General features: G+C 40.5%; 5 protein-coding genes and 1 long non-coding RNA gene across 6 annotated transcripts; 4 read left to right on the top strand and 2 right to left on the bottom strand.

Moving 5' to 3' along the window:
- Positions 1–5,109: 5,109 nt before the first annotated feature.
- LOC146503440 (extracellular calcium-sensing receptor-like) lies at positions 5,110–15,834 on the bottom strand. The gene is made up of 9 exons (XM_085130593.1): positions 15,077–15,834; positions 14,571–14,865; positions 14,350–14,436; positions 13,774–14,043; positions 13,499–13,696; positions 13,144–13,410; positions 12,663–12,890; positions 12,430–12,553; positions 5,110–6,038 (listed from the first exon to the last, which is right to left on the bottom strand). Exons 1-9 carry the CDS (start codon positions 15,313–15,315, stop codon positions 5,152–5,154), a joined length of 2,595 nt encoding a protein of 864 aa, XP_084986719.1. The 5' UTR covers positions 15,316–15,834; the 3' UTR covers positions 5,110–5,151.
- Positions 15,835–22,651: 6,817 nt separating this feature from the next.
- LOC146503439 (extracellular calcium-sensing receptor-like) lies at positions 22,652–28,691 on the bottom strand. Its single transcript, XM_085130592.1, has 8 exons — positions 28,397–28,691; positions 28,139–28,225; positions 27,622–27,891; positions 26,388–26,594; positions 26,022–26,297; positions 24,172–24,399; positions 23,951–24,074; positions 22,652–23,858 (listed from the first exon to the last, which is right to left on the bottom strand). The coding sequence occupies exons 1-8, from the start codon at positions 28,661–28,663 to the stop codon at positions 22,945–22,947; spliced, it is 2,373 nt and encodes a 790-aa protein (XP_084986718.1). The 5' UTR covers positions 28,664–28,691; the 3' UTR covers positions 22,652–22,944.
- A 4,424-nt stretch (positions 28,692–33,115) lies between these two features.
- On the top strand, positions 33,116–35,758 carry LOC146503438 (extracellular calcium-sensing receptor-like). The gene is made up of 5 exons (XM_085131198.1): positions 33,116–33,209; positions 33,729–33,748; positions 34,069–34,290; positions 34,337–34,502; positions 34,645–35,758. Exons 1-5 carry the CDS (start codon positions 33,116–33,118, stop codon positions 35,541–35,543), a joined length of 1,401 nt encoding a protein of 466 aa, XP_084987324.1. The 3' UTR covers positions 35,544–35,758.
- Positions 35,759–47,255: 11,497 nt separating this feature from the next.
- Positions 47,256–48,423, top strand: LOC146503437 (vomeronasal type-2 receptor 26-like). The gene is made up of 2 exons (XM_085130594.1): positions 47,256–47,407; positions 47,514–48,423. Exons 1-2 carry the CDS (start codon positions 47,260–47,262, stop codon positions 48,416–48,418), a joined length of 1,053 nt encoding a protein of 350 aa, XP_084986720.1. The 5' UTR covers positions 47,256–47,259; the 3' UTR covers positions 48,419–48,423.
- Positions 48,424–54,370: 5,947 nt separating this feature from the next.
- Positions 54,371–55,014, top strand: LOC146503436 (uncharacterized). Its single transcript, XR_014868670.1, has 2 exons — positions 54,371–54,421; positions 54,611–55,014. It is a non-coding gene; the product is annotated as an uncharacterized LOC146503436 (long non-coding RNA).
- A 3,719-nt stretch (positions 55,015–58,733) lies between these two features.
- LOC146503435 (extracellular calcium-sensing receptor-like) lies at positions 58,734–61,749 on the top strand. The gene is made up of 7 exons (XM_085131168.1): positions 58,734–58,994; positions 59,102–59,391; positions 59,523–59,818; positions 59,945–60,153; positions 60,293–60,514; positions 60,619–60,742; positions 60,845–61,749. Exons 1-7 carry the CDS (start codon positions 58,734–58,736, stop codon positions 61,747–61,749), a joined length of 2,307 nt encoding a protein of 768 aa, XP_084987294.1.
- The last annotated feature ends 2,503 nt before the right edge of the window (positions 61,750–64,252 follow it).

Below are 64,252 nucleotides of genomic sequence, written 5' to 3'. Positions count from 1 at the left end.
TTCCAGAACATTTTGTCTTCATCAATGGTGAGTTCTTCACTTTTAAAGCCTGACCTTTTAACCTCACCAACATTCTGAACTTTAATTTGTCCATCAGGTAGGTGTAACCAGTTCATGACATCATATATTGGCAATGCATCACCGTTTTCATCAAAGGATACTTGATCACCAAATGGAGTGGTGAAGTTGACATTTTGTAAATAATGTATGAGCTAATGAAGGTTAATGGGAAAAAAAGAAGGAACAGCATCAAGGTAGACTGTAATTCAGAATGTTGTTTCATCTAATTTTTCTTAATTATTTAAAAAATACTACTTCTACCATTTCTTTTAATTTGGAAAGAAAATAATGGAAATTCATTGCAAACATATCAGTACCCTTATAGAATAATGGACCTTTTTCAATAACAAAAACTTCAGTGACACAGTAGCTTTTCAAACAAAAATGTATAAATTGATACCATACCTGCCAAGGCTCCATTGTTTGCAAAGTAGCACAGCTGTGCCCTTTGAAGGGTCCTGTTCCTGGCTTGCAATGCAACATGTCATTAAGAGCATATGCGAGAGAATACACGGCCTTGTACACATTGTAGTCAGGCCTGAGATTAGAAAGATCAAAAAACTCAGTGTCCACATTTTCAATATGCTCCTGCCCAGTGCATAGCACTCCTCCAGCTTCCAGCCAGCCCGCAGGAGCTGGTGCAAATCTGCACTGAAATGTGAATTCCCAAAACTGATTTACCTGTAATGGAATAAAAGTATTTAGAGATAATAGAAAATATTTATTTATTTCATGTCTCATTCATTTTAGATAGACTTTCAAATTATATTTATTTCAGAATTATTACCAAATTATTGTTGTATCTTCCATTGTCACTTTGGTCTGGGTGTATTTTTAACAGGAATTCCCTCAGCCCTGGTAATTCGCCTCTGCGGATGGCAATGCCCAATGTGCCACGCAGGTACGGTGTGAGGTGGGCTGTTTGGAGCACTGACGCTGTTGTCCATGTTTCACTTGCAATCCATTGGCGACCTATCACATTCTGCTTCGCTACCTATGATAATAAATGTAGAATACAAAATTTATGTAGGTTCTCACTATAGCTATTAAGTTATCAAGTTATTGATATGAAGTTAGTTAAATAAACAATGTTTATTTTTCTTGCACATTTGGGGCATTTTGATAACATAAAACTAATTAAGTTTCATTGTGATGTTTCTGCTTTTTAATGTTATCAGTTTAATCTAATTATTAGAATACCTATTTTACCTTCAATGGCAGTAATTTTTGTCTAGACAAATATGTTACAATGCTGCAATAAAAATTATCTATGTGAACATTTTTTATTTCCAACCTCTTCCATTAGTTGAATCAAGTGTATCTCATGTGCAAACACTATAACCACACGAGCTGTCGATGTCTTTATCAAATGTACAATCCTCTTCAGTTCACTTGGGTCACTGTCCCAGGGCAAAATCTCTAAGTAGGCCAGACAACCGTCACCAGATTTAGCCAGGTCAGATTGGAAGGATTGGGCAACATGGAGTCCGTAATCATCATCACTGACTAGAAGACCTATCCAAGTCCAGCCAAAGTGTTTTAGAATCTGAATCATAGCACGCACCTAAGTGGATATGAGATGAGTGTATTATTTAAAAAAAATTATAAATATACATCTGAAACCAATTAATGCAACCTCTATAATTTATCTTATTCATCAAATACATCAAAGTCATTAGAAATAATTTCAAAGTCCTTTCCTGAAACTGTGGTATATTTCATTTAACTTGGTAATTATGTTTTACCTGGAAAGCATCACTTGGGATGGTTCTGAAAAAAGTTGGAAAACGCTGACGATCACTGAGGCAGGAGCATGTGGCAAAATAACTCACCTATTACAAATATACAAGAGACATATCAACACATCATACAAGTAAAAGCCAGTCCAAATGCTATTATAAGTACTGCCAAAATGTACCGCAGGGGATCAATACTACACTTAAATGAAACGCACAGTGCAAGCATAAAAATATGAAACTTAAAACTTACAATAGGTATATTGTATAAACTTAGCACACTGGAAATAGCAATAGAAAATGTTGAGTAGTGATCACCAACAAGCCCAAGAACTGGAGGGATCCCTGAACAGTTCTCCTGAAGCAGAAACTGTTCCTCCTGGCCACTGGCTAGTGATAAGGCACCGCTGAGTGCAACAACAAGGGCACCACAGTTGTCATAAAGACTGTATCCAAGAGTCACATTAGGTAGCAAATTTAAATTCTTGTTGATCTCTTCAATAGCAAATGCCATAGTCATTGCATTCCTGAACCCTACAATATCAAAGCTAACAAACAAGCAAACGTTACGTCAGTATTGTTCACTAAAAGAGATCTGCAAACATGAAAACAAGCAGAGATATACAAAATGAACCCTAAAATGAGTGTATGTTAATATAAAATAAGAAGTGTAATTAATATTTTGACATATGTAGGCTAAGATATCTTGTATATAATTTAGATCTGTCATGAATATTTTCTTTTTTTTTTTTTTTTTTTTTTTTTTTTTCCGCCTGTCCCATTTGGTTCTTAAGCCGTCAGAATTGTTGTCTGAAGACCAACAAGTATACCCAATGGATTTATTTTGCCAAATGGATCATCATGGCATTGCCGTATTGGTCCATTTGATCGACCTTTGTTTTTATTATTTATTTTATTTTCAGTTGTTACAGACGGGACAGACATGAGTGAGGGATAGGAAAGGGAGAAAGAAAGAGGAAGGAAAAGAAAAACAGAAGGGGAGAGGGACAGTGAGAAAGGGGGATGAATATTTTCAATAGTTATTATTTGTACATGTCTCTGCTGATGTCGTATTTGTGTGACACTTACCCAGTGCAGTGAGGCTGTTGAGGCTCTGAGGTAAATGTTCTCTCTGGGTAGACAGAAGTGTAATGGACCTCAAACAACCCACCCAGTACCACATCGCCAGGCTTGTGCATTTCATTGAGATGAAACTTTCTTTCTAACTTACAAGATAAAGAAAGTGAAGAAGACACAAAGCATAAAAAGAAAAAAGAAAAAAAAAGTAAGACAAAAGAGACACCTGTGAAAATATATGTGACCTGGAAGCCCCCCATAACTGATCTCCACCTTCAGTATCATTGTTTCTTTTATAAGGTCTCTCTACTTTATATGAGGGGTGTGTTGTCCCTTTAGCATGCTTTGCGTCATTGTTTAATTTTTTTCAGCACTCTCAAGGGTATGGCTGCAGACATGTCACCACACCGAAATAAATATGAATATATAAACATAATCTGAATGCTGTGCTGTATTAATAAATGTATAAAAGCACTGAACCATATATTTTGTAAAATGTACTTTAAAGATTTTGTACTTTTGGAATTGGAAAATGAATGTAAATCTTGCTTAATATTCAAATACATTTTTGATGTGTTTAATGACAAATAGCCTAGCAGGGTCTTTTGTTTGAGTATATCCTATTTGTATGAATAAACCTACATATATGTACTTGTGCTATCACTATATTTGACTATTTGACTATCGGGTATTTGTTTTAGGTGAGCATGTCACTCAGGAGGTAGAGCAGATCACCTACTTATCGGAAGGTTGATTTGATCCCTGTCTGTTTTAGTGTGCTTGCAAAATATCCTTGGGGAAGATACTAACCCCAAGTTCCTCCCCGATGCATCCACCGGAGTATGAATGAGTATGAATGTGAACTTTAGATGGAAGAGGCATGTTGTGTCTCTGTACCACTCTGAGCTTTGAGTGCTCAGAGTAGGAAAGCACTATTAGAACTATAAGAACCAGCCCATTTTCCTTTATCATTAGACAGATCGATATTTGGTTTAATTATCAGGAAGGGATATGTAACTGGTTCCATTTGTTTGTCTGTCAGTCAGTTTTTAGGGACATTTTCAAACTTAACAATGATATACTAGGCATTGGGGGACATGACTTCACTCTTCAATGTTAGAGCCCGAGGATAGAATTGACCTTGAAAAAACTTTCAAGAAAACAATAATGAGTTTCTTGAAAATTTTTTCACAGATAAAAAAAAAACTTTACAACACACTTTTTTAAATACAACACCCACTGCATCACAATAATGCCACAATGTTTTGCAAAATTACCCACTGCATGAATATAACTTAAAATATCAATATACAAGCCAAATATACCAACAAACCAGTTCTGTGGTAAAGAAATTAAACTATTTAATATGTAATGAGTCAAATCATAGGTCAAAGGTCAGACACCAGCAAAATAAAAACAACATAAAACAAAGTTTTAGTATAGACCTTGGCCTTCACGGAGAGTTGTGCTCTCTGAGTGCTCTGACTAACCATATCTTAAGAAAGAAAGGGGTTATTCTAAGTAAATGCCATTCTTGTGACAATGGAATCATTCAAGTTGAGATGTCCTCATTTAATATTAACATTTTTCATTGCTGAAAATTTACATTTAAAATGGTGAAAATGAGTCACGTTTTGATATAGTCATCTTTTTCTAAAATCAAAGCATATGTGAATTGTGTGACAATAGGTTCTCTTCTTTGAAAAGCCTATACTGTCATCTATATCGATATATATTGATGTAGACCATAATAAGTGGGCTTGATAAAAGCTGTGAAGTATTCAACTAGTTAACTATTATAATACCATTAGAGACATTAAAGAAGAGGTCACTGCACTTAAAGAATCATGGGTGGAATTCATTAGAAGAATTCTGACCACGAAGATGGTAGATGTTTACATAACAAGCTAAGGAGCAGCCAAAATTGACACACAGCGCCAATAATGTTGTGCACTGAGAGATATACAGAGATGTTTTCAATGATGTGGGAGATATGCATGGGTACTTGTTATAGTACAAATAAAGGGAATTTTTAGTTTTAATTTTTTTTGGCAACATGTTGGACTATGGAAGAGCTTCTGTAAGGACTTTGAGACTGTGATGACACCCAAAGAGAATAACAAACAAATAAGGAATTGAATATTATATGTTCTTCTAAATGTATTGTGTGCAACAAAAGCAAATCTGATGAAAACAATACTAATGTAACATTTAAAGGACAAATTATGGCTGCATTAATATGAATATATTTTTGGTCATTATCCTACAGATGTTGGTTTTATGGCTTGGTGGCCTCTCGACCCATGATTGCCTTCTTTGTGTTTCTCTCTGGTTTAAGCAGAATTATGTAACATTTGGGTCCAAACAGTGCCACCAATAGCCCAAAACTTGAGGCCAAGATGGCAAATACCTCCACTGCATCTGCATATTTGCCAGGAGAATTTACATAAGCAGGGATAAAGGCCGCCCACACGGCACAGAAGATCAGCATGCTAAATGTGATGAATTTGGCCTCATTGAAATTATCTGGAAGATTCCTGGCTAGAAATGCTAGCAGAAAGCTAAGGAAAGCCAGCACACCAATGTAACCCAGTAACACTGCAAAGCCAATTGTAGACCCAACAGCACACTCATACACCACTTTGTCATTGTAGTATTGGGTGTTTTTATGTGGAGTTGGAGAGGAAGAGACAAGCCAGGCAGTGCAGATTGCAGCTTGAATTGAAGTAAGAACCAGAACTGTCCCTCTCTGCTGTACAGCACCAAACCACTTAAGATTGGTTCCGCCTCCTGGCTTGGAGGCTTTGAACACAGCCACAACAACCATAGTTTTCACCAGGATACATGAGACACAAAGCACAAAACTGATCCCAAATGCTGCATGTCTCAGTTGGCATGTCCAAAGTCTGGGTCTTCCGATGAATAACAGTGAACACAGGAAACACAGCTTAAGTGACACTAAAAGCAGAAAGCTCAATTCTGAATTGTTTGCACGCACCACAGGTGTGCTGCGATGATATGTGAAAATTCCTAGAACAACAGTACAGATAAATGTGCCCAGCAGTGAGGTGGTTGTCAAGCAGATTCCCAGGGGCTCATGGTAGGAGAGGAACTCTGTTCTCTTAAGAACACAGTGATCTCTCTGGTGGCTTGACCAGAAGTCCTCTGGACAACTGGTGCACTCTAAGGAGTCTAAAAAACATGGGAAGAATTGAGATAGATTTCTTCAGTTGGTTTCACACTGTTTTGTCCTATTATGAATGTCTTGTAAAATGAAATGGACAGTCAGTATTTTCATCTAGTAATATTTTCATTGATGTGTAACTGGAAACCACTGTTCATTCTTTCACGGTTTTTTCAGTGCACTCTCTGAACACTTAGATGCCACACTTGTGCTTGGAGGCGACCTCAACCTTGGACTGAATGAAGAAATGGATAGGCTCAATACAGCAGGAACTCAGCGTAATTGGCAGTCCACAAATATAATCAAACAGTATATGAGCGACTTTGGTCTTTGCGATGCATGGCGCTCCCTTCACCCCACCAGTAAGGAATATACTTTTTTTTCACATGTTTATCACTCCTACTCTCGTCTAGATTATTTTTTGGTCAGCAGCTCACTGCTGAGTGACGTTTCAGACACTGAGATTCACCCTATAGTTGTCAGCGATCATGCTCCTGTATCTTTAACACTAATGCACAAGAATAATACTATGCCAAGTAAAAACTGGAGATTTAATACATCACTGCTTAAAGATGAAGACTTTATTAAATATTTTAAAAAAGAGTGGACTTCATATTTAGACTTTAATGACACTCCCGGAACATCAGCTTCTGTTTTATGGGAAGCAGGGAAAGCTGTGATGAGAGGTAAAATAATTTCTTTCTCATCACATAAAAAGAAAAAAGAAAACAAAAATATTCAGGAATTAGAAAAAAACATCAAATCACTAGAAGAAGCCTACACGTCCCACCAAGATCAGGAAACATTGAACAAAATACGCAAAACAAAACTAGAATTAAATGAGATAATTGATAGAAAAACAAAATTCTTAGTACAAAGACTACACTTACAAAATTATGAACATAGTAATAAATCCGGTAAATTTCTAGCAAACCAGTTAAAAATAAATAAAGAAAAAACAACTATATGTGCTGTTCAAGATTCATCTGGGAACACAATATATGAACCGAAACAAATAAACAACATTTTCAGGGATTTCTATAAAACGTTGTATTCAACACAAATAAACCCATCTAAAAAGGAAATTGATCAATTTTTAGACAACATAACTCTCCCAAAATTATTAGACTCTCAAGCAATGGCACTGGATTCGCCACTGACATCAGGTGAACTCCAGGAAGCCCTGATAAATATGTCCAATAATAAGGCTCCAGGTCCAGACGGCTTTCCTGCAGAATTCTACAAAGAATTCTGGACGATTCTAGCACCAGTTTTTTACAGAACGTTGTTAGAAATCAAAGAAAAGGGCAGACTTCCATCAAATATGAATTCTGCAAACATTAATCTCCTGCTAAAACCAGGCAAAGACCCTGTATATCCCTCAAGCTATCGTCCAATATCCCTTATTAATGTAGACCTCAAAATAATCTGCAAAGCTCTCTCGAAGAGACTAGAGAAAATAACCCCCCTCTTAATTCATCCTGACCAAACTGGTTTCATAAAAGGTAGGCACTCATCAACAAATACACGTAGATTACTTAATTTGATAGACTACTCATACAGTAAAAACCTTGAAACTACAATATTTTCCTTAGATGCAGAAAAAGCGTTTGACAGAGTTAACTGGAAATTTCTATTTGCAACTTTACACAAATTTGGTTTTGGATCTTCTTTCATCAACTGGTTAAAAATATTATATAATTCCCCAACAGCTTGTGTCAGAACAAATGACCAGACATCCTCCAGCTTATGTCTCCTGAGGGGCACCAGGCAGGGATGCCCACTCTCCCCTTCACTGTTTGCAATTTTTATCGAACCACTAGCAGCAGCAATTAGACAGAATTCAGCAATTAAGGGCATAAAATGCAAGAACGTAGAACATAAAATCAGCCTTTATGCTGATGATGTGTTACTCTTTCTCCAAAATTCACAAACCAATATCTCTGGGGTGATTGAATTGATAAACTCTTTTGCAAGAATATCAGATTACTCAATTAACTGGTCAAAATCTACAGTCCTTCCTATTAATTGCTGCTTCCATAATTCCTCTTCTACTCCACTGCAATCGGGAAATATAAAATATTTAGGTATTAATGTTTCTCCCAAGCTTGCAGATCTAACTAAATTAAACCATACCCCACTTTTAAAGAAAGTAGAAGGTGATCTGGCTAGATGGAAATGTCTACCCATATCACTCATGGGAAGGGTTGCTGCTATAAAAATGATGGTATTACCAAAAATAAATTATTTATTCTCAATGATCCCAACTAAACCGCCGCAAGATTGGTTCAGATCTCTAGATTCATATATGTCCAAATTCCTTTGGAAAAATAAGCCCCCACGTATAAGCTTAAAAACACTACAAAAAACCAAGGATAAAGGAGGATTAGAACTACCGAACTTTCAGCACTACTTCTTAGCCAACAGGCTTCAGTTTATCTCAGGATGGCTAAAACATACCCTCTTAGATGAACCTTGGCTAGATGTAGAACAAGCACTTTGCAATAATCTAGAGATTTCAGATCTACCATTTATCAGCTCAAACATCCAACGACATGAATGCTTCAAAAGCATCAACATCAGCTCTTCTCTGACAGCATGGTGGGAGTTTCTAAAATTGACGGAGTCTTCATTAATCCCATGCAAACGTACACCTATCTGGAACAACCCTGACATATTACAAAACAATAATATGATAAACTTTTCAGATTGGAATGGTAAAGGAATCAAATATGTAGAACATATACTAGAAGGAACAGAATTTATTTCATTTGACAGACTAGTTACACAATATGGGATCAACAAGAAAAGATTTTTAGAATATCAACAAATTAAATCCATAATAAAAAAGAAATTTAAACTGGGTCAAGTTGAACTACAAACACCACCAAGTGTGGTTCAATTTTTTACTCTTAAAACCCCCAAATTACTATCCAAAATGTACAGAATGCTTTCTAAAACAGATGAATCAATATCACTTCCTATTGCAAAATGGGAAGCGGATTTATCAGTTAACTTAGACCAAAACTTCTGGTCTCAGATTTGCTTAAAAACCTTTCATCTAATCAGAAATCCCAGTCTTCAATTAATTCAATACAAAATACTACATAGAGTGCACTATACAGGTCATCGGATGTTCAAGATGGGCTTTGCATCTACCAACAACTGCTCACACTGCCAAACCAATTCACCGGACAATTATATCCACGCTCTTTGGTTCTGTCCACCAGTTCAGAAGTTTTGGCGCGAGATATGTGAAGACTTATCAAAGTGTCTGAAATGTAACATTCCAACTTCCCCCTTAGTGTGTTTGTTGGGCAGCTTAGATAATGTCACTTCAGAAAAGAATATAGCCCATATGGTTTTCACTGCCCTATGCATAGCCAAGAAAACAGTCCTCATGAACTGGAAAAATAAAAACAATCTTAATTCTAACCAATATAGAAATTATCTATTAGATTACATTAGTCTTGATACAGCCTCTGCCACCACATCAGATCAATTGCTCTGGACTCCTTTGATCACCTCCATCACCTAGTGGGGGTGGGGGGTCATATTTTGGTCTCGCCTTCACTGTTGTGATTGGTGTGGGGGTAGGGTCGGGCTTAGGGCGTCAGGCGGTTCCCCGGGAGCATCTTCCTTGGGGGCTCAACCCGGGGTAGCGGTCATGGCCAATTAGGGGCTCTGTTGGCTCTTAGGTGACGGCTTCCTCGTGGCTACGTGCAGCGGGGCTAGGGGAGGGTCTGTGCTGACGGACGGGGGTTACTGACCTGGTAGCCTGGCTGCCCCTGGGTGGGTCCGGGACGGGCGTGAGGTTCTGGGGGCGCTCCGGCTCTGGCCTGGGGCCCTGGCCGGGCCTCGGGGGCCTGGGTCCTGGTTGGTGTGTTGCCGGGGTTGTGGGCCGGTGGGTATATGGGGGCCCGCCACTGGCGCAGGGTGCCGCCGGTGCGCCGAGCCACCTGGGGGGCTCTTCAACTGGTGGGGGGGGGGTTGTCACATCTTGCAGGAGCTTTCCTCTCTCAGGAACTCTCTCTGCAAAAGGGGGAGATACAGGAGAGGTGGAGGAAGATCTCAGCCTGGGCGTCTATTGTCTTATGTAGTCTGGAAGATGAGTGGATGATGGGGTGGGTGTAGTTTTCTCTGTTGTGGGGTTGGGTGGACTGCCCCGGGCTCTGTGGGGCCGGGCGGCGCCGCTGCACTGGTCCCCGGTTCGGATGGGCCTGGGCCCCCCTTCCCTGGCGGGTCGCGGAGTATGGGGGTGCCTACTGGGGTCAGCGGGGGAGCTGGCCCCAGGGAGGGGTCACTTGCCCCTCCCTTCCTTCCCTCCCCATCTCCAGCTGCCTCCCTCTTCCCGCTCCACCACAACCACCCACACATGCAGGGCCTTGGAGTAGGGGTGTGTCACCAGGGTGCAGAGGAGGTAACCCCCCCCCCCCCTCTGTCCCCTTCTGGCTGCCTCTGCCTCAATTTTATCCCGCAACTTAGACATTCACATTACTCACACTCTCATTACACATACATATAGGATCTTGGGGGTGGGCACGCTACACGGAATCCCAATTACCATCAGGGTGTACACCTCACCCCCGGCGTCGTTGCCCACCTCTCAATTTTAAATACACGTAGACATTGAGGGCTAGCAGGAGGGACTATGCGCTTACCTGCTGCTCTCTGGCAGGTAGCTCCATGCCCTCCTGGGTTTTAAATGCACCTTAGAACACACATACATCAACACTACAATGAGCGGGTGGAGGGAGGTTAGGAGTCTTCTCTCACCCTCGTTCTCTGCTTCCTGCTGGAGCAGGGGGGCTAGGAGGAGGAGTTGGCCGTCCGACTGGGATCCGGAATGTGGGGCCTCCCTGCTGCTGCGGAGTCGGGGCGGTCTGCTTCTCCCCACCGCAGGGAAAAGGGTAACACAACCTGGGTCTGGGTGCAGTTCCCCCCTCCAGGGGCAAGGGTACCTAGACCCGGTTCGTAGAGTACGCTTGGGGAGTGTGATTGTGTGTACAGCGTCTCTTTATGTCTGTCTCCACGTTGGTTGAGTGTGGAGTAAGTGCATATGAGAGCATGAGGGTGGGAATGGATGTTTGTATCTGTGTGTGCCTGTATGTCTGTGTCTATATGTCAGGTTGGGTATCAGATGCCACCTCTCTGAGGACAGCTCAGGCCCTCCAAGGTTTGGAGGCCTATCTCCCCCCACCACTTCCCCTGCCGGGGGCGGACTCCCTCAGACATCGGTGCGTTGGTGGTTCTTTGTGTCCGGGGGTGGGCGTCCGGGTACACACCGGCTCACTCCTTGGCGGCTGCTTATCGGGGCCTGGAGCCTGGGGCTCGCTTGGGCCACCTCGGAGGTGGGGTGCCCCCGGCCTCTCGGCCTGGGGCTCGGTCACTCAGGCACAGCTGGCTGCCGGCGGAGCTCACGGGCACGTCACTGCAGCCCCCCCTGGCTTCTGCTCCGTGGCTGCTGGGTGACCCCTCATCTGGGACTCTCCTCGGCTCTTTCTGGGACAGTGGCGCGGCTGCCCCTCTGTTGGTCTTCCTTGGTCTCTTGTGTTCTGGGGGCCTCTGGATGTCTGGAGTTTTGATCTCCTCCATACCTGCTTCATGCCCTGGAGGACGGGGCAGTGGCCCCCCACACCCTCTAGCAGATCATTACATGAGGGAACCTTTTAAGAAAACAAGCGCGTCCATGCTCACAGGTGTACACACGGGTGATCACACACACAAACTACACCCTTTTTGGCTCCTACCTCAATGCACACTGTGCTGTCGATCTTACGTGCTGCACAATAATGTTTAATATTTAGTAGTTACTGTCATATTCCCATATATCATTGTGATGTGGTTTATTGTATTACTCTCGTTTTCTTCTGCTTGTTTTCTTTTTTCTTTCTCAACAGGTGATCCAGGTGATCGATATATGTATTTATTTTTTTATTTATTTATTTTTTTTCTTCTGCTTATTCTGTTGGTTTTTGTTTTTGGCCCTTCTCCCCCGTCCCTCTTCTCAACTGTCTTTCTTTCCCTCTTTCTTTCTCCCTTTTCTTTCCCCCAGTCAAATCTGTCCCGTATTCAGCAAGTGAAAATAAAATAAAGAATAAAAGGTGAATCAAATGGACCATTACGGCAAAGCTGGGATGGTCAATTTGGTAAAGAAAAACCGTTGGGCATCTTTCTTCGCCTTTAGACAATAATTCTGATGGCAAAAGAGCCAAACGGGACAGGCAAAAAAAAAAAAAAAAAAAAAAAAAAAAAAAGGAAACCACTGTCACAATAATTTTGGCTCTGTGTTAATAAAAGCCACCATAGGACACTGCTAAACAGAAAGAAACATCGCACATCTCATGCATTATAATGTCAAATGATACAAACCAGTGTTATTGCTGATCTTTCCCTCAGAGCAAGGGATGCAGTCATAGCAACACACAGGCTTTCCCCGCTTCCTTGCTATATGTGTTCCTGGAGGGCAGCTTTTACTGCAAACTGATGTAGGTGGCTTAAGGGGAAAATTTTTTTTTTAAAGTTATTCAACACCAGTTATACATGTATTGTGTACTCTACTATCCTTTAATTTAAAAGCAAATTCTATGAATAGGAGAAATTACCTCTTTTGATTTAAAGTTCCAGAAGATTTTGTTTTCATCAAGTGTGACTTCTTCACCTTTGAAAACTGACATCTTAACCTCACCCACATTCTGAACTTTAGTGCTTCCATCAGGGAGCCACAGCCAGTTCATGATATCATAGATAGGTAAGGCATCACCATTCTCGTCAAAAAATACTTGATCACCAAATGGAGTTGTGAAGTTGACTTTTTCCAAGTAATACATCAGCTATAAAAGTGATAGATAAAGGCTTATGAACTTTTTTCTTCTTTTATACACCAATTATTGGAGCAACCTGGAATTAAGTCTATTACTTAGTTCATCAATGTGCAATCATACAGTAATTAATAACAAAACTTCATGTTATTGTCTCTTTAAAGCGGTGAGACATGAAACTATATTATTAGTTGCTACACAATTATCTTTCTTCCATAAATTTTTTGTAAAATATGAACGACTGGAGTATAAAATGACATCAAACCTGCCATGGCTCTAATTTTTGCAAAGTGGCACAGCTGTGCCCAGTAAAAGGTCCTCTCCCTGGAACACAGTGCAGCATGTCATCAAGGGCATGTGCAAGAGCATACACAGCTTTATAAACATTATACTCGGGCCTGAGTTCAGTCACATCCAAAAGTTCAGTCTCAGCATTCCTAAGCTCTTCTTCTCCAGTGCAAAGTGTCCCACCATCTTCCAACCAGTTTGCTGAAAATCTGCAGTGAAATGTATCTTCCCAAAACTGCTTCACCTAAAATACATAACAACCAGAGAAACAAAAACAGGTCAACAAAAATAAACAAAATTTTGACTTGAAGTTTATTAAGCTACCCACTCACCATGTTGTTTGCACTGTTCTGTTCTGCAGGATTAATTTTTAACAAGTAGTCTCTAAAGCCTGGTATTTCTCCTCGTCGGATGGCAATGCCTAGTGTTCCACCAAGGAATGGCATAAATTCAGGGGTATGGAGTCCACCAACTACTGTCCAAGCTTCACTGGCAATCCACTGCAAGCCTGTCACATTTTGTTTCACCACCTGTAGATTGCATTGCAGTTGTTTTTACTCTCTTGTTATACATTACCTGCAGTGTGTTTTATGATATTTTCCCTAACCTCTGTCATGAGATGAATCAGGTGTATCTGATGTGCAAACACAATGACAACACGAGCTGTGGATCTGGCCATCAGATCCACAATTTTCTTATATTCATTTGGATGATCTTCCCAAGGTAAAATCTCTGAGTAGGCCAAACAACCTCCACTTAATTGAAGAAAGTCAGACTTGAAGGATCTGGAAGAATGGAGTCCATAATCATCATCACTGACTAGCAGACCTACCCATGTCCAGCCAAAGTGTTTTAGAATCTGAATCATAGCACGGACCTACATGAAAAGAGATTGAAGTTGTTAGTGTACATGTGTAAATATTCTTTTAGTGAAAATTTGCTTGTTCATGTCTAATATCAAAAAGTTAATTTAATGAAAGTTTAAAAAATAAGATAAAATATAAGTTAACTTCTCATGATAACACTTTTTACCTAAATACATTGTATTTTAATTAAAAATGTTCAAAGCAAATATGCAAAATTTTGCAAAAAGTATTTCTTTGACTGGTTTGGCTCATGTCTAAGTTTTCTGTCAGTAATTAACCTCAGATAAAAACTTAATTCTTATTGTGCAACTTTCTACCTGGAAAGCATCACTTGGGATTGTTCTAAAGAAGGATGGAAACCTCTGTCGATCACTCAGACAGGAGCAAGTGGCAAAATAACTCACCTGTCAAGAAGCATATATTATAAAATCCAATTGTGCAAATTGCAAGGAACATTCAGATAATTTTATTTAACAATGTAGATCAATTAAAATGCAGTATATCAGAAGCACAATTGGAGTAGAATTGGGAAACTCACAATAGGAAGCTTGAATAAACCAAGAACACTTGAGGCAGCAATAGAAAATGTGGAGAGAGGATCACCCACAATCCCCACAACTGAAGGGGTCCCTGAACAGTTCTCCAGAAGCCAAAATTGCTCCTCTTGACCGCTGGCTAATGACAATGCTGCACTGAACCCAATCTCAAGTGTAGCACAATTGTCATAAAGGCTGTATCCCAGAGTCACATTAGAAAGTAGCTTTGAATTCTTGTTAATCTCATCAATAGCAAAGGCCATGGTCATGGCATGTCTGAATCCGTTGGTGTCAATGCTGAAAAGCACAAATAATGAAAAAGAGCAACTAAACTATCATTATTATTATTATTATTTTTATTATTATTATTTTTATTATTATTATTATTATCGTTGTCATCGTCATTATTATTATCACAATAATAATAATAATTATTATTATTAATATTACAAAATAATAATAATATTTATGTGAGAATAGTTTTGTCAGCTACACGGATGAGACTTACCCATGGCAGTTAGGCTGATCTGGCTCTGAGGTGAACGTCCGCTCAGGGAATACAGAACTGTAATGGACTTCAAATAATCCTCCCAGAATTACATCTCCAGGCCTGTGTATGCCATTGAGAATAAATTTCTTTTGCAATTTACAGGATGAAGGTGGAAAGGAAGACTCCAGAAAGGAAGACAACAAAATCATTAACAGACAGATAAACATAAGCAAATATCTGACAAGAAAGCCCCCCATAACTGCCTCATTTTTTCTTATTTGTATTCATGGCTCCTTCATTTTATATAGAAGCCTATGTCAACCACTTACGTCACTTTTTCATTATGCACACCACTCATCAGGGCATGGACAGCAATGTGGGATGGGCATAATAGAAATTTCCTAATAACTGTGCTACATCAGGTATTGTGAAGCTCTTAGCAATATTACACATTTTATAAATAAGGTTAATTTTTAAAAACTGTTGCTTTGAAAATCGGAAGACTATTCTTAATCTACCTGCATTTCTTTGGAAATACATGCCAGTCACTGGTTATATAAAACCTATAATTTACAGTTCATAAGAAAATATAAGGCTCTCACCTTAGGTGGCACTTAGGTGGAAAGAGATCTTTAGAAAATATTTCTTGCATTGCCAAGGAAATGCACACTACAATGAATTTTGAAAATGATGACATACTTATTTTCAGTAAATTAAAAAAAATTACTTTATTTACTACTACATTTACTGCAATTCCCCTATGCAAAATAATCTAATCAAACTATAACAATTCACCTCTCGCTCCTGGAGGCGGAATATCCTTCAAGCTTAGGACCTCTACCGGAGGCCTAGGAGCTTGAGGGTATTGTGCAGTATCTTAGCTGTTTCTAAAACGACACTCTTTTACCCAGCAATCTCAGATGTTTTTCCTGGGATCTGCTGGAGCCACTCACCAAGCTTGGGAGTCACTGCACCTAGTGCTCCGATTATCACTGGGACCACTGTTACTCTGACCCTCCATGTCTTCTCGAGTTTGACACTTCTTCAGCTTCTTGTTCTTTCTTCTATGTTGCTTTCATTTTGGATCACTATGTCTGTCTTTACAGCGGTCTTCTTCTGCTTGTCTACCACTACTATGTCCGGTTGGTTAGCCACCACCATTTTGTTTTTTGTTTTTTGGGGGGGGGTTTGGTTTGTTTGGGGGCTTTTTGCCTTTCCCCGTGAAGCGGGGAGCCAGTTAGTGGGAGATAGCGCTGAGTGGAATGTCTCTAGCCAGTGACACAACGAAAGGTAGTCTCGAGTTCTTGGCGTTCTGTCTGCCCGTTAGTTTGGGGGTGGTAACCGGAGCTTAAACAGGCTTTGGCTTCTAAGGCAATACAGAACATTTGCCGCAAGTGGGAGGTAAACTGGGGGCCCCAGTCAGAAACAATCTCAGCCAGAATGCCATGTAATTTAAAAACATGTTCAACTAAAAGATGACAATCTCGGACGCTGTGGGCAATTTTTCCAAGGCATTGAAATCGGCGGCTTTGAAGAAATGGACTATGATTATGAGTATGACTATATCTTTCCTGAAAAAGCTGTGAGTCCTGTGACAAAATCTAAGGCGATGTGCGATCACGGGCGATGTGGGATGGATAGTGGTTGTAACAGACCAGCCTGGGGTTGATTTTGGGCTTTATTTCTAGATCAGACGGTGCAAACTGCCACATAGTCTCTTGCATATCTCTCTAATGTCTCCCACCAAAAATACCTCTTGAGTAGGGTGGCAGTCTTCCCACATACATACATACTGCCGGTTAGCTGGACCCATGCCAGGATCTGGTTCTATCTAAGTCCATGTGATGGTGTCCTGCACCTCCTACGTTACTACTCCCACTTCACAGTTAGCAGGGAGAATGGGTGCCACCTCCATGGTTTCTTCACCTGACTCAAACTGCTGAGAAAGAGCGTCTGTTTTAATATTTCTATAGAAACTGGGCGATATGAAATGAAAAAACAGTGACCACCTTGCTTGCCAAGCATTTAGTCTTTTAACACTATGTAAATATGCTAAGTTTTTATGATTTGTCCATACTATTAAGGGTTGTTCCGAACCCTCCCGGTCTCCCACAGCGCAATTTCTCTTGGCTGTAGTCAAGCAGCGCGTAAAGAAAGTACAGGGTTGTAATCTGGCAGAGGTCCCAGACCGCTACGACAGCATTGTTCCCACATCGATGTTGGAGGCATCCACCTCAGCAACAAACTGTTTGTTCTGATCGCTTGAATTAAAATTGGGGCTGTGGCAAATAAATTCCTTAAGTTTTTTAAAAGCTGTTTCTGCTTCAGGTGAACAGGCTTTTGGTGGAAGTGAGGTAAGTGGCTGTAATTCCTAATAAAACGCCTGTAGAAATTGGCAAATCCTAGAAACCTTTGTAATAGTTTACATGTGCTAGGCACTGGCCATTCTGTGACAGCTTTGACTTTTATGGTGTCAGTCTTCACCTGTCACCCAGACAACATATATCCCAGAAAAGCAACGGTGTCATGGTCCTGGGTCGGTGACCCAGCGCTTTAAGTTGATTATTATCACTGTTCTAGTTTATTCTGATTTTGTATTTATTCTTAGGGTCTGAGTTGTGTGTTTCCATCATCCCTACCTGTGTCTCTCCTCTGCGTTCTGATCGTGTCCCCAGTTGGTTGTGTAAAACAGGCTGTGTGTTTCCTGTTTTACTTTGTAGGGTTGTGTCTCGTTATGTCCATTAGTTCCAGCTGTGTCCCCGCCTGTCTGCCATTTCCTACTTACCTGGTGTGTGTATTTATAGTGCGTGTCTGCCTGTGCTCCCCGTCGGCTCGTCTGTGTTTCTTGGTATCCTGCTCCTTAGTCTGCGGCTCTCTGCGCTGTGTTTCGTTAAGATTTCAGGTTTGCTCTTTAGTTTCTCCCAGTTTAGGTTTCCGTTAGTAATTTCTCACGCTTCGTTGCCTGTTTCTGCCACTGCCACCTTGTAAATAAACTCTCACTCATATCATCAGTCGGCTGTCTGCATTTTGGGTCCTCCTTTTCCTCCACACCACACGGCTCACCCCGCCAGCCGTGACAAACGGTGTGTGTAGAAATAAGAATAAAGACACAAAAACAGAACAATCAATTAAGAGCAGTCTTCCAACTGTCTTCACAACAAAAAAGAAACCTTCCCCCACTGGGGAAGAGGATGGCCGTATGATGCCCGACGCTAGAGACTTCCGGATGTATTTCTCCATAGCGAAACGTTCAGGTTTGGATGGATTATACAACCTGCTAGTGGTGCACCCGGGAAGTAAGTTAATCATGCATGTAGTATGGCCTGTGGGGCGGCAAGGGCTGCAGCTTACTTTTATTAAATACCTTGATCTTGATACAGAGAGGGGACGCCAGTGATATTGGGTGAATTCTCGCTCACGGGGCAACCTCATCAGGACCAGGTGCACAGGCTGACTTTAAGCAGTTGGAGTGACAAAATAGACTCCACTTTCTACCCGTCCCAATCAAGGTGAGGACTATGTAGTTTCAACCACAGAAAATCGAGGGTAAGGGTAATCTGGGGAAGGAAGTGCATAAAAAGAGCTTCTCTCCTAGTGATTGCCTGAAGTCATTAACCCTCTCAGGCTCAAATTAAACTTTTTGTTGCTAATACACAACCAAGTCCTGCAGTGGTACTTCTGAGTAAAAGAAACTCATAAAATATGTATGTGGGGTAATCAGGTTGTTAGTTTTTAACTGTTGCAAATTGGCAATGTCTGCCTCGAGAGGGTTAATGTGATAGTTTTGGTAATGTGGGAAATTAGAGTGAATACCTGATAATTTAATGCGCAAGCTGGAATGCAGGTCTGTAAATGCACCAGCGGAATACCAACCCAATTTGCAAAACTCAGATCTATGAGGTTCTGCTCTGAACCAGAATCTATTAAGGCTTGCTAAACAAGTGTGGTCTGATTTATTTCTAAGGTGACTGTGAGTTGAAGCCAGGATTCTGTTTCCATCTGTGAACCGCCCACCTGTATCCCCGAGACTATTGTTGGGCGACTGTGTTTCCCTTTTTGCGCCCACGAAGGAACATGCGCTAGGGTCTCTCTCTCTCTTACACACACAAATGATTGTCGATAGACAGAGAGAGACAGGAAATTTCCCTGCAGGTTAAATTCACCTGCCTCAGTGACGGCCGTACGGAAATCAATCAAATAGAAATGAATACCACGGAGTTTGCATACAGTGCAGTTGCACTCCAGCAGTGTGAAGCAGTGTGACAGTTCAACTGTTTAGGAGGGAGATGTCGAGGGGAAAGAAACTGTTCCTGTGTCGGGTGGTCCTGGTCTGCAGGCTTCTATACCGTCTGCCAGAGGGCAGCAGATCAAAAAGTCTGCTTGTGAGGGGTCTGTGATTATTTTCCCTGCCTGTTACACGAGTCCCCGGCCTCCTTCCTTCCACTTAGCATACAGCCTCAGAGTGCTGGATTTGGGGTATTTGGGTATTTGGGGTCAGTGGCTTCTATCTCCTCCTTTGGCCAGCTTACTATCCCAGCAGGGTACCTGATCATGGGCAGGGTGTAGGTGTTGATAGCCCGGATGTTGTTCTTACCGTTCAACTGACTCCTCTGGGAAGGCCTGACCCTCTACAGGTACTTAGTGGTTGCAATTTTTCTAGCAGTTCTGAGTGGTTTCCATTTGCCTGTGGGCAGATACTTGTAGCCGTCCTGTGGCTGATAATTGTTCCACTCCATAGTTGGTATCAGTATCCAGTCTTGTTAGTGATCTCACTGAGGGGGGTTTAGGCCTATGCAGAACAGCAGTGGGGACAGAGCTGTTCTGCATAGATCCCGCACTTGATGTTGAAATTGGCCTCTAGTTTTATACGCCACGTCCCAATTGAGTTCCTGATGAAGGCTCTCATGGTCATTTTGATCTTGTACAGTTCTAGGCATTCCAGGATCCAGTTGTGGTGCATCGAGTCATAGGCCTTCTCGTAGTCAATCCAGACAGGTTGCAAAACCACACAAATCCCAATGAAAGTTGAACAGAACACAACTGAAATAGAAAAAAAAAAACAATTCCATGGATTACATGGCCCCCTTTTCCTGTTTCATATGTTAGGCTATGCCCTCTCTATTTTTGGTAATTCCACACCGGTGGAAACCCAAACAAAATATGCATTAAGAAGCCCTAATTCCTGTGTCTCAATCTCGTGGCCTATGTCACCTCTACTTGCGTCCGCATAATGAAGTGAAGAAATATTTAAAATTATTACTCAAAAACGTATTTAATAGCCCTTTAATAGCCCTAAAGCCCTAAAGAATGTAGCCTCATGGGCAGTGTATTCCGTTCCGCAGGGAGAATGTACTGCTATACACGTTATGTGTCTGTGAGCGCGAGAGAGGTAGAAAAAGGAGAGTCAAAAAGTACGAGTTGTCACCGATCAGAAACGGGAGCTGGAAGCATGTAAATATAATAATAACCACAGCAGCCAAAAAGAGTGCCTGATGAGCCCAGTTGTAAGCAAGCTGCCAAGACTGGACTGTACACTGTGTTCGTGTTTTCCTCCGAAACAATAAGTTCTGTTGGAGCAGCCTTTCAATGCCTCTCTCTGTCTCTCGCTAGCAAAGTTGACCCAGACAACAAAGTAAAGCTAGTTCCCAGCTACGAGTCCGACACAGAACCCGACGTATTAGCCAGAAGTCCCTTTACTACGGTTTGGAGCACCGGACCTGTTTTATACGTATGGAATAGTTTTCTATACGAGATCGCTGCAAAAAGTGCAGCCTTACGTAATGTCCACCCTACTGTTACTCATTTTATATTAAGATTTAAAAGTCTAGTTGGTATTGGTATTGTGAGTAGCCTTCAGTAATAGTAATAAATCACACAGCAATAGTACATTCATACATTTTTTTTCCTTAGAAAGAAAATCAGCACAAAATTGTGCACACAAGCAACAGTTGTTGCTTGTGTGCACAAGCGGGAACTGGTTTAGATGGGTGGCAGAGTGTAATAAGAAATGTGACCTATTGATTGGTTGTAGAAAGATGTCAAAGCTCTGTGTGTGTGTGTGTGTGTGTGTGTGTGTGTGTGTGTGTGTGAGTGTCGAGGGGGTTGATGTCAGGGGTGACACGGGGACAAAATGTCTTCCTCTTTTCCTGTGAGCGCATCCAGCCACTTGCCATCACATCTTTAGCATGATTTGGCTTTGCCACGGATAAAATCAGATTATTATATGATTATGATGTGTGGTTAAGGTAACGGCGCCTGAGGGCTGCGGCGGGTTATTATGTGAGAGTGTTAAACAGAGGAGGAAGTGTGCTCCCCCAGATTGACAATCCAATTAAACGAGTGCGTGGTGTGTTAAGAGCAGCTTCAGACCACCCAGGGAAGCAACAAATAATACACGATTTCTGGCCTACATAGGCACTTGAAATCGAGGTGCTTTGATGTCTGCCTGCACAGCCAGTTTTGAAAAAGATTCTGCATGCATTATAATATACATAATACAGCTCTTATATCATCCTCTCATCTCTGTTCGTCCAAGGCTGTCGTATAAGAAAGGAGCGAGTGGATCCTCAAGCAGGGAAAGCAGATTGAAAGAGTGTGACTTGTCCTTCATACTCCTGCAACGTTTTGAATATGTGCATTATGCACTATTTGACCATTCAGAATCCCCCCACCCAGTGCTTTTCTGTAGCAAGCGCCCTCTCTCATGGCTCACCTTGTCAGTGTTTCTGTGCTCGCAGCAGAAGAGATCAGAGGAGTGAGCACAGAGGAAGCCTATAGACAGAGCAAACAATTCAAATGCCACAAAGGTGATTGATTAGTTGGCCTGACCCGCGCTCCTGTGTCAATATAAAGGATGAAAGAAAGGATGCTTGAGGTGTGTGTATGATGGGCGCCTGATGCTACTATAAAGAACCCATAGCGATTGAGAGAAGAGGAGGAATCTGAAACAGAGACATTATTTTCTACCCTTAATTCCTGACAGAGAGGTTTTTTTTTTTTGGTTTTTTTTTTTACATTCAGTTTATAAGTTCATCATTCTTTAAACTATCAAGAGGGATTTCTTTCTTCTGAAACAATCCGCAGATTAGGGACGGTTCGGTTTGGTTTTAGACGTGTGTGTTGTTCGGTTCAGGGCATGCTCGTAAAAGCCTTGCACCATTGACTCAAATGAAGGAGCAGAGGGTTTAAATGTCTTGTGCAGCAGCCAAGTCGTGAAAATAGCGAACGGTAAAGCCAAAGCGATCGAGGATGCGCCAGCAGCAGCATTGTTTCGGTCTGCTGTGTGAGACCATTCTGGATTTAGTGCTACCTTAGATGACCGCAGTAAGAAAGTGGTGGATAAAACTGTAACAGGTGTCGCGTATGCTAACAGCAACACACCCAAAATTGGCTCCAATCCAGCCTTAATGCTGCAGTAGAGGCGACACAGTGACATTTTCACTTTTGATACTAAATAACCTTAAATCTGTAATTGTGTTTCCAATGCTGCAGAAGTGGAAAAATTCTTTTTTTTCCATAAATAACTATCAAGAAAAAAAAAAAAAAAAGAAAGAAAATCAGCATAGACAAATGATTTTCTTTCATATATTTCAAACCCTCGCAAATGCAATCAGGCAAATAACAATAAATAATAGTAATACAAAGAATAACAAGTACAACAACAATTACAACAGTCATTTAATCATTAATGTAATAATTTAATTCTTGAAACCCTTCTACAAAGCCAACATTTCAATATACTGGTTCTTCTTCAGGGAGGAAGCAATCCAGTATATACTATGGTTAAAAAAAAGCAAGAATGCAAATACAAAGCAACAGTAATGCTAATACCTATGCACTTAAAAAGAGTGCATTCATTTTAGTTAAGACTGCTGAAAACTGATACCTTATGACTTTGCCGTGCCACGACCGATTATTTCCTTTTTTGTGTTTCTCTCTGGTTTCAGCAGGATTATGTAACATTTTGGTCCAAACAGTGCCACCAATAGCCCAAAACTTGAGGCCAAAATGGCAAATACCTCTACTGCATCTGCATATTTACCTGGAGAATTGACATAAGCAGGAACAAAGGCCACCCACACGGCACAGAAGATCAGCATGCTGAAAGTGATGAGTTTGGCCTCGTTGAAGTTGTCTGGAAGATTCCTGGCTAGAAATGCTAGCAGAAAGCTAAGGATAGCCAGTACACCAATGTAACCCAGTAGCACTGCAAAGCCAATTGTAGACCCAACTACACACTCAAAAACTATTTTGTCATTGTAGTACTGAGTGTTTTTATAAGGAACTGGTGAGGAGGATATCAGCCAAGCAGTACATATAGCTGCTTGGATTGAAGTAAGAACTAATACTGTCCCTCTCTGCTGTACAGCACCAAACCACTTAAGATTGGTTCCCCCTCCTGGCTTTGAGGCTTTAAACACTGCCACAACAACCATTGTTTTCACCAGGATGCATGAGACACAAAGCACAAAGCTGATCCCAAATGCTGCATGTCTCAGTTGACATGTCCATAGCCTTGGTCGTCCGATGAATAACAGAGAACACAGGAAGCATAGTTTCAGTGATACTAAAAGCAGGAAGCTCAATTCTGAATTGTTGGCACGGACGATAGGTGTGCTGCGATAATGAGTGAAGATCCCCAAGACCACAGCACAGATAAATGTACCCAACAATGAAGCAGTTGTCAAGCAAATACCCAGAGGTTCATGGTAGGAGAGGAACTCTCTTCTCTTAGGAACACAGCGATCACGTTGAGGGCTTGACCAGAAGTCTTCGGGACAACTGGTGCACTCCAAAGAATCTAGTATAAAGTGGAAGATACATTTTTTTGTATTTTCAGCATTCACCCTAGTGAACCAACTGCTTATATCAGAAAAAAATTATGATACTAACCTGTTTCATTGCTGAACTTTCTTTCAGAACAACGCACACAGTCGAAACAGCACACAGGTTGCCCATTTTTTCTAGCCATGCGAGTACCTGGGGGACAGCTTACACTGCACACTGACTGCACTGGCTGCAAGGTTAGTTATACCACATATATTGTACACAACATTATTGTATTGTACTGTGTCGCACAGAACTATTTAAAAACAACATTAAACAGAAGTAACCTGTTTAGAGTCAGAGTTCCAGAAGATTTTGTCTTCATCAAGTCTGAGTTCTTCACCTTTCAAGGCTGTCTTCTTAACCACGCCCACATTCTGAACCTTCGTACTTCCATCAGGTAGCCATTGCCAATTCATGATATCATATATTGGCAAGGCATCACCATTTTCATCAAATGACACTTCATCTCCAAATGGAGTAGTGAAGTGAACTTTTTCCAAATAATGCATCAACTAAAAAAAATAAGATCAAGAGATTATCATTGAAAGGGACGTGAAAAGGAGACTTGATTATAGACTCAACTGATCATTCTTAATTCTCAACTGATTTTATTACAGCAACTAAGGATAGTTTAGCTTGGCATTGCAACTTGTGGAATAACAGAATTTGCAACATTGTTAATTTCAGTAAATTGAAATAAAAAACAATCTTTAGTCACCACAATGTCTAGTCAAATGGGCAGTTATTCATTTTTATTTTGCAAATAAATTTGCTCATCTCACACATGTAAAATAACTATGTTCTAATGACAATGTTAATAAAATCTTGTGTTTCCAAAATCTGTCTTTAACACCAATTACTCACATGAAAAAGAAGTTCACAGGAACACTCTTACTGTTTCCATAGGAATTAAAAGGGGCAAGTAGCAGAAAAGTATTGCTACTCACATGTACTTTATTAACTGATCATCAGCAAGTGTGACCACCTCTATAAAAATAGAAGATTCAGAAGTTTGGTGTTCTAGAGCATTTACGTGTGTTAACACAATGCCAAATTCTTCCCAGGAGAGTGCGTCCCAGCAAGGTTGCCTGAAAGTCAGACTATGCACTGCTTACAGAATTTCCAAAAACCCAAGATCTACATTACAGATTCTACAAGATTAAATTATCATGTTAAATGTGTAAGTTTGTGACAGTACAATTTGAAGAAAACTAAAGTGTTGCAATTGTTGTTGACGAAGTGCTATACATAAGCATACCCACAAAATCAAAATAACTAAAGCAATGTTGTTAAAAAAAAGAGCCAGTCTTCTGCAAAAATGTGAGACATTGATAACTCATACCGAAATTGATTGCTCCAAGTAAATGCTACTAAAGGTGGTTCTCCAAGCTATTGAATCAAAAGAGAGAGGGCTTACTTGTGGTTCCCAGAGTATTTAAAAGTGGGATGGGAGGCAGAGCCTTCAGCTTTCAGATCCATCTTCTGTGGAACCATGCTTCCGAATTGGATTCAGGAGATAGACAGACACAATCTCTACTTTTAAAATTAGGCTTAAAACTGTCCTTTTTGCTAAAGCATATAGAGGGATGGATCAGGTGAACCCGAATCCTCCTGTAGTGGTCTAGGCTGGTGGGGATTACCATAATGCAATGAGTGTTTCTTCTTCAGTCACATTTCTCACTCACTATGTGTTAGTAGACCTTTCTGCATTGAATCATACTTGTTATTAATCTCTGGCTCTCTTCCACACCATGTCTTTTGTCCTGTCTTCCTTCTCTCTCCCCAACCGGTTGCGGCAGATGGCCGCCCCTTGCTGAGCCTGGTTCTGCCTGAGGTTTCTTCCTATTAAAAGGGAGTTTTTCCTTCCCACTGTTACCAAAGTGCTTGCTCATATGGGGTCATATGGTTGTTGGGTTTTTCTCTGTATGTATTATTGTAGGGCCTTGATGCAACTGTTGTTGTGATTTGGCGCTATATAGATGAAACTGAACTGAACTGAATCGAATTGAAAGAGTGTACTTAGTTTTTCACAGTACTGTATAACGTTCCATTTAAACATTCTTTTTCACATGAGTGTAGGAGCTGAATTTTACAACAATAAAAATAAATGTTAATGTGTTAACCAATACCACACCTGCCATGGCTCTAATTTTTGCAAAGTAGCACAGCTGTGCCCACTGAAAGGCCCCCTCCCAGGTGCACAGCGTAGCATGTCATCAAGGGCATATGCAAGAGCATACACAGCCTTGTAAATATTATACTCAGGCCTGAGGTTAGAAACATCCAAAAACTCAGTCTCCACATTTGCTAGTTCTTCTTGTCCAGTGCAGAGTGCTCCCCCACCTTGTAACCAACCTGATGGAGGTGGAGCAAATCTACACTGAAAGGTGTATTCCCAAAACTGTCTTACCTGAAAAATATTTCAAACAGTCTTAAAAAAGATATTTTCATTTTTTTTAAATTTTGTGAGTACAAGTATATTTTAAAGTTACAATCTTACCATGCTATTTCCATTGTTATTGCTGCCATAAATGTCAGGATGAATTTTCATTAGAAAATCCCTGAGCCCTGGTATTTCTCCTCGACGGATGGCAATGCCCAGAGTGCCACTCAGATATGGCATGTGTCGGGTTGTTTGGAGTACAGCTGCTGTTGTCCAGGCTTCACTAGCCATCCACTGCAGCCCTGTTACATTCTGCTTTATCACCTATTTAGAAATATAAGGAACAAAAATAATCTGTACATAGTCTAGGATTGAATCATTACAAATCTTGAAATCATTACATACAAGGATGGAAATTGAGATCCCAGTAGTGGTAGGAAATGTTGGTTTACTTGCTATGCATTATGCTTATTGGTTCTTTTTTGCACATGTGCAACAACCAGCTGATTTCGGTTCATGTGACGGAGGAGGAAGATAGTGGCACAGTTTAATGAAAGTAATTTCATATCCACTATGGACATTACTTTTATTTTTTTGCCCAAAAGGACATGAGCATGATGGTAAAATGCAAACTTCAACCTGAGCAAAAACAACTGCCTCATCCTGCTAACACAACTTCAGATCTTTACAAGCATCTGCAAAGATAGCATGCTAATGCTAAACTAGCCAAGAATCAAGCATGATGTTAAAACTGAGGGAATGATGACCCCAGCCCAGCAACCAGACCTTGAACTTCAAAAGGTAACAAAAACAGTCACGAGCAGGCTGTAGCCTCCTATTCTATCTGTTCATGTTTCTAAAGTAGAGTCCCTGTGGCAATCACTTTGAAGTCTCTTTGTGCTGTTTTCATCTTTGCTTTGTGTTGTGGGCTTTGTTTTCCTACCCTAAATACAAAGAGAAAGATTATATGTGTGTCCTAATTTGGATAAGGAGTTGTGCTGGTGTGTGGGGCTGTAGCCTAAAATGCTAATTATGAAACAGAGAAAAAACAGAGAAACGCAAAAGTAATGTAGCAAGTAGTATAAAGAATTACTTTCTCCTGAGAGTAATTAAGTAGCATACTACATTACTTTAAGAAAAGTGAGCTGGAAAATATGTGTAATAAATTACTTTTTTTGACTAATGACCCCATCACTGAGCACAACAAAGAATGGAAATACCTCCAACATCCATAAACATTTGACCACACAGCATGAAATTCATTTGCATGAATATAATGTCTGTAATATAATTTACATCTCTAATTAATAAGCAAGAGGCGGCTGATGAATACAATTTGATTTAGATATACCTCCTCCATTAGTTGAATCATGTGGATTTGATGTGCAAAGACAATTACCACACGTGCTGTGGACTTCTTCATCACCTCAACAATCCTCCTTAGTTCAGCTGAGTTTTCACCCCAGGGCAAAATCTCTGAGTAGGCTAGACAACTTCCACCAGACTGAGCCAACGCTTGTCGAAATGATCTCGCTACATGGACTCCATAATCATCATCACTTACCAGCAGACCAGCCCATGTCCACCCAAAGTGTTTTAGAATTCGAATCATTGCATGAACCTACATAAAGACCAGTGAAATTCTTAGTTAAGGCTTGAATTATATTTCAGTGCAAACAATATAATTACATAATCACAGTTTTTCTTTCTAATCAATTTGCACAGTATGTAATCCAGAAAAAAATGAAAAATTGAAAAAATTGAAAAAATTAAAAAAAAACAAAAAAACTGCGTTGTTTAGTTCGGGGTAACTTACATCAATGCACTTGCTGTAAAATACATTTTCTCTTTGTAGAAGAAAGTTTTACCTGAAAGGCATCACTTGGAATGGTTCTAAAGAAAGACGGAAACTTATGACGGTCACTTAGACAAGAGCATGTTGCAAAATAGCTCACCTATCAAAAAACACAATTGAAATCAAAACAGATTGCTGCTGAGAAGCTGGAACTAATATAAAATGTATATTTCCTATTTTTTTCATTTTGTCATTTCTCACCCTAGTGAGAAACATTAACTTTAATACAGCATACCAAAAGCACATGTAAAATACAGGACAGGAAACTTACAATTGGCATTTTAAATAAACCTATTACATCAGAGGTTGCAATAGAAAATGTTGAGAAGGAATCACCCACGATCCCTACAACTGGAGGGGTCCCCAAACAGTTCTCGTGAAGCAGAAACTTTTCTTCCTGACCACTGACTAATGATAATGCAGCACTGAATCCAATTACAAGTGTGGCACAGTTGTCATAAAGACTGTATCCAAGAGTCACATTAGGTAGCAGATTTGAGTTTTTGTTGATTTCATCAATAGCAAAGGCCATTGTCATGGCATGCCTGAATCCAGGAGGGTCAAACCTTGTAAAAAACAAAACAAAACCCCAAAAACTCAATATTGAAAATTAACATATTAACAAAAATCTGCACCAATGTTTGCTTTCATGAATCGGTGCATTTAATGCATGAATATAGTACTTACCCTTGGCAACTCAACATGTTTGGCTCTGAGGTGAACGTTAGCTCAGGGAAAACAGAGGTGTAGTGAACTTCAAACAGCCCCCCCAAAATCACATCTCCAGGTTTGTGCATCCCATTAAGATAAAACTGTCTCCTTAACTTGCAGGTTGAGAAAAGAGACTCTGAGATGAAAAAGTGGGATGAGAAGTAAATCATGATCACAAAGAAATACAAGAACTTCAATGTGTCAAAAAATGGCCCCATAATGACTCTTTCTCTTTACACCACTTTTCTTATCTTAATGAATGCTTACCTCATTTTATATCTCCTCTGGTTTCTTTTTCATTGTAGTATAGCACCACCCACATGCATATTTTATGACAGGGCATCCACTTTCTAGGTACATATTAGCTCATTAGATAAAGAATACCCTAATGACAATGTCAACTTCTGGACAACTTCCAGACTATGCAAGATTTAGTGCAAGTAAAGTAGAGTAGTAAAGCAAGTAGTAGAATCAATAAATTCGGCATTACTAACTTAATATATTTTCTGCTGCTGCCCCTGCGGCATTTTTGTAGAGAAGACATAGTTGCTATTTTTGTAAAAAAAAATTAAAATAAATAAAATAAAACAATAAAGGCCATAAAAGTGCTGTCAAAATTAACACGTTAACACAGATTAATCAGTGATAATTAAAAATAAATAATTAACGCAATTAATGCATCTGGAGTGCAGAATGACTCAAAATCCCTGAAATATTTCTGTCAACACATTTCGGGCAGTTTGTCCAAGTAGAGTTACATTCGCACATGTGCAAATGGGCAGTAGGTCTGGTAGTGATGAGCAGCTAAACCAATCAACTCAATTGGAAAGATGATAAATGTACATTGGCCCTCTTGATGGGAAATTTGAGTATTAAAAAAATAACAAGACTGAACAGTTGACTGACATAAAGTCTTATGCACATTGTGGAAGAAAGAATTTTCTTCTTCAGCTTAAAATATCACATTGAGGTAGGGATGCACCGATAACACTTTTTTGGAAACGAGTACGAGTACGAGTACTTGCAGTTCAGTACTCGCTGACTCACTTAATGGAGAGAAAAAGTGAGTGGCAGGGTTTTTTTTTAAAGAAAAGTAGCTTTTCTGCATTATCAGCAGTCAGACTGTTTCTGTTTTCATCTATAATGTGTGACACTGAGCTAAAAAACCTTTCACTTTCCACACTGCTACATGGGGCTGAGAGGTATTTACTCTGTTTCTCTGTTTAGAAGTCTCACAAGCACAGTCACACGGCGCTAGTGATGGGCCGGTCGCGAACAAAATGGCTCTTAGAGCCGGTTCACTGACATAAGATAAGATAAGATAAAACTTAAAGAGCCGAAAGAGCCGGCTCTTTTTAGTGAGCCGAACCGAAAGAGCCGGTTCTCTAAAAAGAGCCGGAAATCCCATCACTACTCGGCGTCTGTGATTAACCCCTTACATGCCGCTCAAACATAGACAGGTCTCAGACCGTGGTATTGGTCCCCGGTATCGGGGGACTTTTAACGAGTACGAGTACTTTAGAAAATGTGGTATCGAGGCCGATACCCGATACCGGTATCGGTGCATCCCTACATTGAGGCGATGCATACATTAGCCGGGCCTGCTGCTAGCACATTGGCTAACGCGTCACTCAGCTTGCAACAAACCACTCACAGAGTATCGGGGGCTCAGTACGTCTACCTCGCACATTTTGAATGACACAATTGGCAAGTGGATTGCAACAAACTGCAGAGCTATTAATATCGTTGAGAACACGCGGTTTAAATAGCTTTGGTTCTTATTACCATTATCTATTTGTTTCTTACTGTATTACTATTTATATTTCATTCCTGCACAGTTGGTGTGGAGCTTCCATAATTTCGCTGTATATGTACAATGACACAAAGTGCTGTTCCATTCTATTTTATTCTATTCTTTTTCACGGGAAAACTACTGCTTATAAAAAGATTATCAAAAACATAGAAGAAAATTGGCAATATAAATCAAGTTTCTTTACTTACTTGTCTAACTTTTTATTTTTAGTACTGTTAACACTATGGGGACCAAGACATGTATCTTGTTGATTGTATGTTAAGCTTATTCTGTACAGCTGGCTCCGAAGTCAGTGACCACTCAGAGGAATCTAAGGAGTAATGGCCCTTATACATGCCCGTGGAACCTAAATCTCCAGTTCAGTCACCCATTCTTGCTGATGTTTGCTTCCATGTTTTTACATTACTTCTTTTGTATAGCAACAACAACGCTGATCAGAGCACCTTAAATTGTGATTGTGATTCAAGTTAAAGTAAGAGCAAGTCTATCTGAGGAAGTACTGGCTGACACTGAAGAGAAAAGGTATTTTTAACCAGAAGAGAAAAAACAGCAGAGAATATAATAGAAACAGTCATGGTTATGTTTTTCATTTTTGGTGTATATATTAGTATTAGCCTCTTTTTTTTAAGTTGTTAGTATTTTAAGATGTGTTTTTGTGATTAGGCTATAGTTCAAATGTCTTCAGCTGACAGTAAAAGATGAAGTGCTCATATTTTATTTAATCACGTTGTCCACTAGGTGGTAGTAGCAGAGTGAGACTTTACAATTGTAGCTTCTTTTAATATTTCTTAGTAAATTTTCAGCATTAATTTGCCAAAGACTGTGGCAAATTGTGTGGAAATATTGTACCAGTTACATGACTGCAAACATGCCAACTTAGAACTCTCAACACATAAACTGTGCTAAATGTATTAAACATCAAATGAAGAAATACTGAATGATAAGATAACTTTAGGATATCTCCAAGCCTTGTCGGGGACAAAGTTTTGTTTTGTTTTGTTTTGTTTTTTTAGCTAAATGAATCTGAATGAATGAATAAACTCGTAATGAATGACCTTTCAGACCTTTAATCAAAGACCACTGCGTAAGGCCATGTCCTCTTGAAGGCGTAGAGCAGAGCCCTTTCTCTAAAACCCTATATAAATACCACTTACACACATACCTGACATCAGGGAGAGATGGCAGTCTCAGTTCTTTTAATTGGTCTGGTATCTGCTCTGTGTTTGTTTCAGCTGAACTCAGTTTTTGCCTTGGGTGTGTCTCTGGATAGTCTGAATCAAAGGAGTAGCTTTACAGGTGCTTGGGCTGGTACTGAAGCTTCATCTGTGAAATGTAAGTTGCAGGGTAGCACTCATCTACCTGCATTCTCAATGGATGGGGACTTCATTATTGGGGGTGCTTTCTCTCTTCATTCCTACACGCAAACAGTGAGCCATGATTATACCATCATGCCTGAGCCAGTAAGATGCAAAGGGAGGTCAGTATGGAAAAAAATTATGAACACGTTGCATGTATTGTAATGGTAATCTTTCTTACTGTGTGTTATCTGTATGAAATTTCATCTTAACAAAATCTATGTAGCCTACAATTTTAACAGTGAGTTGACTGTCTGCCTGCAGCATAAATGCCGATGAGCTGCAGTTGTCACATGCAATGGTCTTTGCCATAGAAGAGATAAACAACAATACAGAGCTGCTGCCCGGAATCAGGCTTGGGTATCAGATCTATGACTCATGTGCATCAGTTTCCATGACAGTACATTTGGCATTTCAGTTTTTGAATAGGTTGGACTTTGTGTTTCACACTGGCAAAAACTGCTCCCAGTCAGGTATGGTGATGGCTGTTGTTGGTGAGTCTGGGTCTACGCCATCCATCACCATGTCACGAATCATCAGTCCATTTAACATTCCTCAAGTAAATACTTAAAGTTTTTGACAAACTAAGTGTTTAAAATATGCATGCACATATGCAGTTCTTATAGGATTACATTGTCTTCTTTTGTTTTAGGTGAGCCCCTCTGCCACATGTGCATGCTTGTCTGACAAGCAGCAGTACCCAAGTTTTTTCAGAACAATCCCCAGTGACCAGTTTCAAGCTGGTGCGCTAGCTAAGCTGGTAAAACAGTTTGGCTGGACTTGGATAGGTGCTGTACGATCAGATACAGATTATGGAAATAACGGCATGGCATCTTTTCTAGAAGCAGCAAAGAAAGAGGGGATTTGTGTGGAATACTCTGTATCTTTCTATCGGACACACCCACATAGCAGGATTCAGAAAGTAGCAGATGTTATCCGCAGGTTCTTACATCAAAGATTTTCACTCTGGGATTTATTTTTAATGATTTTTTACAAGTTTTTTTTGTTTGTTTGTTGGATTGATATACAAAAATAAGTTTCTGACTAAACATTTTACATAGCTGAAAAAATTCTTCTAATAAGTTGTACTTTTTTCACAAGTTCTACATCGATGGTAGTGGTGGCATTTGCACCATCTGGAGACATGAGGATCCTGCTGGCAGAACTTTCACGTGAGCCTTTCCCACCTCGGCAGTGGATAGGCAGTGAGTCATGGGTGACCAACCCAGCATTAAGGAAGTACAGTTTTCTCGCTGGGACCATTGGATTTGGAATTCAGAAATCTGTAATCCCAGGTTTCAGAAACTTCCTGTTGAATCTCTCTTTTGCTCAAGTGGCTGTATCACCATTGCTTACTGAGTTCTGGGAGGATTCCTTCAACTGCACAATAAAAGAAAGTGAGAAACATTTTTCGTTTTTTGTTTTTCTTGGTTGTTAGAGTTTTTTGTAAAATGTCTGGTCTTAAAAAGTCCAGACATGTTCTTTTTTGTAATCTAAGCAATTTCAAATCCAACATAATCAAAAAGGTCCGTTACTGCAAAAAATCTTAACCTATATGACCTCTATAACCTTGTAGGTTAAGTTTAGACAGTCAGTCGACACTATTACCGTAGCCCCTTTTCTCAAATGTGACTCTTTGTTTGTTGAGTGATATGTTCAAAAGATATGATGTTAAATGCATGAATTCAGTTGTCTGTCATTTTGGTGCCTTTTTTTATTTTTAGGTGATTCTGCAGGAAAGAAAGTATGTAATGGAACTGAAGATATAAAGACTCTCCAAACCCCGTACACTGATACATCTCAGCTTAGAATTAGTAACATGGTGTACAAGGCTGTGTATGCAATTGCACATGCCATTCATAATGCATTATGTCAGGGAAGAAATGTCACAGCTCAGTGTGACAAACTAACTAAATTACAGTCCAAGCAGGTCAGTAAAAACGAATCAGTCATTGCCAACATGTTTCACTGTCTCTAAGAAACCTTAAGTGAAACATTACTTTTAGTTGTTCGAATATTGTTTTATTTTTTCCACTCCCTTTATGTCTCAATTCATCCTTACAGATTCTAACTGAGCTGAAGAAAGTAAATTTTTCCCGAAATGGATATGATGTGTCATTCGATACTAATGGGGATCCTATGGCTATTTATGAGCTGGTTAACTGGCAGAAAACTATGGCTGGCATAACTGACATAGTGACTGTAGGGCTGTATGATGCATCACTGCCAGAGGGCCAGGAGTTCCAGATTAACAAAAACATCATCTGGATGGAGGGCAGCACGGAAGTAAAAAGTCAAAGGAAAAATTAATGTAATCTTTTCAGTTTTATAGCAAACATTTACATATGTTACGCTGCCTTTTTATATTATACAGGTGCCAGTGTCAGTGTGCAGTGGGAGTTGTCCTCCAGGAACTCGTAAAGTGCTGCAAAAAGGAAAACCCATTTGCTGCTATGACTGTACCGCTTGTCCTGAGGGAGAGATTAGTAATACTACAGGTAAAGTAAAATGCTTGTTTGTGCATGTAAAATGTCTTTATGATGCAAATCTTCAACATTGAATACATTACAAAAATACATTTGTAATCTATAAAGCCACAATTACAAGAAGCACCTTAACTCCTTTTTTTCTCCCATTCAGATTCTGCTGATTGTTTACCCTGCCACATGGAATTCCAGCCTAATGCAAAGAGAGACACTTGTATCCCTAAACCCATAGAGTTTCTTTCTTTTCAAGACATCCTAGGAATCATCCTGGCTACATTCTCAGTTCTTGGTGCTTGTCTGACTATTATCACAACTGCTATATTCTTACGTCACAGGACATCTCCAATTGTCCGAGCCAACAACTCTGAGCTGAGCTTCCTGCTGCTCATCTCACTGACTCTGTGTTTCTTATGTTCAATAACTTTCATTGGAGCACCATCTGAGTGGTCCTGCATGCTGCGCCACACTGCATTTGGGATTACCTTTGTACTCTGTATCTCCTGTGTACTTGGAAAAACTATAGTGGTTTTAATGGCTTTTAAAGCCAGACTTCCAGGTAGTAATGTGATGAAATGGTTTGGTCCTCCACAACAAAGAATGACTGTTATGTCTTTCACCTTTATTCAAGTTTTAATATGTACGATTTGGTTGGTAGTGAGGCCTCCATTCCCAATAAAAAATCTAACCGCATACAAGGAGAAAATCATCCTGGAATGTGCATTAGGCTCTGCTGTAGGCTTCTGGGCTGTGCTCGGTTACATAGGCCTACTTGCTTCCTTTTGCTTTGTTTTAGCTGTTTTAGCCCGCAAATTACCTGATAATTTCAATGAAGCGAAGCTTATCACCTTCAGCATGCTAATATTTTGTGCAGTGTGGATCACTTTTATCCCAGCATATGTCAGCTCTCCTGGGAAATTCACTGTGGTTGTGGAGATTTTTGCCATTCTGGCCTCCAGCTTTGGACTAATAATGTGTATATTTGCTCCAAAATGTTTTATCATATTGTTTAAGCCTGAAAAGAACACCAAGAAATATTTAATGTGCAAAAATTAATCATAGTATATCAGTTTTTTGGAAATGATTATTGTTGCAATTCCAAGTCGAAATTGGATATTTTATGTCTTTCTAAATCAATTTCTGGACACTGACTACACATAACACATAAGTACACATAACTGCCTAACTGTGCATATGCATGTGCACACATCGACACACATACACACACACACACACACACACACACAAAGTTCTGGTATTTTTTCCTAACAGTTACTATGGTATTCATCAGCAATATTTTCATTATTGTTTGTTATTATTATTATTATTATTATTATTATTATTGTTGTTGTTGTTGTTGTTGTTGTTGAGTGTTCCTGATTGTCCTACTCTGGAACACTCTAGGTTCCAGGTTATGTCACTAGATGGGTTGGGGCTGTGGTGGGACCTCTGGGTTGGCCTGGACCTCCATCCACTGTGCCCAATCTCTCCTACTATGAGCCAATTAATGACATTGTTTTTTTTTATTGCATCACATCAGGAAACATTTTTTTTTAAGGAATACATATTAATTATTAAAAAACACATTAAAAGATAACCCACATTGACATCCCACATTACTATGTCTTTGCTATGTCTTTTTTTTGCATCACACAAGATTAGGGCTTTTAATATAGAAGTAAATGAAGAAGTAAATGAACAACTTTATTCAAGTTTTAATATGTACTATTTGGTTGGTAGTGAGCTCTGCTGTAGGCTTCTGGGCTGTGATTTGAGAGCATTTTTATTTCTTTATATAGTTGAAAAAGTTTCATGACTATCAAATTATTCCATTTACCATTTCAATAATCCACATAATGCTCTATACATAGTTATGAGACTACACTATAATAATATATTTGATGAATTTGCTTGTCTTTTTTTTTGTTTGTCTGTCCTTACTGATCATTTTTGTCTTATTTACCTCACAATAAAAATACAAAAAGTAAATTGCACACTTTCAAACACATAGCAGAGTTGTTTACTTTTGTTACTGAGAAAACTTTTTTTAAATAATTGTACATTTTTTATTGTTGTTGTACATGTTAACGTATGAATATGTAACTCAGTGTTAAGTAAATAAATAAATTTAAAATCACATTTCACAATAACACTATATAGCTCTGAATTATTTTTCATTGGTTTCATACAATGAAATCTAACATTTCCATTTGTATCAAGCATCAAGTCCAAGACTGCAAATGTAAATTTAATGTGAGCTGAGTGAGCTCTGTCATCTATATAGCAGTCATTCTATAGCAGTTTTCAACTGTTGTTCAAAAATTCTTGTTCTGACAAGTTACCAAAGCAATATTTTCAATACTTAATAACAGCAACAAAATCCAAACTATTAGGATTTAATCTGCAACATCTGGTAAAAACTTTCATTAATTTCATGCATGGTCAGTAGACGTGGCAAAAATACCAGCAAGAACATAAAACAAACAAACAAGAAAAACTATTATAAACAAAGTAAATTGAATGGTGTACTGAAACATACATTTTTTGTTAAATTTACAGAAATTTGAAGACTAGATTGGCAATTTTAAGGACGGGAGGATCTGATGCTGTCAACTGAGGAGTGGTAAAAAGGCCAACGACAGCCACTGGTTCAGGTCATTCCTTTTCAGGACACTTGCCTGATGGGCCTTCATTAGTGTTGTTGGTCAAGGCGAGATGCCCAGAAACCTAAATGTGGAGACAGATTCCACCTATTTATGAGAGGAGTATCGTGAAATCCATGATGAGTTCTTTTGTTTTATGAACATTCAGCTTCAAGTTTTCTTTGGAGCACCAGCATGACAAATTCTCTATTTCCACTCTGTACACTGTCTCATCTCCATCAGAAGTGAGCCCAACCACAGTGGTTACAATGAGGTTGGTTGGGTGGATTGGTGTACAGCAGGGGTCGGCAACCCTAGGCACGCGTGCCGCAGCTGGCACTCGAAGGGTTAACTGATGGCACGACCATAGCTGGACTGGCCATCGGGCATACCGGGCATTTGCTCGGTGGGCCAATGATTTTTTTTTAAAATTTATTTTCTTTTTTGTAACGGTATAAACAATGAAAGGTGGTGGATTGGCCAGACGCTGTCGGGTGTGTAAAAAATAACTCAGTTGTTTGGTGGTGGCTATGGCGGCACTTCCACAGATTCAGTAACATTAGCAAGTGGTGGAGGCCAGCAGGTGGATGAGAGAAAGTGGAGGCAAGACGAGAGACCCGAGGCAGCCACCGGTCCGAGTGTCAGGTGAACTGAACTTCAGGTAAGAAGTTATGACCTGCAGTCTATCTGGGTCAGATATAAACCAAGTCTAGCTGTAGTTTAGTTTCGTTCTGCTGACTTTTTACAGTCAGTTACAATAACTCGTACTGCATACTAGCTAGGATGACGGAGTTTCTATACAGCTGGGTGGGTGCTATGATGTTACTGATGTTGAACTTTATTTTATAAGGTTAATTAGTAGAGTTGCCAACTGTCCCGTTTAAAAAGGAATCGTCCCGCATTCAGCGAAAATATTACGTGTTTCGTATTGAGCTGAAAAAGAACACAGTTTGTCCCGGACTTCAGCTAGGATGGAAAAAGACACAAAGCTGGAGTTATTCTGTCGTTACGCTGCACAGCTGTCTCTTCTTCTCTCATTCTCTACCCCCCTCTCTCCTGTTGCTAATTCAATCATGAAGCTGATTGGCTTTTCTCTCTTGTTTGTTTATTGCCCACTTTGCACCAGAAAGCGGAAACCGCCGGATGTCTCGCTAAACAACAGCAGCACGTTAAAGCTTGTTCAGCTGTTGTTAGAATTTATTTAATATTAATTTCTAGTATCAGCTGATGTTTGCTGGAGCCACAGCTGTAAAAGCTGCTGGTCATGATGTCGGTTTGGTGAGAGGGAAACATGAAGATGAAACCAGGAGATGTCCTTACTGAATCATCAGAGCTGAACAGGTGATGGAAAAACAGGTTTACCTTTTAGGTGACATGAATGAGTTGAAGGGAAGTTATGAACTGTTTCTGAGAGACAAATACCACCAGGATGGTTTTCTAAGTAGCTGACAGTTGGTAACTGTGCAGGGGCAGCTCTAGCAAAGTTTTGCCAGGGGGCCAGGTAGGGCATTAACAGGGAGAGGGGGGCACAAAGAAATACTTTCCACATTTCGACACTTCAAAAGCTTCAGGAGCTGTCCGCTCAGCACAGCATCAGCACCACGGAAATACACGGATAAATCTGTAGACTCGAGACAGAATTCACAATGCATTTTTGGGACTTTCAGGTGTATGGACCTTGATGTTTTATTTTCTGATCAAACCAGAAAGCTTTAATGAGCAGCTAGATTTGTCTTGCTTTAACTGGCTGAGTTAAAGCCAGTTAATGCGACATTGAAGCAGCTGGAATCCACAGCTGTGCGTGTTCATGGAGCTTGCATTTTCACCTGCTGGACATCACTGCCTGACAAGTTTAACTGTCTTCCGAACATTGCAGAGGCCTTATTGCCAGTATTTGGCTCTACAGATCTGTGTGAGCAGGTTTTCTCCCACACGAAGAGTGTCGTCAGGTAGCCGTCTGAATGCTGGACACTCGGAGACCTTTGTATCTGAGTGGGAGAACAGAGATCACATTAACATGTGTATCTCTGTATTAACAAACATGCTATATTGGCCCAGTTTATTTTTCTTATCATTGTTGTGAGGAGACCATAAATAGCATTTGAATTTTCTGTTGTACAGTCCATTTGCTGTTATGGAGTTCTTGTTATGGATAAAAAGTGTCTTTTTTTGGTTTCAAAATAGCTGATAACTATTCGCTGATAGCTGCCAACATCTGCAAACAAATATAATTCTATAAAGTTGTTCTATATAGTGTGTAACTGTTAATATAGAACATTATTAAATTTATTGCTAATGCAATCATATGGCACATTGACTTCTGAGGAAATTTTAGATGGCACTCGTCATCAGAAAGGTTGCTTACCCCTGGTGTACAGCAATATACTGGGTGTACAGTACAGGCCTAAGAATGCAGGCCTGCAGGGATCCACTGCTGAGTGAGAGTTTGGTGGAGAGGTAGGGGATGAGTCTGACTGATCGGTGAGGAAATCTTTGATCGAGGAGTGGGTGGCAGGGGGGATGTAAAGATGGTCCAGTTTGTTGATAAGGATGGGATTATGGTGTTGAACACTGAGCTGTAGTTCACAAAGAGCAAAGAGCATGACTCAGCCCTCTGTGAAGGGTGATAATGATGGCATCCTCCATGTACTGAATTGCTCTGTAAGCCTTTTTGTGTTATTTATGCCATTTTGTTATGTTGTCCTGCAATGCACTGATAACTTTCAGGTGATGTCTGTTAGTTACAGGAACTAACAGTTACAAGAACTAATAGATATCAGCCTCAGCCTGAACTGGGATTTTAATTTGGATAGATCTGACAGTATCCCACCCAAGATTGTGAGTATACCATGGGTTATTTTGGGGAAAAACAAACAACACAGATGGTGCAGGGAGAATAAACAAAAACTGGCATGCAGAGCTGGCTATTATCTCCAGCTGCAAAAACAACAACACAAACAGCCCACTTCCATTCATCTTCCTCAGCAATGCCAGATCCCCAGCAAACAAAACGGAAGAGCTACAGTCAGAGATTTACTACAACTGCTTTGTCCAGGAGTGTTGTCTACTGATTGTAACTGAATCTTGGCTCCATCCAAACATTCCTAATGCCTCAGTAGAGGTACTGGGCCAGACATTACACCACCAGGACCACAACCAAGACTCCAGTAAGGGAAGGGTTGGTGGGCTCTATGCTTATGTGCTTCAGGACTGGTGCCATAACAGTAGACTAAAAGACGGTCCCTGTTCACTGGACTTGGAGGCGATGTCCATTTAGCGCAGACCCTTTTCTCTACCCCACGAACTAACAATAGCCATAATTACCATTGTTTACATTCCTCCTCAATGCTAACGTTAGCGCAGCACTCAACCAGATCTAACTTATTATCAGTAAACAGTAGAGAGTGCACATGTCCATATTGTTCCTGGGGACTTTAATAAGACATGTGTAGCCTGGGAAATGGGTAGCCACACAGGACACAATTACTGGGGTTCTTAATGTGCAGTTTTATTGTCAATGACGACTGAATAAACCAAAAAAAATGTCCTTTGACCTTTACTTTTGTCAAACAGCGGCCATATGGACTTGTACTGAACATCGACAGCACGAGAGGTAACGTGGCAAAGTAACAGAATAACCGATTAAACAAAGATGCGCCAATACAATATGAGGAATAAAAGAAATGAAATGAAATACAAAACACAAAAATACGGCAGTGGCCTCTGTCTGTGCAGGACAAAATACAAAGAGCTAAATCACACAAGGCTCCTTTAAAAAATGTGGAAGTGTTACACACATTTTTATAAACACTTACATTCCACAGAAATCTCAGCTCACTCGGAATACTGGAGCACACAGACAATCTCGCAACTTATCCCTTGCATGGAGAAAATGGCCGCTCCACGCTGCACATAGAGGTCCTTTGCATCATACATTTAAGAAATACATCATCTTCTTAAAATACTGACGTTTTGCCACTGCACTACAATTATACCAATATGTTTCAATGAGTTATGTGCATATTTAACAATTCCTTACCAACAATTTAACTCCTTCACAAATTCCCGTTCCACACCACAACAAAAAGAAAAGTAAACAGGAAGTCCCAAGATGCATTTCTTGATAAGTTTTTTTTGGAAAACTGCAGTTAACCCTTAAGCACTGCCCCCCCCCCCCCCCCGCCCCCTCCCCGCCCAGTGACCACAATATGCAGATAACCAAAGAAATAGCTCAAGCAATAACATTAAATTACCCAATAACATTCTTGTCTTACCATACATGGAAACAAAGAAACAACATTTTAAGACCCCTTTTTGAACCTTAAATGGATATTTGGTTAACTGAAATGAAAAATATTATTATTAATTTACCACTCGGCTACACATGTTTGAAATCTGTACTCCCCAATTCCACCAACTTGTTAAATATCCTTCAAGGGGGAAATAGGGAACACTACGGTTACGGTACACTGGACCATGTGTACCGTAACATCCAGCATCATAAGTTGGCAAGTCACAGAGGTGGTCCTGCAGCCCAAAGAAACGGCATAACTCACTCTACTGTAGGGCCATAAACAGCAGAAGGCGGTGTAGGGGCTGTGTCCAGCGGCAGTCAGGGAAGAGGCCCTGGCTGTCCCATTTCTGGCTATCAAAGCTGGCTACTGGGACCACTGAATCAGTCTCCTAAAGAAGGGCTGGACTCTGGTCTGAGTTGGATCAGGTGATGGGGGAGCATGCACTACAAGCCTGGTGCACCTAAACAAATAATCTGGGTGCACTGGGACAGCCTGGCAGGTCCAAGGGACGCTAGGGACCCAAATGGTCCATGTTCTGCATCTCCATTGGTGAGGCAGCTCCAAAGAACTGCAAGGTGCTTGGTGCCTGTTGTGGTGCTAACCCCTAATCCCTGAGTTAGATGGTGGTTACCAGAGAGGAAGGGAGCCTGCCAGCGCAAGAAGGAGTTCTATTGGGCTTGGTTAGCCTGTGGGAGTTTAGGGGTAGCTGTGGAGTGTGGCTCGGGCAGTCGTTGAAGGAACAACTCGGGTGTTGGATGGGTTCAGTGAGGGTATAGAACAAGACTTTCAGACTGCCTTGAATAATTCTGGCAAACCATCAGGTGGCTCAAGCAGGGAAACTGGTGCTCCACTCTGAACATGTACAGTCGATGTGGGGTGCTGCTGACATTCAACTGAGGTTATAGACAGGTGGCGAAAGGAATACTTCAAAGAACTTTCTGAGTCCCACTAACATGCATTCTGTTGAGAAAGCAGAGAATGCGGACGAGGAGGATGACCAGTGATGGGAATAACGGCGTTATATGTAACCAAATCACAACAAATGTCGCCTCAAGGCGCTTCATAGATACAGAGAAAAGCCCAACAATCATATGACCCCCTATGAGCAAGCACTTTGGCGACAGTGGGAAGGAAAAACTCCCTTTTAACAGGAAGAAACCTCCGGCAGAACCAGGCTCAGGGAGGGGCGGCCATCTGCTGCGACCGGTTGGGGTGAGAGAAGGAAGACAGGATAAAAGACATGCTGTGGAAGAGAGACAGAGATTAATAACAGATACGATTCAATACAGAGAGGTCTGTTAACACATAGTGAGTGAGAAAGGTGACTGGAAAGGAAAAACTCAATGCATCATGGGAATCCCCCGGCAGCCTACATCTATTGCAGCATAACTAAGGGAGGATGACAAAGCAACAATGTGATATATGCCAGTTTTTAAATTGTGTTGATAGGCCACATAAAACCAGAGTCATGATAAACAATATATACGCGTTTTTTCGTCAATAGTTTCGTCACGTTTACTGTCTAAGGACAGCGCTAGCAAGCACTCTCTGCTTATGACCAAAAACAAAAAAAACCCTGTCCTTTCGTGTTGGTGGAAAAATGCACCATGTCAACCAATCTAAAATGATATGGCAACATGAACTTTAGTTGTTTAGGAAGAGGGGGAAGTTTTAGGAGTGATGGCGAGAGAGAGAGAGAGAGAGAGAGAAAGAAAGACAGCAGAAAAAGAGAGAGAGAGCGAGTTTTGAGATGTGAAAGATTTGTGAGGTTTAGCGTGTTTGGAGTGTGTAGTTAATGTGTTGTCTCGTGTAGTTAGTGTGTAATGTTGTGGATAGTTTTGTGTTGTGTGTCAGAAAAAATGAGGTGACTGCTATCTCCAGGTAGAGAACAGGAGTGATACACCTACTGCTTTCAGCCCTGCAGGTATCAGGCTTGTGATGTTCTCCTTTATAGTGGACAGAAATATTTGGAGTGGCACAAATAATTTGTGTTGCATCATATTGAATGCGGAACACCTGATTGTTATGTAAATAGTTTGAAATGGTTATTTTAAAAAAGGGGTAAAAGGTAAGTAGCTGCAAATAACTTTGTTGTTTGCAAAACTTGTGCATATGATTTTAAACTTGACAATTTATATTTGCATTTAAAGTTATGACATATGATTAATTAAACATGTTTGTGGTTGTTACAGTAGAAAATATAACTTTTTCTACTTGGATTTTATTTTATTTTTGTCTGATTTTAGATCCATTGTGTTAATACAGTATGTCAAAATGAAAACATAACTGTAAATTCAGACACGTGAGGTTGTGCTAAAAAGCATGATACCAAACAAGGCAAATCAACAGTTTTTAAAGGTGAAATGTAGAGGTAAAATCTAAAGTAGTGAAAAATGGCCAATTATACCTTGGACCCCAGAGGGTTAAACGTTTCTTTTTTAAAGTAACACAATAATTATGTTTTAAGTAATTCATTACTTTTAGAATCTTGTAACTCAGTTACTAACTCAGTTACTTTTTTGAAGAAGTAACTAGTAACTGTAATTAATTACTTTTTCCAAACTAACTAGCCCAACACTGGGGACGACTTACCCATCATTGTGGGCGAGGTCACTGAGTTTATTAACTTCTTGGTTGCTAGACCCCTGGGATGTTTCCTAAAGGCTCTGGATTTTCTTGATGATCTTGACTGACATAACCCCGAGGAATATCAGAAAATCAGAAATCACATTTAAACACTTTTGCTCAGTAATGCAGATGTACCCATCAAGCAAAAACTGTACTGCCACTCTAAATTGGAAGGTGAAGGAATTCATTGAGGATGCAGGATGATGTAAATTGTTTTGTTTTCACATTACAGGTTGCTTGGAAACCCCAAAGTTGAGGTTTGTTTTGGGGGTTTTCTTTTTATTTAATGATCTTGAAAATTAGTAGACAAAAACTAAGACTTGTGTTTCTATATCATTAAGTTTGTGTTGTTAGACTTTACTTTTCATTTTACAAAATGCAAAAAGTAATAACCAGACAGCCTTTTGGTTATTAAAAATAAAGTACCATACAAAATACCATACATACTATTTAACATAGTTACTTTTAAATAAAGAAAAAAATCTGGGGACATAAGGTAGGACATAAGCAGTAGAAATTATATTAAAGACTTATTCGAAGGCTATTACATAAAGGTATGTCCTTTTGAAAAAAAAAAAAAACTTTGTCAAAATACCTATATAAATGAGTGTAAAAACCACTCATATGTAAACACCTGACATCAGGCAGGGATGAAGGTAGCAGGTCTTGGTCTGATTGGTCTGATATTGGCAGTGTATTTTTTTCAGTTAAAATCAGCTGCTGACTTGGCTGTGTGTCTAGATTGTCTGAATCAAAGGACTAGGCTTACTGGAGCTCGTCCTCGTACTGAGGCTTCATCTGTGACATGTAAGCTGCAGGGTAGCACTCGTCTACCTGCATTCTCAATGGAGGGAGATTTTACCATTGGCGGATCATTCTCCCTTCATGCCTACATGCACACAGTTTACAATAACTACACCAGCATTCCTGAGGCTGTGAAATGCAAAGGGAGGTCAGTAAAAGCAGTATGTGGGTGAGCAAAGATGAGAACAAAAACAAAAAGTTTCTCTCTCGCCCTCATATATATATATATATATATATGAGAGCGAGAGAGAGAGATAGATAGATATAGATATATATTTTAAGATATATGCATATCTTTATTTTATTAGCCTTTTGTCCTTGTCACTTGATCAATCTTGAAATTGATCTTATTCTTTGTAGAATAATTCTAACAGTGACATAATTGTCTGCAGCATTGATACCCGTGAACTGCGCTTTTCACGTGCGATGGTCTTTGCCATAGAAGAGATCAATAACAGTACAGAACTACTACCTGGAATTAAGCTTGGATACCAGATCTATGATTCATGTGCATTAGTACCTGTTGCAATGCACGTGGCATTTCAGTTTTTGAATAGCCTAGACCCTACATTTTCAACTGGTAACAGCTGCTCTCACACTGGTATGGTGATGGCTGCTGTTGGGGACTCTGGATCTTCACCTTCCATCAGTATCTCACGTCTGATCAGTCCCTTTAACATTCCTCTTGTAAATAATTTGAATTTCTAGCAGATTTTTTACATTTAAGATATGCATGTTCATGATTTTTGATTCTATAGCTCTTTCAGAGGTACAATATTTTATTTTATTTATATATGTGTATATGTTTTTTTGTATTTATTAGGTGAGCTATTTTTCCACATGTGCATGCTTGTCTGACAAGCGGCAGTACCCAAATTTCTTCAGAACAATTCCCAGTGACCAGTTTCAAGCAGCTGCTCTAGCCAAGTTGATAAAACACTTTGGCTGGACTTGGATAGGTGCTGTTCGGTCAGATTCGGATTATGGAAATAATGGCATGGCTTCTTTTCTTGAAGCAGCTCAGAAAGAGGGGATCTGTGTGGAATACTCTTTATCTTTCTCTCGGATAAACCCACAGAGCAGGATCCAAAAAGTAGCAGATGTTATCCGCAGGTTTCTATATCATAACATGTGAATTACTGTATGTGTGGAAATTAGTGGAAGTAAATTATGTCATTATTTATGTCATGTTATAATGCAGTAAAAATAAATTTTAATGCATTATTTTTTATCTCAAGGTCTAAAGCTGTAGTTGTTGTGGCATTTGCATCTTTTGGAGACATGAAGGTTCTGTTGGAGGAGCTTTCACGTGAGCCTTTCCCACCTCGCCAGTGGATAGGCAGTGAGTCATGGGTAACCAACACAAAATTTACGAGGTACAGTTTCTGTGCTGGGGCCATTGGATTTGGTATTCCGAAGTCTGTAATCCCAGGTCTCAGAGACTTCCTGCTGAATCTCTCTTTCTCTGAAATCACTGCTTCATCGGTGCTCACTGAGTTTTGGGAGGATGCATTCAACTGTAGACTGAAAAAAAGTAAGAACGTTTTCTTGCTTACAGAAAAAACGTTTGGTGTTACAAAGGCTACTGCTGCTTCATAAACCAAGACACCCTCGTACTCTAAGTAATCAAGAAAGTTTTCTTGATTACAGAAAAACATCTAATTTGTCAGATTTATCAAAATAAAATGTATGAAATCTAGATCAAAGTTCAGTGGTGAAAAGATATGTTTATGTTTGTTCATTTTTCTGTAGGTGCTGCTACTGTAGACGAGAAAGTTTGTGATGGAAATGAAGACATACAGAATCTCCAAAGCCAATACACTGACACGTCTCAGCTCAGAATTACTAACATGGTGTACAAGGCTGTGTATGCAATAGCACATGCCATTCATAATGCAGTGTGTCATGGAAAAAATGTCACAACTCAGTGTGACAAACTAACCAAGTTAGAGCCCAAACAGGTAAGATTAAACAAAGGCCATTTTCCTTCATTATCTCTGATCTTACATGGATGAAGTGCGGTATTGTTATAAATTTTTTAAATTTTAAACATTTTTCTTTCTTTCCCCTCCCTTTCTGTCTTAACTCATCCTTTCAGGTTTTAACTGAATTGAAGAAAGTAAATTTTTCACAAAATGGTTATGATGTGTCTTTTAATACTAATGGGGATCCTGTGGCTATGTATGAGCTGGTAAACTGGCAAAAACACGAGAGTGGCATCACTGAGATAGTAACTGTAGGACTGTATGATGCGTCACTACCATTGGGCAAGGAGTTTAGAATTAACAGAAACATAACCTGGATGGAAAATAGCACAAACGTAAGTCTGTGGACAAGAATCTAAATATTTAAATTTTGGAGCATGGAATCCTTACACTTATATAGCAAACATTTAAATATATTATGGTTCCTTTATTTCGTTCACAGGTGCCAGTGTCAGTGTGCAGTGGCAGTTGTCCTCTAGGAACTCGGAGAGTACTGCAGAAAGGAAAACCCATCTGCTGTTATGACTGTATAGCATGTCCTGAAGGAGAGATCAGTAATATTACAGGTAAAATCTAATGTGTGTCCATGTATTTAAAATCGTTTTACACTGAAAAATACAATTTACAATGAATAAATTCCTAGCAGCCTCTCCTCTTTTTTTCTTTATTTAGATTCAGGTGATTGTTTACCCTGCCACAAAGAGTTCTGGCCTAATGCAAAGAGAGACACTTGTATCCCTAAACCCATAGAGTTTCTTTCCTTTCAAGACATCCTTGGAATCATCTTAGCTACATTCTCAATTCTAGGTGCCTTTCTTGCCATTATGACTGCGGCTACATTCTTTTATCACAGGACATCTCCAATTGTCCGAGCCAACAACTCTGAGCTGAGCTTCCTGCTGCTCACCTCTCTCACTCTGTGTTTCTTATGTTCAATAACTTTCATTGGAGCACCATCTGAGTGGTCCTGCATGCTACGTCACACTGCATTTGGGATCACCTTTGTACTCTGTATCTCCTGTGTACTTGGAAAAACTATAGTGGTTTTAATGGCTTTTAAAGCAACGCTTCCAGATAGTAATGTGATGAAATGGTTTGGTCCTCTACAGCAGAGAATGACTGTTATGTCTTTCACCTTTATTCAAGTTTTAATATGTACGATTTGGTTGGTAATGAGCCCTCCATTCCCAATAAAAAATCTAATCACGTACAAGGAGAAAATCATCCTGGAATGTGCATTAGGCTCTGCTGTTGGATTCTGGGTTGTGCTTGGTTATATAGGCCTACTTGCTTCCTTTTGCTTTGTTTTAGCTGTTTTAGCCCGCAAATTACCTGATAATTTCAATGAAGCCAAGCTTATCACCTTCAGCATGCTGATATTTTGTGCAGTGTGGATCACTTTTATCCCAGCATATGTCAGCTCTCCTGGAAAATTTACAGTGGTTGTGGAAATTTTTGCTATTCTGGCCTCCAGCTTTGGATTAATGCTGTGTATATTTGCCCCAAAGTGTTTTATCATATTGTTTAAACCTGAGAAGAACACCAAAAAATATTTAATGAGCAAAAATCAGTCATAATTTATCAGAGCTTTGGTACTATTACTCTTCCTACAGCATGCTGAAACTGTACGTATTCAGTGCACATAACAAAGATTTTCATTTTCTGATGTTATTTAAATAAAGGATTTCCATTATCCATTGTCTGCCAATTGTTGTTTAATGTACAAATACTTAATTTAAGTGAATAAATAAATATAAGTTTACATTTCTTAATAAAACCAGATTATTCTGAGGTAGTAGTTTGACACAGCTGCTGTTAATTATTCTATTTTACTACAAAGCAAGTTTAAAATTGCAGATGTCAGTTTAACCCTTTAAGACCTACCATAGAACCAAGTCTGCCAGAGCTTACTTTATATTTTTACATGCTGTAGTGCCATTTTTGGGAGCATTTCAAGTTGCTATACATCAATACAACTGTTATAGCCCAAATTTTAATAATATTTATGCATTAAATCCATAGTAACAACATAAATTGCAAAAAATTGCAATAAACTACAGAAAAATTGAAAATCGTTTTTGTTTTGTTTTTTTTACATATATTTCTAATCTAAGAAATTTAAGAGGTTTATCCTTCAAAACCTTAAATACAAAAAAGTTGCAAAAAATAGTTTACAACCACAGGAAATTTATTTTTGAGTGTCTTCCTAGTTTTATTTTTGAGATACACCAATTTTTATATACTGCAGAAAAAACGAAAAACAATCCTATAATGCAAATTTGCAAAGAAAACAGCATGTGCATCAAAATAAACTATTTAAATCAGTGCAATTTGAGTTCTAAGCATCCCAGAAACTATTCAGAAAAGCATAAAGTCAAACATGACTTTTAAAAACACCAGTATGGGCTTTTAAGGCCTACAAGTAAAAAACTACATTTTCCGCAAAAATGACGTCACTTCCGGTTTCGGGCAGGTAATGGCGGACATGCGATCATTCGCGCTGACATCTATTTCAATGTAGGAAGTGTTACGAACAGCTGATCGAATCAGAAAAGGTGTGTTTCTGGAATATTATGTTTTTGTTCCTGCAAGCGCTTTTTGTGCAATTTTTGCAAAGCTATATGTGGAAGGAAACCGTGACCTAGCACAAGCTGATGACATGAGATGTAAGTACAACTCCTCCGGTTTCATTTGCAAAAAGAATTATTGCGCTAGCTTACATGGTTCCAGTTCTGCAGGGATTTAAAAATAGTTAAGCAAAATAGAGCGTTGCCGCACCGACCGGCTAAAGGGTTAATGTCAACTGCGTGAGCTTGGTATTATAATTGTCTTATCCACCTATTTTTCACACTTTTAAACACATATTCATGCAGTGTTCTCCTCGGAAATATGTGTCACTGAAATTCATGCTGATGCTACTAGTCGACATATAAATGCAGTTAATCAAGCACAAATGATTGCACCTCCCCAAGCAGACCAATAACCTACCAAGTAAGCCAGCAGGCCAAGGTCGAAGTGCTCTACTCTGGTGATATGGTAGGTAGGTTCATCCCATTTAGCCCTAACTATAAGCTTTATCAAAAAGGAAACTTTAAAAGATTATCTGAAAGGTAGAGGGGTTGTCTGTCTTCTGAATCCAAACTGGAAGCTGTTTCCACAGAAATGGGCCCTGAAAGCTGAAGGTTCTGCCTCCGATTCTACTTTTAAATAACCTAGAAACTGCAAATAAGCCTGTAGTCCAAGTGCAAAGTGGTTTATATGGGTGTTATGGTACTATGAGGTCTCTAAGATAAGTAAAACCTGATTATTCAACATCTTGTATTTAATGAGATGGATTTAACCCTGGCGACCTGTCCAGGGTGTACCCCGCCTCTCGCCCTATGACAGCTGGGATAGGCTCCAGCACCCCTCGCGACCCTGAAAAGGATAAGCAGATGTGAATGGATGGATGGATGGATGGATTTAAATTTGATTTGGATTTAACAGGAAGCCAGTGTAGAGAAGCTAATATTTGATACTCTATTTCAATACATTTGTTGCAGCATTCTTGCTTAACCCTGGGGAACTCCATAGTTCATGTTAGGGTGAGTGGGCGGCCCAGGAGGTAGTAGCGAAGGGAGTCGACCGCCCACTGGATTGCCAGGCACTCCTTCTCCACAGTGCTATACCGTGACTCGTGGTCCGTCAGCTTCTGGCTACCTGCTGGGACAAAATGGCCCCCAGGCCTCTGCTCGAGGCGTCAGTCTGCAGACAAAAAGGGAGGGAGAAGTTAGGTGTGAACAGCAGTGGCTCTCCACAGAGAGCCCGTTTCACCTGCAAAAACGCCGCCTGGCACCGCTCCGTCCACTGGACCAGATCCGGGGAACCCTTGCGGGTGAGATCAGTTAGGGGGCTGGTCAAGTCCGCGAACCCTGGTACGAACCGCCAGTAATAGCCGGCCTGCCCCAGAAACTGTCTCACCTCTTTTTTCGTCTTGGGACGCGGGCAGGATGCAATTGCCGCCGTCTTATCCACTTGAGGTCGCACCTGCCCGCCCCCCAAGTGGTACCCCAAATACTGTACCTCCCTCCGTCCAACCGCACACATCTTCGGGTTGGCTGTGAGCCCCGCCTGCCTCAGGGACTCCAGCACCTTGGCCACACGCCGCACATGCTCCGCCCATGTGTAAATGATGACGTCGTCTAGATAGGCGGCAGCATAGGCAGCGTGGGGCTGCAGCACCCGGTCCATGAGGCGCTGAAAAGTGGCAGGGGCTCCAAACAAGCCGAACGGAAGCGTAATGAATTGGTACAACCCGTACTGAGTGGAGAAGGCCGTCTTTTCCTTGGACTCTGCAGACAAGGGAATTTGCCAGTAGCCCTTGGTTAAATCCAGTGTTGTGAAAAAGCGAGTGGTGCCCAACCGGTCCAGGAGCTCGTCGACCCGGGGCATGGGATAAGCATCAAAACGTGACACCTCATTCACTCTGCAATAATTGACACAGAACCGTATAGACCCATTCTTCTTCACCACAAGAACGATGGGGCTACACCAAGCACTGTGTGATTCTTCTATTACTCCCAACCCCAGCATTTCCTTCAATTCCCGGAAAACAATTTGCCTCTTATGTTCCGGCAGCCTGTAGGGCCGTGAACGCACCGTCACGCCAGGCTGCGTCTCAAAATGGTGCTCTATGAGAGAAGTACAGCCAGGCAAGGGGGAGAACACGTCGGCAAAGCGCTGTTGCAATGCAGCAACATCCGCCCTCTGGGCCTGTGTGAGATGGTCACTACAATGGAGGGAGGCGAGGATGTTAGATTTTGGCGCATCCGGCCCCAACTCATCTCTCTCTCATACCAGGCTCACCAGAGAAGCGGTCTCCGCCTCCCTCCAAGCTTTGAGGAGGTTGAGGTGGTAAATCTGTGTGGCTCCGCCCCTTTCCGACTGTACAACTTCATAATCAACGTCCCCCACTCGCCGTGTGACCACAAAGGGTCCTTGCCACTTGGCGAGTAACTTAGAACTGGAAGAAGGAAGTAACACAAGCACTTTGCCTGAGTTTCGCCCCTCTGTTGTACAGGCGTTGCTGCCGCTGCTGGGCCTGGAGCAAATTCCCCCGTGAGAGCCTCCCCAGTGTGTGCAGCTTTGCCCGCAGGTCCAGCACGTACTGAACTTCACTTTTCGCAGGGCTCGGACCTTCCTCCCAGTTTTCTTTAATCAGGTCGAGCACCCCCCGTGGCTTTCTGCCGTACAACAGCTCAAAGGGAGATAATCCTGTGGAGGCCTGGGGCACCTCCCGCACTGCGAACAACAGAGGGTCTAACCGCAAATGAACTTACGAATCATGGATTTTAAAGTCTTATTCAGCCTCTCTACCAGCCCGTCAGTCTGAGGGTGGTAGACGCTGGTCCGAATAGATTTAATACCCAGTAATTTGTTCAGTTCCCACAATGTGCGCGACATGAACGACGTGCCCTGGTCAGTCAGTATTTCTTTCGGAATACCGACTTGGGAGATGACCTGAAACAGTGCCTGCGCCACGCTCTTCGCTGAAATGGTGCGCAGCGGCACTGCTTCCGGGTATCGCGTTGCGTAGTCCACCAGGACCAGCACAAAGCAATAGCCGCATGCACTCCGGTGAAATGGCCCGATGAGATCCATGCCAATGCGCTCAAACGGGATCTCCATCAGTGGTAATGGGTACAACCGCCTGGAAAATCGTTTCCCGGAGGCTTTGTGGCACCAACAACTGTGTGCGGATCTCATTAGTGTGAGTGTCGCGGCTCAATCAATACAGCCGATCGTTCCGCAATTGGAAATGAGGGTAAGTCCGAGTAGCGTCAGGGCGCACCAACCATCAATATCCATCACTTGGTCATAGGCTGAGCGTATGGTGTTGTCCCGAGACTGCTCTAGTGGAAAATCTTCCGTGGGGTGTACAACAGGAGGCAGCTCCTCTCCCCCAGAGTCAGTGTCGGTCGCTCCCGTGTCGCCACTGAGCGCCGCGCAAACGTTACACAAATTTACAGACCGCGATTGCATCCCCGCATACTGCTCCAGTAAGCTGTGGAACCCCGGCCAATCCGTGCCCAAAATAAGGGGATGAGACAGGTGCAGGCTAACCGCCACCTTCACTCCATGCGTTTTGCCCCTGAATTTCAGCAGCAGCGACACTACCGGGTACTCGTGAACATCCCCGTGCACACATTTCACCTCCACCCACTTTGCTTCCAACAATGCCCCGGGGCAAACCAAACTTTGGTGAACCAAGATTTGCATACAGCCCGTGTCCACCAAAGCAAATACCCCCTTGACACCTTACCGGCACGCGGTACGTCCCTCCTGGACGGGGGGCGGGCTCTGGCGCACCGGCAACCCGGAACACCTGCCCCACCTCCATGAGCGGACAGTCTCGGCGCAAGTGCCCCGGGGACACATATTTCCGTGCAGCGGAAGGTACGGGTTCCTGGGGCTCCACCCCGCTGCCTGCTCGTTCCAACAGGGCCTCCGTCCCTCCACTGTGTCGCCGTCACCGGTGGCCTGGGCGGCGGAGTACGGCTGCCCCGCCGTCAGACCCGCCGGGGGGGGTGGCAGCGGACCCAACGAGCCGTCGCCTCCGGCAGGCCCGGGTCACAGCCGCATCCTCCAACTGCCGTGCCCATGCAAACAGCCGCTCCCCTCCCGTCATCCTGCTGGCCCGGAATCGGCAACGGTAATCCTCCGCGGAGAGGCCCAAATGGTCCAGCACCGCCCGGCACACATCCTTGAACACCCCCCGCGAGCCGGCGGACAAGCTCAGCAAGTGGCTGCCTGACGAGCTGCCATCGCCGCCATGTCCATCATCATTTGGCCCAAGATCTGCAGCGGTTGGGCGGGTGGCTGTGTGGGTGGCGGCGCCGCCGGGGGAGCAGGAGCAGCCGGCTGGGGACCGGACATCGAGCCAGGGTTTCGGCACCAGTGTAACGTTGGACCCGATAAACATACGCTGGAGCAAATATGATGACAGCGGAACTTTTTATTTGACACTGCGGTTTTTGTATTGTTCACTGGGACACAGACACTCCCGCTCTTTCTGCTGTCATGTCCGCTCTTCCTTTCCTCCGACTGTCACTGCCAACATATAAAGAGACACAATCACTGTCAGATCCCAGCACACCTGTTCACCCCGTCCCTGCGCCGCCCCGGGAGCTCACTGCGTCACCCCTCCTCTGCAGCTGGCTAGAGACCACACCCACGCCACAAGGTTCATGTGAGTATTTAATGTACGGGTCAGCTCTGCTGAATTTCTGAGTTTCTAGAGCAGACACAGAGCTCATGTCAAAACAGGCTTCAGGCGCCATTTTAGTGACTTTAACAATATTATAATTCGGTCTACCTGACATTACGTTATGTACGCAGCACGCAATTGAACCACATATTTTAGAGGCCAAAGGTTCAAATTAGTTGGGAGCAACTTCACTTACTCATAACATTGTTGTTGTTTTTTTTTGGAAAACAGTTCTGTATACCGATACTAAATTGTGTTAGTGTCAATGGCTAAAATTGCTAACCATTATTGTTAGTGTAACCGGTGTGATTCTGCATTGTGTCTGATAAAAAAGGTAAAAAAAAGAAAGAAAGACCTCCAAGTAAATAATTTGCCCACTCCAGCTCCTCTCCCACTGGGGAATTGTAGAAAAGGGCTGCATTTATTTTTACATTAAACATAAAGTATGCATTTACATGTAACATATTTGACAAAAGATAAAACAAAAACATCAACATGAAATCCAACATACCTGATAAAAAAGGTAAAAGAAAGAAAGACCTCCAAGTAAATAATTTGCCCACTCCAGCTCCTACGACCAAATACAAACAGTGGGGAAGAGGGTTAGCTCAACCCACCACAACTTCCAAGCTAGCAAGGAGTATATATTCATGCTAGCATTTATGGCGCCTAAAACACATGATACACACATACTACACACTTATAACATCTAACAAAAACAGGCTTAATAATGACAATAACTTAACTAAAATCACAATCAGAAACATCAGGGTGGCTAAATATGAATTATATGTGTGTTTTAAGGTGTTGGAAAGAAATGACACCCACCTCTCCCACAGGGGAATTGTAGAAAAGGGGAGAGGCAAAAGGGGTACACTGTATTTATAGGATTGCACCAAAGAAGAAGAAGAAAAGAATAAGGAGGGGCTCTAACTGATAATGAACATAACTACAGGCTTGGAGGTCCTAAAAGTCAGGTATAAAAGGAGCAGTTTGGGGGTTTAGAACACATTTTGTGTAATTATAATAATGTGATTTATGACCTTGTTACATTAGCACAACATTAACAGCAAGCTACAATGACGAGTAACAAAAACAAAACAGTAAAAACGTTTTAATGAAAATATTTGACCTTTTCCTACAGTCCCAGAATCCATCTGCGCATGCACATCCCAACGACTGACCCCCTCCGTCCGCTCCCGGGAGGTTGCCATAGTATGACGTGTTCTAACATCACTCACTCTCTCTCTCTCCCTGTCATTTGGCTCGAAACACAAATTGCTCAGTGATGAACAAGTACTCAGATCATTTACCTAAGCAGTGTGCTTTGTCAAAACTAAGTAAGTGTGTTGGTAATGAACAGTGTGTTCATTACATTGATATTCTGTTGTGCAATTGTTGTTTACTTGTATTTTATAATTTGACTTTATATACTGCTGGGTGGTTTGTAAAGTTTACAATACCTAGTATTATCATTATGCTATATTTTCTAATATATATAACAATCTCAAAGTAATGACTTGAAGTAGAAAATAGTAATGCTTTATTAAAATTGAAAACTAAAGTACAGTATTTGAATGTGTGTATTGTGTCTACTATTTGTTAACTCACCATATTCATAAACATCTTAATAATTGTTAAAAGATTTTGAATTTTATTAATATTCAACTGTGATAATTGTTTATGTTTAAGCCTTATTTGAATTGTGTAGTAATGCCTGTATATAGCGTGTCAGCAAATTCTTTAACTGGAACAAAGTGTCTGCTCAAGTTTAGACAACACCCACATGTATTGTTTTAACCCACTACAAGATCGTTAATCAACTTGTTCCTCTTCGTCTTGCAAGGCTGAATCCTGTGCAGCCTCGTATGCAATCAGCAGATAAGAAGTTGTTTTTTCCTAACTTGTACTCCACCCATGAGTGTTACGTGAGTAGGGCAGTATATAATAAACTCTGAGTGAATGCCTGGCGCGCTTTGCCTGCACGTTTCTGTAGTCGACGGAACGTGGTCAGGCAATCGTCCATGTACATGAATTAACTCTGGGCCCGTGATTCTTTGCTTTCCTGAGGTTTTTCTCCTTACAATAATAAATTCCATGTTCTATTACTACATTATTTGTGATCAATGGGTTTGCGGGGTTGGGGGGTAGGGTCTTTAGGCTTTGGCCCCTTTCCCTGCCACCAGTATATTTTTAAGCAAGTATTTCTATTGAATTGAAATGAATTGAATGGGCTGGAGACTGCTTGCTCAGTGTCTCAGACCTGGAGGAAAAAAAAGTCAAAATGAACTAATACTGAGTATGACATATCTATCATCCACCTGGCCCTCATTCAGAGTTTCTTTCTGACTTCTCTAATGGTAAGCTCTGTATCCAGGCTGACAAAAACCAAAAGTTCTGTTGAAACAAATAATCTTTTAATGTTTTCTTGAAAAAAAGTATGAATTATTTTGCAAATAGAATTTTAAGAATTAGTGAAAGATTTTTTTTTTTTTTAACAATCTCACAGGTTTATAATTATGTACAGCAAACAGATTTTCTTTGTGGTCTCCTGTAGGCCCACCAACACCAAAGTGTCTCTTCATTAATTACTTTTTCATTTACTATGTACTTACACATTGCATTTAATCATTACTTAGTATTGGTCCCTGGCTGACAGTTTGTTTTTTGTCCTGCCTTCCTCCCATCACAGATGTTTTCCCTTCCCTGAACATAGCTCTGTCAGTTTTCTTTCTAGTAAAAATGAGTTTTCACTCCCTGCTCTTTTAAATTGCTTGCTCATAGAGTGTTATTTTATTGTTGAGGTTTTCTTTTTTTATTGTAGAGTCTTTACCTTACTATATAAAGTGCCTTAAGGTAACTGCTGGTGCTATATGAATAAAATTGAATTGAATTGAATTAAGTTTGGTTTATTAGGTTATTAACACGGAAAACTGAAACAGGCAATTCTCCATTTAATACTCCCGATTCTTATTATCAAACATGTAATAACAAATGTGATTACACATAAACTACCAAATTTGGTAACAAGCTTTATCATTGGTGGGATTGTTGGAAAGCAACAATTCTAGTATAATTATTGCTTTGGTTATTCTGTTTCTTCTTCTTAATAATAATAATAATAATAATAATAATAATAATAATAATATCATTTGCCAGCTAGCCAGTCTCACACAGTTTGTTTTAGGCAGGCCATTCACACCTCAAAATAATCAGCTTGATCATGCGCTACATGATTCAATTCAGAACAACACAACCACAGCACAAAGTAGGGGACAAGTAGAAGTCGCATCCATACACAATGGACCCCAGTCCAACACAATGCAATACAGAGTCTGGGATGTAAGGAGGCTCCTGCACTGTTTGGGTAGCATTTACTCCCTATTGTTGTGATACAAACTCCAGTAATAAAATGGGGTTACTACTAGATTACTGTCACTAATTTGAAAAAAAAACTTCCAAATGCTATACAGACGTTATCATATTATAGCATATAGATTATCATATTGTTACCAAAATTACTCAAATAAAAATACCATAACTATACTATATAAAATATAAAATTTTTGCCTCATAGGCATTGTTATTTTACTTGTCATTCATGACCACTAATTATTATTTCACTAATTAAATTTCTTAAAATTTAAAAATCCATAGTTGATACTGCGCAAATAAATTGTAATTTTTTTTATTATTTTCTCCTTACTTAAAAATTAATACCCCACTATTATAATGTTAGTACTAATTTGTAATATAAAATCCAGCTGAAAATATTTTACAAGAAGAGAACACAGACATGGAAACACTGTAGGGGTTACACTCAAGACTTGATCAACCACCACTGGATAGGGGCACGCCCTCTTGAAGAAAACAAAAAAGAAAAAGAAAACAGCCTTTGTCAAAATACCTATATAAACCAGTGAAAACTCTCTTACACTCATATACAAACCACTGACATCAGGCAGGGATGGAGACAGCAGGTCTTATAATTGGTCTGATATTAGCGGTGTATTTTTTTCAGCTGAACTCAGTTATCGTGTTGGCTGTGTGCCTAGATTGTCTGAATTATAGGAATAGGTTTACAGCAGCTCATGCTGGTACACTGGTTTCATCTGTGAACTGTAAGCTCCAGGGTAGCACTCGTCTGCCAGCATTCTCAATGGAGGGAGATTTTATTATTGGGGGATCGTTCTCCCTTCATGCCTACATGGATACATTTTATAACAACTACTCTAGCATCCCGAAGCCTGTGAAATGCAAAGGGAGGTCAGTAACAGTGAGATATGTGTGATAACAACATGTTGGATTGTATAATGGGGGATTAAAGTTGACATGTATTGTGTTTAAAGGTGCTGAATTATCTCTGTATCGCGCAAAAACAAATGTAAAGCAATAATGCTGTATAATTTGCAATTTTTCATTTAATTTTAAGTTTTATTCTAGTTTTAAAAGCTTCACAAATTAAAGTGTGTTAAGCAACAGTTTCATAAGTGTCAACCCAGAAAACAAAAGATAAATTCCAGTAGATATCTGACAGCGGTTCAATCCTCAAAAATGTCCTTCATATGTAGCCTTGTAGCCTTAATTCTAACACTTGCTTGACTGTCTGCAGCATTGACACCCGTGGGCTGCACTTCTCACGTGCAATGATCTTTGCCATAGAAGAGATTAATAACAACACAGACCTGCTACCTGGAATCAAGCTTGGATACCAGATCTATGATTCATGTGCATTAGTGCCTGTTGCAGTGCATGTGGCATTTCAGTTTTTAAATAGCTTCGACCCTGTGTTTTCCACTGGTAACAATTGTTCTCAGTCTGGTATGGTGATGGCTGTTGTCGGGGACTCTGGGTCTACACCATCCATCAGCATTTCACGTCTCATAAGTCCCTTTAACATTCCTCAAGTATGTATTTTTTAAAAATTTTGCACATTTTAATGAAAATTTACATCTCCATAAAATTTGAATGCACATTTATTTAAAGAGTAGCACTGTTTTTTGTTTTGTTTTAGGTTAGCCACTTTGCCACATGTGCTTGCTTGTCTGACAAGCAGCAGTACCCAAATTTCTTCAGAACAATTCCCAGTGACCAGTTTCAAGCTGAATCACTAGCCAAGCTGGTAAAACACTTTGGCTGGAATTGGATAGGTGCTGTTCGGTCGGATTCGGATTATGGAAATAATGGCATGGCTTCTTTTCTCCAAGCAGCACAGAAAGAGGGGATCTGTGTGGAATACTCTGTATCTTTCTATCGGACAGACCCACAGAGCAGAATTCAGAGAGTAGCAGATGTTATCCGCAGGTTTCTATATCACAGATATAACATGTGGATTATTGTATGTGTGGAAATTAGGTTCCTTTTTTAAGTAATATTTCATGTCATATCATGAGACAGTCAAAAAATGTTTTTAATGCTTTATGTTGTATCTCAAGGTCTAAAGCTGTAGTTGTTGTGGCATTTGCATCTTTTGGAGACATGAAGATCCTGTTGGAGGAGCTTTCACGTGAGCCTTTCCCAACTCGCCAGTGGATAGGCAGTGAATCATGGGTAACCAACACAGAATTAACGAGGTACAGTTTCTGTGCTGGGGCCATTGGATTTGGTATTCCGAAGTCTGCAATTCCAGGTCTCAGAGAATTCCTGCTGAATCTCTCTTTCTCTGAAGTGGCTGCTTCGTCAGTGCTCACTGAGTTTTGGGAGGATGCATTCAACTGTAGACTGAAAAAAAGTAAGAAAGTTTTCTTGATTACAGAAAAACATCTAATTTGTCAGATTTATCAAAATAAAATGTATGAAATCCAGATCAAAGTTCAGTGGTGAAAAGATATGTTTATGTTTGTTCATTTTTCTGTAGGTGCTGCTACTGTAGACGAGAAAGTTTGTGATGGAAATGAAGACATACAGAATCTCCAAAGCCAATACACTGACACGTCTCAGCTCAGAATTACTAACATGGTGTACAAGGCTGTGTATGCAATAGCACATGCCATTCATAATGCAGTGTGTCATGGAAAAAATGTCACAACTCAGTGTGACAAACTAACCAAGTTAGAGCCCAAACAGGTAAGATTAAACGTATATGTTAATGTCATTGTCTTTTATTATTTCTGATCTCACATGGATGATGTGCAATATTACTAATAATTTCTAAAATATCAAACTTTTTTATTTCTTTTCTTTCTGTCTTAACTCATCCTTTCAGGTTTTAACTGAACTGAAGAAAGTAAATTTTTCCCAAAACGGTTATGATGTGTCTTTTAATGCTAATGGGGATCCTGTGGCTATCTATGAGCTGGTAAACTGGCAAAACCACGAGAGTGGCAACACTGAGATAGTAACTGTAGGACTGTATGATGCGTCACTACCAGTGGGCAAGGAGTTTAGAATTAACAGACACATAACCTGGATGGAAGATAGCACAAAAGTAATGAGTCAAGAATCTATATAATTAAATTCAATGAGTATGAAATCCTTATAGCTGTGCAGAAAATATTTACATCTATTACACTTCCTTTATGTCTTTGACAGGTGCCAGTGTCAGTGTGCACTGACAGTTGTCCTCCAGGAACTCGTAAAGTACTGCAGAAAGGAAAACCCATCTGCTGCTATGATTGTTTACTGTGTCCTGAGGGAGAGATTAATAATATTACAGGTAAAACTGAATGAGGATTATTATCAATATCTGTGAAATTGAATAAAATAGAAAAAAAAATCTCTCTTTTTCTTTTAAAAAAAATGTATTTCTTTTATTTAGATTCAGCTGACTGTTTACCCTGCCACAAAGAGTTCTGGCCTAACTCAAAAAGAGACACCTGTATCCCTAAGCCTGTAGAGTTTCTTTCATTTCAAGACATCCTAGGAATCATCCTGGCCACATTCTCAGTTCTGGGTGCCTTACTGGCCATTATCACCGCAGGTGTATTCTTTTATCACAGGACATCTCCAATTGTCCGAGCCAACAACTCTGAGCTGAGCTTCCTGCTGCTCACCTCTCTCACTCTGTGTTTTTTATGTTCATTAACTTTCATTGGAGCACCATCCGAGTGGTCCTGCATGCTGCGTCACACTGCATTTGGGATCACCTTTGTACTCTGTATCTCTTGTGTACTTGGGAAAACTATAGTGGTTTTAATGGCTTTTAAAGGGACACTTCCAGGTAGTAATGTGATAAAATGGTTTGGTCCTCCACAACAAAGAATGACTGTTATGTGTTTCACCTTTATTCAGATTTTAATATGTACTATTTGGTTGGTAGTGAGCCCTCCCTTTGCAATAAAAAATCTAACCACATACAAGGAGAAAATCATCCTGGAATGTGCATTAGGCTCTGCTGTTGGCTTCTGGGCTGTGCTCGGTTATATAGGCCTACTTGCTTCCTTTTGCTTTGTTTTAGCTGTTTTAGCCCGCAAATTACCTGATAATTTCAATGAAGCCAAGCTTATCACCTTCAGCATGCTGATATTTTGTGCAGTGTGGATCACTTTTATCCCAGCATATGTCAGCTCTCCTGGAAAATTTACAGTGGTTGTGGAAATTTTTGCTATTCTGGCCTCCAGCTTTGGATTAATGCTGTGTATATTTGCCCCAAAGTGTTTTATCATATTGTTGAAACCTGAGAAGAACACCAAAAAATATTTAATGAGCAAAAATCAGTCATAGTATACTAATAATTTAAAAATTGTTAATATTGCAATTGTGAATTGAAATTGTGCTTTTTGTACTTACATGCCAATAGTTAAATTGTTTATTATTCATATGTGTAACTCTTTAATATGTAAATGTTTTATTGTGATTTAAGCTCATAAATAAATGATGGTAATGGTGGTAATACATTTATTTATTTATAGACGCCTTTAAAGACCCTCAAGGTCCCCTTAATTAGTACAATAAAAACACAAGGTAAATGAAAAATAAAAAAACAAGTATGAAAGTATAAAAGCAAGTATAAAAGTAAACACAGTAAAAAATCGACTAAGATGGAATCATGATGTAGGGTATGCAGTTTTAAATAGATGAGTTTTAAGACGTGATTTAAGAGTGAAGAGAGCGTTTGTAGTCCGGAGATCTGATGGAAGTGCTTTCCAAAGTCTCGGGCCAGAACAACTAAAGGCTCTGAGTAGTCAAGAGAGCAGGTGGAACAGACAAAAGGGAAGCTGAAGAAGACTGCAGTGTACAAGGGGGTGAGTATGTATGGAGAAGATCAGACAAATTTGGGGGAGCGAGGTTATGCAGTCGTGAGTTCTCAGAATCGGCTCTCTGAGCAAAAGAATGACAACACCACGGAACGCAAGTTTGATACCATCATGGGGAAGCTCGCGGTTCTCCAACGGGATATTGAGAGACCAGTGTCAGAGTGTTAAAGAACAGCTTTGAAATTCTGATGAGTTGTTGCAAAAGAAAAATGACCATCATAATCCGGATACCCCTTCGGCGCCAGCTGTGGGCTCAAGGCTGGAGCCGAACAAAAACTCCCTGATAACGACTGTGTTGAGTCTGTTCCTTCCCATTCCATACAAGGCCACCTGGGTTGGCTGGAAGACTGTTTACTTAGCCTGGCAGGGCAAAGGACACTGTCTCAGCTGAACTATGGACACGCACACACATATACTGATACTGATAAGCACTCACTGACGCATCACCCTCCTCCCCGGATCCAACGCCACCTCCAACACTTACCTCCCCTCTGATGTGGACATCGGGTCAGCTGGAGGCGCAGTCAAAGATTGCAGCGGTCCCAGATCAGATGTACACACTGGAACACTTTCCCATGTTGCTTGGCTGTGTTTATTGTGCTATGGTGTGTTGATATCTGTGCATTCCTGTATTATCCTTTTGTGTTACACATTTCGATGTTTTTTTTTCCTCGCTCCCTGGCCTGACCTGTCTCCCCAATGTGATGTTTGTGTATGTATGTACGGTCGGCAAGGTCTGTCATCTCGGTAGTGGGCAAAAGACCTGCTACTGACAAATAAAGGCTATCTCATCATCTCATCTCATCTCATAAAGCACTTTGAAAGTAAGAAGCATGATCTTGAAATTGACATAGAGGTGAACTGGAAGCCAATGGAGCAGTTTAAGAACGGGTGTTATATGTTCATTCTGAATATGATATGAGCAGCTGTATTTTGAACTAACTGCAATTTATGAAGATATTTTTGGGGTAGACCATAGAGAAGAGAATTACAGTAATCTAAACGAGATGTGACAAGAGCACTGACAAGTATGGCGATACTGTTGGGAGAGTGAAGGACAAAGGTGGTTAATATTATGAAGATGAAAATAGGAAGACCGAGTCATATTATTTATATGTGCTGTGAAGGAAAGAGTGCTGTCCAGAATGATACCAAGACTTAACCCGAGGGGAGATGTGACAACAGAGTTATCAATGGATAATGAAAGACTTCTTGCTGGAACTTTAGTCAGTTTTTGTTTATTGCCTATTAGAATAGATTCTGTTTTATTGCCATTAAGTGTAAAAAAGTTATGAGTAAACCAAACCTTGATTTCACTTAAACAATCAAAAATGGATGTGGGTGGGAGAGTAGCTGTGGGTTTTAGATAAGATAAGATAAGATAAGATAAGATGAGGTAAGGTAAGATAAGATAAGATAACTTTTCTTAGTCCCACATGTGGGAAATTTCTTTTGTTACAGCAAAAAGTGGACATTGTAAAGTTAAATAGCAAAAATTAGAACACTGGAATAGGATAAGAAGAAGATACTGTACACAACTATACACAATAGAATAGAATAAAATAAAATATTATATACAATAGAATAAAATAGAATACAAATACTATATACAACTGAGTAAGATACAACGTTGTCAGAAAAAGAGTATTGCTCTTAGTGTTATTACTATTCCACATGTGTGGATGTGTGTGTTCGGTCAGTTGCGAAGTCTTTGTTGTGGAGTCTGACAGCACTGGGGAGGAAAGACCTGCAAAATCTCTCTGTCCCACATCGGTTGTGCCACAGCCTGCCACTGAAGGAGCTGATCAGTGCTGTCAGAGTCTCCTGCATGGGGTGGGAGTTGTCCAGCAGGATTAAAGCTTAGCTTAGCTTAATCACTCACCACCTCCAATGGGTCCAGGGGGCATCCTAGAACAGAACTGGCCCTGCGGATCAGCCTGTTCCTACCCCCAGTGGAGATGCTGCTATCC

Source organism: Neolamprologus multifasciatus, chromosome 14 (assembly GCF_963576455.1).
Source record: "Neolamprologus multifasciatus chromosome 14, fNeoMul1.2, whole genome shotgun sequence".
Taxonomy (NCBI): domain Eukaryota; kingdom Metazoa; phylum Chordata; class Actinopteri; order Cichliformes; family Cichlidae; genus Neolamprologus; species Neolamprologus multifasciatus.
This window is presented reverse-complemented; position numbering and strand designations above follow the sequence as displayed.

What these genes read in the sequence shown, in the direction of transcription:
- LOC146503439 (XM_085130592.1), bottom strand. Translation starts at nt 28,663, where the DNA reads ATGACAATGGCCTTTGCTATTGATGAAATCAACAAAAACTCAAATCTG. An exon ending in GTTTATTTAAAATGCCAATT is followed by an intron (nt 28,226 to 28,396) that starts GTAAGTTTCCTG and finishes GTTTTTTGATAG; the next exon opens with GTGAGCTATTTTGCAACATG. An exon ending in GGAACTCTGACTCTAAACAG is followed by an intron (nt 24,075 to 24,171) that starts GTTACTTCTGTT and finishes CTAACCTTGCAG; the next exon opens with CCAGTGCAGTCAGTGTGCAG.
- LOC146503435 (XM_085131168.1), top strand. Translation starts at nt 58,734, where the DNA reads ATGATCTTTGCCATAGAAGAGATTAATAACAACACAGACCTGCTACCT. An exon ending in GTAGCAGATGTTATCCGCAG is followed by an intron (nt 59,392 to 59,522) that starts GTTTCTATATCA and finishes TTGTATCTCAAG; the next exon opens with GTCTAAAGCTGTAGTTGTTG. An exon ending in GGATGGAAGATAGCACAAAA is followed by an intron (nt 60,515 to 60,618) that starts GTAATGAGTCAA and finishes TGTCTTTGACAG; the next exon opens with GTGCCAGTGTCAGTGTGCAC.
- LOC146503437 (XM_085130594.1), top strand. Translation starts at nt 47,260, where the DNA reads ATGGTTCCTTTATTTCGTTCACAGGTGCCAGTGTCAGTGTGCAGTGGC. An exon ending in AGAGATCAGTAATATTACAG is followed by an intron (nt 47,408 to 47,513) that starts GTAAAATCTAAT and finishes TTCTTTATTTAG; the next exon opens with ATTCAGGTGATTGTTTACCC.
- LOC146503438 (XM_085131198.1), top strand. Translation starts at nt 33,116, where the DNA reads ATGGTAGTGGTGGCATTTGCACCATCTGGAGACATGAGGATCCTGCTG. An exon ending in ACCTCGGCAGTGGATAGGCA is followed by an intron (nt 33,210 to 33,728) that starts GTGAGTCATGGG and finishes TTTTATTTTTAG; the next exon opens with GTGATTCTGCAGGAAAGAAA. An exon ending in GGATGGAGGGCAGCACGGAA is followed by an intron (nt 34,291 to 34,336) that starts GTAAAAAGTCAA and finishes TCAGTTTTATAG; the next exon opens with CAAACATTTACATATGTTAC.
- LOC146503440 (XM_085130593.1), bottom strand. Translation starts at nt 15,315, where the DNA reads ATGGGGGGCTTTCTTGTCAGATATTTGCTTATGTTTATCTGTCTGTTA. An exon ending in TGATTCATCTCATGACAGAG is followed by an intron (nt 13,697 to 13,773) that starts GTTAGGGAAAAT and finishes TGCAATCTACAG; the next exon opens with GTGGTGAAACAAAATGTGAC. An exon ending in AAAAATTAGAGCCATGGCAG is followed by an intron (nt 12,891 to 13,143) that starts GTTTGATGTCAT and finishes TCACTTTTATAG; the next exon opens with CTGATGTATTACTTGGAAAA.